At 34.4% G+C, this 72,089-nt stretch overlaps 4 protein-coding genes and 1 pseudogene across 4 annotated transcripts; 3 read left to right on the plus strand and 2 right to left on the minus strand.

Annotated features, from left to right (window-relative positions):
• The window catches only part of LOC104849739, an 872-nt pseudogene extending 713 nt beyond the window's left edge, over nucleotides 1–159 (minus strand).
• Nucleotides 160–9,294: 9,135 nt separating this feature from the next.
• Nucleotides 9,295–10,236, plus strand: LOC104849740 (olfactory receptor 4F6-like). The gene has a single exon (XM_010606267.3). The coding sequence runs from the start codon at nucleotides 9,295–9,297 to the stop codon at nucleotides 10,234–10,236; it is 942 nt and encodes a 313-aa protein (XP_010604569.3).
• Nucleotides 10,237–11,313: 1,077 nt separating this feature from the next.
• LOC104849741 (olfactory receptor 4F17) lies at nucleotides 11,314–15,588 on the plus strand. Its single transcript, XM_019204845.1, has 2 exons — nucleotides 11,314–11,322; nucleotides 14,617–15,588. Exons 1-2 carry the CDS (start codon nucleotides 11,314–11,316, stop codon nucleotides 15,586–15,588), a joined length of 981 nt encoding a protein of 326 aa, XP_019060390.1.
• A 20,512-nt stretch (nucleotides 15,589–36,100) lies between these two features.
• On the plus strand, nucleotides 36,101–37,042 carry LOC104849742 (olfactory receptor 4K14). The gene has a single exon (XM_010606269.2). It carries the CDS (start codon nucleotides 36,104–36,106, stop codon nucleotides 37,040–37,042), a length of 939 nt encoding a protein of 312 aa, XP_010604571.1. The 5' UTR covers nucleotides 36,101–36,103.
• A 16,018-nt stretch (nucleotides 37,043–53,060) lies between these two features.
• LOC104849710 (olfactory receptor 4F3/4F16/4F29) lies at nucleotides 53,061–54,008 on the minus strand. The gene has a single exon (XM_010606237.2). It carries the CDS (start codon nucleotides 53,997–53,999, stop codon nucleotides 53,061–53,063), a length of 939 nt encoding a protein of 312 aa, XP_010604539.1. The 5' UTR covers nucleotides 54,000–54,008.
• Nucleotides 54,009–72,089: the final 18,081 nt, after the last annotated feature.

Genomic DNA, 72,089 nt, shown 5'->3' on the forward strand with positions numbered 1-72,089 from the left:
AAACACATCTTTATCCGTGTCTATTTTATCTGCAATCATTCCAAGCCTTCCCTTGCTCTCTTCTGGTGTGAGCTAATCAAAGGTCTTTGCTTTTTCAGCACCCAAGAAGGCATAGTGGTCTTAATTAAAACCCTGGGCATCACTGTTAACTTTGCCCATCATCAACTGAGGTGAGAGTTGAAAATAGAAAATATTTGTAGCTGATCTGCAGGGGATAAATCTGATATTTAAAAATCATTTTCTACATGTCATTGTCTGGGATATGTTAATCATAATTACTCTAAATTTCTAATAAGTACCTCAAGATTAATATGTCTTATAGAAAACATGGATCAAGTAGAAAAATATGAGCTTAGGTTAATCATAAAACACTAAAACATTTGAATTTCTATTTTAATTTCAGTTTACATTAAAATAAGAAGAAAAGCAACTATGTATTACATATATATAACCCTGAACTTAGGCTGAACTTTATCTTGAGCTTTATAAGGTTTGGATGTTTTTCAGTATTGGGTTCAGATTTGAATGATTACAAGTAAAGGCTGAATTTCTTTAGCATTGTCAACGCTGAGTAATAGAGAAGGAGCTATTGCACATTTTTGTGCCTCTGTTATTCTAAAAATTAGGACCTTCCAATATTCAGTCACTCATCCAATTTATTCTGAAATGAAGTCATGAGTATAATGATATTTCACAGGAAAATAATCATTGACTTATGTGTTTAGAGGCCCCGGCTTCCTTTACTATGGCTTCCTGATCAACCAAAAGAATCCCTGGAGTTTAATCATCTGTGATTGATATTTTTGGATATAAACAAAGCCAAAAATGATGAGTACACTCAATTTAATTGAGGCTTTCTGTATGTAAAATAAAAACTGTATCAAAGCTGTACATAATTTTTTTGTTTTGTAAATTAAAATTGCTCATTTTAAAGAACCAAACACCTATGTTATCTCCAATAAACTTCCAATATTTCTGTCTTCCACTGTGAAATGAATCAATCAAGCAACTTTTTATTGTTTTGTTTTTCTCATGGATGATAATTTCTTTTTTAAATCATTGCTCACATTCCTCTCCACCAAGTACCATCCTGGGCTTCTGGAACACCAATCTCCTGATTTTTTTCCTACTTCTTGGGCAATTCCTTCCCTGAATTCTTTGTTGAGTTTCTTTTATCTGCTCAACCACCAATGCTGGTGTTTCTCAGAATTGTATCTTTGACCTATTTTGTCCCCAGCTGTCATCCATTCCCATTATTTTAATTACCATTTAGACACTAGGGGTTCTCAACCATTTTACTATTTCTTGAGAAACTGTTTTATGATCTGGAGGACTTTCAGGCATCTCCTACTAAAAAAAAGTTTAAAACTGGGATAACTGTCTCTTTCTCAAACCTAATCTTTCTGTCACAGTGGAACTAATATTTGTCTAATTACACAATCCAAAATCTAGGAACAAAAATGGATTTTTTCCATTAGTGGTATACATTAATGAACAAAACATTAATCGTATAATTTCACTTTCTTTTTTTTTTTTTTGCTTTGAGACAGGGTCTCACTATGTAGTTGAGACTGACCTGGAACTCACTATGTAGTCCAGGCTGGTCTCGAACTCACAGCAATACTCCTGCCTCAGCCTCCCGAGTGCTGGGATTAGAGGCATGAGCCACCACACCTGGCTTAATTTCACTTTCTAATGGCTCTTAAATATTGCATCTTGTTTTTGTTTGTAATGTTGCCATTCCTGTCTAGACATTTTTTTGAATAGAATATTATCTACTCATGAAATAATATTAACATTTTTCCTTAATTTCCATTATCAAGAGTTCAGTAACAGAGACTTTTTTAAAAAATTAAGTGTAGGATTCTTTTGCTTTATATTATTAATATGCTTGTAATTTTCTTTATATTAAAATATCAATCCCTTCTCAGGATTTTCTATACTGTCCAATACCTAGCTTCTATTCCCCTTTCTCAGCTTTGAGGAATAACATACTGTCTCCCTTCAATCCTGGAGCTAATTTGATTTTCTTTTATTTTCCTGAAAGCTTCATTCTTGCCCACCTCCAAAGCATTGTGCTAACTAATCATTCTGTATGAAATATTTACCCTCCAAGTACTGTCTATTAAGATATCTTTGTTTCTCAGATTATCATTTTACCATGGCAGGCATCCCTAAACCTGGAAAGAGGAGACCTCCAAACATTGTACAGTATATCACTCTAGCACTCACTATAACCACTTTTATAACATGAATCTCATTTTATTTAATATTCAGTCTTGTTATTCCATGTTATATTTTGGGTTCCTATGAATAGGGCTGTATCTGTCAGTAGCATGGCATCATCAGTCCAACAAAGTAAAAAATTGGCTGTGAGAACAAGCTAGTGAATAGTACTTAGGCTTTCTTCTTATATTTACTCAAAGGTCGTGTGTTTACATAACTTCCTCTACTTTTATATTCTTACTATTCTAGGGCACAATATTGATGAATTCCTTTTGCAAACAGTACAATTCAAAAGTTTTCCCAGCGTGGTTACGTATACATATAAAACCAGCACTCTGGGAGGAGAGGCCAGAGGATCACAAGATCAAGACCAGTTCGGACAACTTAGTGAGTTAGCAAGAGCCTGTCTCAATAAAAACTTAAAAGGGCTATCTTTTATCTTTTATCTTTTGAGGTATCTCAGTGTGAAGGCCCTGGGTTAAATTTCAAAAAGAGGGTGAGGGACAGGGAGAGGGAGGGAGGGAGAATATCATTCTCAGCTGAGGTAGATCTTAAATTTTGTGTCTCGGCTATATCTAGTATTATTAGATCTCATACACTCATCAACAACTTCTGTTCCACTGTTGACCCAGAAGCCTTCCCTTGCCAAGCAATTTTATGTCCCAGGAGACAGCTCTTAAACCTCAGCACGCTGTTACCAAGTTGGCCAACCCTGCAGTACTTTATTTCTGCCTATACTTTTCCCCTTTGATTGTAATATGGCTGTATCAGTTAGGGTTTACAAGAGTAACAGATTACACTATACTGTACTACAATATAACAGTATATATAGATTTACAAGGTAGGCTTACAATGGCCTCCTGCAGCATCAGGTGTAAAAGAATTCAAAGAGGCCATCTGCACAACGGAAAGCTAGAGGATCCAGTCAAAGTTTGAAGAGCTGGAGTTTCCTGCAGAGTCCATATGAGGAAGTGAAAGGGTTTGCATTGGAAGGCTAAAGAGTCTGCACTATTAGGCTGAAGAATCTATGCTGGAAACCTGAAGAAAGATATGTAAAGGTGATGGCAACGACTGGATTTCCTCGGGAAAAGCAGAAAGGAGAATTTCTTCTTCTTTCCCCTTTATTCCCTCCAGGCTACATGCCTATTGGTTGGTGCCATTCACACCCAGGACGGGTGTTCCATCTTCAATAAGCCAGTCGTCCAGTCATATTCAGAAATGATCTAAACTAACCTTCAAGATGCTTGTTATTCAAGATGACACCACAATGAACTATTGCAACGTTCTACCTGGTGCCCAATCTCCAAATTAGATTAAAGATACATCAGGACAGAAGCACATTGGTATGGTAGAATCATTTACAAAGCTCTGCACTGCTGAGTGTGTTGCAGAAGAGACCTCTATGGTAAACAGAAATTTCTCCCTTACCTCAGAATACTTCTGCTTCCCCCTAAGAAAAGAAACTGTGTTATCTCATCTGTTTTGTTTCTTTGTTTTGTCTTATGTTGTGAGACAGGGTCTCATCAGTAGTTGACCTTGCACTCACTAACCCAAGCTTTCTTGGCACCCTCCTACCTCAGTCTTCTGAGTACTGGGATTACAGGTATGTGTCACCATATCTGGCTGTTATCTCATCCTATGTCTAAGTGATTCATATAAGTAATCATACACTCTTGTGTTTTGACATTTTTGCTCATATTTTTTTCTCCATTCTTTATCTTGTTTTTACATTTTTAGAATGTCACTATTTTTCAAAATTTATTTGGGATCAACCAACATCCTTGATTCTTCTAACAAATCTTTTTTTTTTTTCAGCTTTAAGTTTATTGGTACATTTTAGGGATACAGTACAGTTACATTCATTGTTGGGATCTTGTACCTCTACATGAGAAGTCTTGATTCTCATTTTTCCCCTTACCCCTGCCCTCCTTTCACCCCTTCCTCCCCTCCCCATCTACAAGCACTTTATTTCCATCTTTTCATTATCTCACATTTTTTCTTTTCCCTTGTTACCCTTCCCCTACCCATCCCACCTTCCCTACACCTTTAGCTCCTTTCTTCCCATTTCTAAATGTCAGTAATCTTATTAGGATCTTATGTATTATTGAATTTTATTCACACCAGAAAAACTATTCAGTATTTATACATGTGTGACTTATTTATTTCTCTTAGGAGTATATCTTCAATATGTATCCATTTTCCTATGAATGAATCTATTCTCTCATTCTTTATGACTGAGTAATAGTCCATTTTATAGAAAAACCACTTCTTCTTTATCCAGTTTCCAACTTATTTTTCTTATTCCTGTAAAAGAGAAAATGAAATACAGCTCTATGCTTTTTTTTTTAAACTGGAGCTCAAACTCAGGACCTTGTGCTTTGAAGCTGGTGGCAGAACCACTGAGCTAAATTCCTGGCCCTTTGTTTTTCCTTTGCTTAATCTTTATTTTTAAATACAGCTCCAAATAAATTAAAATCTAAAGAAAAGCAATTTTAAACAAAGACAGAGCTTTGACACTTCCAGGTCTCATGAAAACCTAGAGGTTAGGTTCTTTCTAACTGTACATCAATGATTAATCCTAGTATCTCCAAGAAGATCCACAGGGTTTTCTCAATAGATTGACATAGGTCCTTTGAAACAATTATCTCCTCACAGGTAACTATACTTATAGTCAATTCAAAATAACTCTACAATTTCATCTTTTATGTTTTTTTCTGTTTTTCCCAAAGTCTCAGAACAATTGTATTCAATAACACAAGTTTTATGTGTAATCAGTTAACTCAAAAGGAGAATGGTCAAAGCTTTTCAACAGGCCTTCATCCTCAGCACCCTAAAGTTTTAAGCATGTGTAAACATCCGGAAGAAAACATTTGCTATATTTGATAACAGGAAAAATATCTGTTTATTCCTTCTCTTATCAACTCTAGGCATTGTCTTCATGCATCAAGGATCTTAGTTTTATTTCCTAAACGTCCATTTATACTACCAGGAATGAAGATACATCTGTACACCTGGATATATTTTCAAATCCTCATCTATGTTATTCCAAGCAATGCATACCTTAAGATTAAGTGGGAATTATTTTATGCTAGCCAACATATGACCTCAAAATCCTCCCTCTTCTCTTTTCCATAGTCAGGCAATTCTCTTGATGCTTGTCTCTTATGGAACCCAAAGATCTAGGTCCCAAGAGAAAGTAGTAATAACTATGTCAGTCTCCTATGCAGCTAATTAGCTTTCTCCCATTATAAAAAATTTTACATCTGTGTTCATGTTGTTATTATATAAATGAAGACTAAGCAACTCAATTTCTTCTTCTAAAAATGAACCTACTATTACCTAACAGGTAAGAGAGAGGTTTTTAAATTACAAAACTGCCCCTTTCATCATCACTTTTATTCTTCTCTCCCTCTCAGGTCCTCTTAAATTTCTGCCCTTCCATAAAATACTGTGTCAAGAATTCATCCTTCCTGAGATATTTTGTCCTTTTAATCCATAGTATCGATATCCTATATTGAAATTCCAATCATCTACTTGTACTTTCTTTTGCAATTAATTCCATATGGGCACCCTTCTGATATTTTCAATCTATTTTCTTACTGTGAAGATTTTTTGCAGGTTTCTGTATTTTTGTACTCTTCAATTGTAAATTTCATTTTCAACTGCATAAAACAGACATCTGGTCTCAGCTATTCCCATCCTATTTGAATATCTGACTCTATTTTAAACCCAGAGGGGAAAATTTCGTAAGCCTTGACCCCTCATATTCTGGTGAAGTTCTTTCTCCTGAATGTCCCAGCCAGTGCTTAAACCAATGGACACAGTTCAGACAGATAAATACTCTGGTCATTAACAATGATCATGCAAAAAAGCTGGAAGCTCTGAGTCCTAAACTAGAAGTCTTCCAAGACTGACCAGAAGTTTGAACAAATAAGAGAGGACCATTATCCATTGAAAAAGAGAAAATGGTCTTTTAGGAAAAAAACATTAATTTTTATTTTAAACAAAATAAGAACTGAAGGAATAAGCTTGAATAAAGAATGGGGGTCTTCTGAATGGATTAGAATGACCCTATCAAATATAAATAATTCTAACATTTTCATGACTGTGTCTTACTATGTACAAGTACAGCATTATAGAAGAACACTACTGGAGTGAAATTTAGGAGGATATGACACCTGGTTCTTGTTTATTGAATACATTACTATGAAAACATTTAACCACACTGAATTGTTTACACACTTAAGAGAATGAACCCATTGCATGAATTAATTTTAAAGTTCTTTCCCATTTCTCTGTAACACTGTAATTCTAATAATCTTTTTGGTTTAATATGTGTTTGTGTTTTCTGTTTGAAATATGTCTCTGCCAGCCCAGCCCTGAATGACTGACAAATTTTAAATCGCCACTAAGAAAGATGACAAGTTCTAGAGGATTTAGCTTCAGGAGAACTCCCAGGAGCTCCACCAAAATATAAGAGGTCACAAGAAGCCGGAGAAGTCAAGCACATGGTCTTTTCTCCATACAAACTTTCTCAGGACATCAGGATTTCTCTAACAATAATGTAATAATCCCACACATTTATAAAAGAAAAATTAGATTTTCTAGAGTTTTTTTATATATATAATTAGGTTATCATCAAAAAGTACAAGCTTGGGAAGAAATGCCATTAAATTCAATTTCCAGGCTTGGGACTACCTCAGTCAGACAGCACTTGCCCAGCATGTGCAAGATCTTTGATTTGGTCCCCACCCACACACACACACAAAAGTGCCTGTATATCTGTGGGGAGTTACAGTTTTATTTTTGATGTGAAGAGTTTTGTTCATGTTTTAGAAATACATGTATGAAAACCCAAGTAGGGCCAGGGATTTAGCTCAGTGGTTCTTGCCTGCCTTGCAAGTACAAGGTCCCAAGTTGGATCCTTAGTACCAAAAAAACAAAAAAGAAAGAAAGAAAGTAAATTCATAACTTGTCCATGTGTGTTGGTTTAAGTCACAAGAGGTAACCTAAGCAAGGTGTACATTGTTCTCTTCAATGATTCTTTTGATAACTTTTTTATCCTTGTTTCTCCTAGGGTTCTTTCTATTTTTTGTCATACCCTTTATTCTAACATTGTATTTCCACTTCATGTTTATGTCTTCTTTTTCAAATATGTTAATCATTGTTTTATATTTGGATTGTGGTTGTCCTGTTTTAGAATGATTATGAATAGAAAAAAAATTATATATTATATCAGAATGCCTGAATCTGTACTATGTTCATGTAGTTTGTAAATTCTCGCTGTAAAAAACTTAACCATCAATCGCACCTCAAGACAAACAGCATTTCCACATTATTACCCTACTAGCAATACAAAATTCTAACTCTGACAAAGTAATTCAAAGGATCTAATTTTTTAATTATTTCACAATTGGTTTTATAAGATGAAGTATGCCTTTCATGAAAAGAGTCCTAGAATGCTTGGTTTATATGTTGTAGCTTAGTTTAACAGAATAAAATATTTGATCTAAAGTAGTGAACGTGAGTTTTCAACTTAAACTCTATGTTTCAAACAACACATAACTGAACATAGTAAGTCGACCACATAGATTCTTTTCAGCATAGTAGAGGACATTTCCATAAATCTTTTCAAGTTTACTAAGCCTATAATGTTTCCCAGTTTTAATTTCCTGCCTAAAATCATTTGTCTTTATCCTCTGGTGATCTGTATGAGCTAAATATGTGTACATCCAGGAAGAATACTATAAGTGATTTGAAGGTGGTAAAACATAGTCTTAAAAATATAAATGACACATTGAGAAAATGCTAGGAAGATTGCTAAGGAAAGTATGTACACAGAAGTTTGGAAATAGGGGAGAAACAGAGAAAAAGAAAAAGAATTGCATATTAAGGGAATTGTAAAGGAAACAAACCGATTTCTTTCCATTTGTTGTATTTTTGCCTAAGTATTACCTTTTGCTATCCCACTTCACCTTACTGTCTATGTTTTAGACCATTTGTTGTTTTTCTCAGAGTATCTCCCACTGCAAAATTACTAACATTGCTCCTCATGAAGTGGATGAGGATACTTGTACATCATTTTCCTCATAGTTATTTCATTATTATTAAGATTCATTCAGAATAGCCATCCTTGGTCAGAGTAAAACAGGAAGATGTTTTGCCAATTGCCTAGATGGAATACCTCAAAATGTTTTAATTTCCTGACTTTACACAATGCCTCAGTAATTTAATCAGACCTTTTTTTCATTTAACTAATTCTACTCCCTCGATAATCTCATTTATAAAACAATCGCTAGCATTTATAAAAAGAGGCAATGGGTTGAAAGAAATATTAGTCCTTTACTTCTTCAGCCAGTTTGACTTTATAATTATTATGAAATCTTGGTTTTCAAAACTTTTGAATAAATTGTTCCTTCAACTTCCAAAGCCATATTATATTTTAGCAATAACTAATATAAATATAACATACAAAAGGATAGAAATTTTAAGATTTTAAAGTTCTGAAAAATCAAAACTGATCAGTTTTGTAAAATGTTGGACTATGCAATTTTTTTTACCTTTTTAATAATATTTTAAAACAAAGTCCTCATGTTGCTATTTTAAATTCTGTTAATATTTAATTAAATAACTGTATTACAGTCTGCTGTTCTCATGTTTAATTTGATTATTGTTTACTACATTTTTCAAAGTTTGAATTTTTTGAATTCTAAAAATTTTTATGTATGGTTTTCCTATGAATATATTTGTTTTTCTTCTTTTCTTTCACCTGAATTCTATGAATTTGTTTTGTGCATTTTCTGATTTCTTAAATTCCTATAGGTTTATTATTTGAGCAAATGGGAGTGTTAAGCATAGATGGCCTTAAAGAGCAACTTTGTCCATACTATGAAAATACTGTGTAACTTGGGTTTCATTATTTTATGCATACTCTACCATCAACCAAATAAAAGATTTATTAGTAATCTATTTTAAATTATCTCACTTAATACAACATGTTAAGCATCTCTAAGTTGATTCCTTCTTTTCTTTCAGGTTATTTCAATGTCTCCCCTTCTTTCTAAATCAATGGACCAAGTAAATGACTCTGTGGTAACTGGATTTGTGTTACTAGGACTTGCTCAATCCTTGGAAATGCAGTTTTTTCTTTTCCTCTTTTTCTCTTTATTTTATATGGGAATTATTCTAGGAAATCTCTACATTGTGTTCACAGTGATTTTTGATTATCACTTCCACTCTCCCATGTATGTTCTTCTGGCCAACTTATCAATCATTGACTTGGGCCTTTCATCTACCACAGTCCCTAGAATCATCTTTGATCTTTTCACTGAATATAAAGTAATTTCCTTCCACAGCTGCATGACACAGATTTTCTTTATCCACGTTATGGGAGGAGTTGAAATGGTTTTACTCATAGTAATGGCATATGACAGGTATACAGCCATCTGTAAGCCTCTCCACTATCTAACTATTATGAATAATAAAATGTGCATGCTTTTGGTAATCTCTGCATGGATCATTGGGGTGATTCATGCTATATTTCAGTTTGTCTTTGTCATAAATTTACCTTTCTGTGGCCCCAATAATGTAGGGAGCTTTTATTGTGATTTTCCTAGGGTTATTAAACTTGCATGCATGAACACATATAGACTAGAATTCATAGTCACTGCCAACAGTGGCTTTATATCAATGGGCACCTTCTTTTTTTTAATTATGTCCTACATCTTTATTCTGATCACTATCCGGCAACATTCTTCCAAAGATTTATCAAAAGCATTTCTAACTTTGTCAGCTCACATCACTGTAGTGGTTTTATTCTTTGCTCCATGCATGTTTCTTTATGTGTGGCCTTTTCCGACTAAGTCACTGGATAAATTTTTTGCCATTGTAGACTTTGTTGTCACCCCTGTCTTAAATCCTGTCATATATACTTTAAGGAATAAAGATATGAAGTTGGCAATGAGAAGGCTGAGTTCACGGGTTATAAATTCTAGGGAAGTGACTAAGTAGACTTCGATGACAAACACAAGCGTGGATGAATGTCTTGGACCATCGAGACCCCCGCAATCACTATAAACACTATGGAGTGCATATATTTTCATGAGAAGTCTGGAGACAAATTCCATAGCAAAAAGAGATGCTAAATCAATAAATTTAACTTCAGGTGGAGCTGCAACAACTTTTGTTAATCATGAAAAAAGTTATACATTTCTTTTGGGGTAGCAGTTACCGGGGATTGAACACAGGACCTTCTGCTTGCAAGGCAAGAGGCAGTGAAAGTTACACATTTCTGTCTAAAAGTATTGGATGAGATGTATTCAGCAGAGGAAAGCACATCACTAAAATCCCAAAATTTATTTAAGGTGCCTGATCTTAAACTAGGGTGATCTGTGCAAGGACGGTGATTGATATCTTTTAGATAAATCCTGAAAATCCTGGTAGTCAAGAAGCATAAGTTAAGTATCAGTTTATTTAGAGCTGTATTCTAATGGCTTTAAGAAAAACTTAATTGTTCTGTCTCTGCTTATTTTTAATACTACATGGCGATTAAAGGTGCAGAATGAAACAGCGAGTGACATGTGAGACTTTCTATTATTAGTCAAGGTTTTATTCCTATGTTCTCTTCACAATTTGGTCATCAGTATTCTTTGCTATTCTGTTTATAAAATCTAAGCATATTATTCACTCTTACAGGTCTATTTAGAGTTTAGTTTTACAATTGAATCATATTTGTTTCATCATAATTCTTTAAAAGCCACTGTTAGACTCAGGTAGTGAAAATGTTCAACTGGGCCAAGAAATTGTGGCATTGTTCCTTAGCTCAGCAAAATTTTGTTTTTCCTCTAATAACCAAGGGAAAACCGATGAGACTATAAGATAGTCTCAGTACTCAAAGCTCAGGCTGGTTATTTCCATATCTCTTCACCTGATTCTGATCACTTTCATAATGGGCTTTTAATTAAAGTACTAAGGCGGAAAATTCACATAAATATTGCCCTCTTGCAAATTTTAATACTTTGAGAAAGTACCAAGAAAGAGAAATCTGTACTCTTCTTTCCCTGAAAATTGCTGTAGTCTCTTCCAGTTATGAAGGAGGTAAGTGGAATGATGAATATATTATAAATACATGTGATAAATATATTAGTAAAACTAAGCAAATCTCAGCCATTTATTGACAAGATGTTTTTGTTAGTAGAAATCCATTTTTCAGAATTCTGGTATGTCTTTATCTTAGGAAAAATGGAAAGATCCTGTAGCGTAGGTTTAAATACTTGAAAGATTTAATGTAAATAAAGGGAAATGTAACCTTTGTTGCTAGTGTTTTAATGCAAACGATTGTTGAGTTCTTCTCCTAACGTTTTGGGCTAATCTATTCTTTCCTGTTTAGTGACCCTGTCCTTATTTCTTTCCCAAATCTAGTTTTTGTTGCCCATCTTATTGCCTCCTTCTTACAATACCAATAAAACCTGGTTTGGGACATTTGTTTCATAAAACATTCAAATCATACAGCTAGAGCTATGGAGATTTTGAGAGCTCTTGATCTCTTGATAAGCAGATACATTTGAAAAACGGAAAATTAAAGCTCTATATGTAGAATAGTATGTCCAAGATCATGCAATGAATTTATGCTAGAACTCAAAATTCCTGACTTCTATCACAATGCTACTTATAAAGACATACAGTGTTTTCCTTGAAGAAGGGTAAAAGATGCTTTAAGAAAAACATAAAATTGCAATCGTTGAATTCAAAACTTCATGTAGTGCCTGAGGAAGGAGCTGCTTTTTCAACTGTGCCTGGCACATCAGGATTGTTAAAACCAGTATGTGGGATTCTGGAGAACTCCTCCAATTACCATATATTTAAAGTTAGAAACATATACTTTCAAAATGTATTGAATGACTTTTATTGAGTTTATTGGTACTTTTTAAATATAAAGCACAGTTACATTCATCATTGGGATCTTGTACCTTTACATGACAGATCTTAATTCTCACTTTTTCCCCAAAACCCTGCCCTCCCTTCACCCCCTCCAACCTCCCCTATCTACAATGACTTTTTTTCCATTTTTCCCTTTTCTCATATTTTTTCTTTTCCCTACCCTTCCCACTTCCCCTACACCTTCGCCCTTTTTTGAATAACTTTTTAACAGTTTTAAGTGGGCTGAGAACAAATTGTGATGGTGAAAGAGCTGTAGCTAAGGATACCATATTATCACTCTCCTCTTAGAAGCGTAAATTCAGGAGATATGATGTCTTAAATAGGTGAGAAAAAAATATTGCTGAAGAATATCATTCTCTAATTCTTGCTACTGTTAGAAAATTTTTGGTACAGCTGAGAATCTTTGAGTTAATCATTATCATTGGCATATTTTCCAGGGAGATATAACTTCAAGTTTATCCTTTTGTTGTTGTTGTTGTTGTTAGTGAAATGAAATGGCTTTACACAAGAAAATAGTAAAGTCAATTGTAACTTAAGTGCTTTGATGACAAACTTCCAAACTAATTAGTCACATCAAAAATGATCTCACAGTATAAGTCCTATATTCTGCATTGTCAGTGGTTGTTATGATTGTATTTATTGCTATGTTAAGCAGAAAAGAACTAAAACAAGTGTCCATGATTTATTTCACCATTGGACTTCTCTTGAGCCGGAAAAACAGAACCACAAAACTTTTACAGGACTGTGAAAACAGTAACGTACTGCTTGAATGAATGGAATTCACAATAATGAAAAGTGTAATTTTCAAAAGCAATAGAAAACTATAATGAAGTAAATGTCCAAAACGTACAGTGGTGTTTCTCTAAGCAATTCGGCAAATGTATCTATGTAAGTATAGAGAGGAGACTTTATCCATCATTTCCCACTTCTCTCTTACATCTCACTTGCCAATTCACTCTTCCAATCTTATCCAACAGGTATTCTTGGGGCTATGCTTCATATTCAGGGCATCTGCATTTGCTCCCACACTGTGGTGCAAAACTTAAAACGGTATTTATTTTCTCTACTAGATACACCTTTGAAGTGACTCTCTCCACTTGTGTCAAAAGTCACTGTTTAGTGTCTTAACTATATACCAGAGAGCAACTTACAAGGTTGTCCCAGCAATACCTCTACATATCTGAACATTTATCATTATCCTTCACCTCCTCCCAAAGTTACCCCTACTCCTGAAATTGATCTGTACATGAGGTAGCATTACATTAGTTCTCAAAATTATTACGAGAATGAAAACCATCACCTTGCTCCTAATTATTCAGAATAAAAACATGTGAATGATGAATTTATTACCACAGATTGTTGGTAAAGCTTCTATTACTTTTCCCTAATAAACACTAATTTATTGTCTACTTACTTTATGCTAGAAAATTTATATTCACAATCACATCCAATCCTTTATGCACTCTAATGAAGTAGTACTATTACCACACATCCTGTCCAGAGCTGATCATAAGACTCAAAGCATTTAAGTGACTTGTCCACAGGCATCCAACTACATAGAAGATAAACCTAGTATTTGAACTCAGGCCTTCCAACACACACATACACACACACACACACACACACTCACATCTCACCCAGTATAAGTATCGCTTAATGGGCACTCACAAATTTTTTCTCACCCCATTCCTACTCATATAACCTGCAGTTATTACCTCAAGTGAGGCTTAAAATAATTACTTGGCATTATTTTTAATCCTTTCCTCTTTAAATTCACATTCATACCAGATCTAGTTTATTAAGTAAAAGTTGCTACTTCTTCAATAGTTTTTCATTATTTTCATAATAAAGCATAGATAATAACAACTCTAAAATTCCTTCCCAATTTTACTTCCATTGATCTGCTTCACACTTTTTGTCATGTAAACTTTATTGCATTTTCATCATTTTTTTTTCTTACTCCACCTTTGGATGCCGCATTCTTCTATCATTTCTCACTCTTTATATCTTATGTTTTTGATATTTTTAATTTTTTCGTTCTTTCTATTTTTCATCTCTCACTTCTTTTTTCTCCTAAGAATTTTAATATCCTAATATGATGTAAGATATATGTAGATATGGCACAATAAGAACTGTTTTTAAATGTGGGAGAAAAAAAGATAAATGTAGGGCCGGGAATTTAGTTCAGCAGTTCAGTGGCCTGCCTTGCAAGCGCAAGGACCTGAGTTCAATCCCTGGTAGGAAAAAAAAAAAGATAAATGTAAAGTAGTGGATTTAATCTGACAGTGCAGCGCAAAAAAATAGTGTTTTACCAGGAATAAACCCACCATGAGTGGGGACACTGGGAAGACCTGGGTAATTGAATTACAGGCACAATCAAGGTATTAATGTGGGATAAAGCCTTGAACTCAGTGTAACAATTCTGACTTCTTCTTCATCATTTTCTCCAAGGGCACTGCAGACGTCATCTACCAGAATGAAACAATAAGTAAAGCAAATTACTCTGTGGTCACTGAGTTCATTTTTCTTGGACTCTCCAATTCTCAGGAACTCCAGCTTTTCCTATTTGTGTTCTTTTTTGTTTTCTATGGAGGAATTGTGTTTGGAAACCTTTTGATTGTGATAACTGTGGCTTCTGACTCCCACCTTCACTCCCCCATGTACTTCTTCTTAGCCAACCTCTCACTCGCTGATTTGTCTCTATCTTCAGTCACAGCCCCCAAGATGATTACTGACTTTTTTAGTAAGATCAAAGCCATCTCTTTCAAGGGGTGCTTTGCACAAATATTTCTCCTTCACTTCTTTGGTGGGAGTGAGTTGGTGATCCTCCTAGCGATGGCCTTTGACAGATATGTAGCAATTTGTAAACCCCTACACTATACTACAATTATGTGTAGCAAGGTTTGTCTTGGAATTGTGGCTGCTGCATGGGGAACTGGCTTCCTCCACTCAGTGAGCCAGTTGGCCTTTGCAGTGAACTTGCCATTCTGTGGTCCTAATAAGATTGATAGCTTTTATTGTGACCTTCCTAGGGTAATCCAGCTGGCTTGTACAGGTACCTACAGGCTAGATATCATGGTCATTGCTAACAGTGGTGTGCTCACGGTGTGTTCTTTTGTCCTCCTAATTATCTCCTACACTATCATTCTAATGACCATCCACAGTCGCCCTTCAGATCGGTCATCCAAGGCTCTGTCCACTTTGACGGCTCACATCACAGTCGTTCTTTTGTTTTTTGGACCATGTATTTTCATTTATGCCTGGCCATTCCCTATCAAATCATTAGATAAATTCCTTGCTGTGTTTTATTCTGTGGTTACTCCACTTTTGAACCCAATAATATACACACTGAGAAACAAAGACATGAAGACTGCAATGAGACAGCTGAGAAAGTGGAATGTGAATTTTAGGGTAAAGTCTTAGATCTTCTGTAACTGAGAAATTAATTTTAGAAATAAAATATGGTAAGCTCTAAATTATTTAGTAAAGCTTATGAAAACTGCAATTTCCATTTTAACTTCATCAGTAATTGTCAAAGAAATTTCATATTCACTCTCAATTTATCCTTCAATATCTTTGCATGTTATATCATTGAATACAGCAGTTATATATATGCATTTATAATATCTCATTAGTTTTCAAAATAATGAAAAGCATAAATACGTTAGTATTTGTGTGCACAACTGAGTCTTCTCAGGTGGTTTTGAGTTTAATGGATGAAAGGGTAGAAATTAACCTGGCTTATATTTTGCTTGACTCATTTTCCCTAAAAAGTATCAATAAAGGGCCGCCACATGCAAACATCAAAATATGCCACTGATAAGGATTTATAAGTCAATTTTTAAGAAATTTTAAAGAGAAACTTCCCATTGTAACAATTTATATGTTATTTTGAATCATCACAACAACCCACATGCTAGGTGCATTATCAGGAGTGATAGGAAAAGTGAGTCTACTGATGTAAAGTTTGTCTTTTTCTTTTTCTCATTGAGTTTATTGGTATAGACATTGGCCTCCTAAGGTATATGACAACTGCTCACAAGCAGTAAAAAGAACTTAGAGGGATCTAATTTCAACATGTTGGTGCAAACTGTATTACTTGGACTTAATATGATTTACCATGATTAGCTTTATAAAGCCAAAAGAAGCTAAGTTTTACTCTACTTACCTCTTACTAATCATGACTTTGAATATATTAACTTTAATAAGCTTTAATTTCTACATTTTTAGAAAGAAAATAATCATACTTATTGCTTATGGTTATTACGGTGGGTAATAAAATGATATGTATATTTAAGGAGGCATAATAGTGACATATTCAACATAAGTATTAGAAAATATTATAACTGTTATAAATCCTATACATCAACAAAACTAAAAGTTCTTAAACTGTATTTTTCCCCAACATGCTCAAGAGACATAACCTATTCCAATCTTAACAGACACTCCTTTGGGGGCTCTATAGTTATAAGTGGAAGTTTAGATATTTATGTGCAAGTGTGCCTGTGTATTCATGTGTGCACTCATACACTTGCACTCTGTCATTGTAGGGAGACATTGTGAAAAGTCAGAATAAAAATAGAGGGCAATATAAGTTGAAAAAAAAATTCACAAGTGATTCTGACAACACCATCCCCTTTCAGTGTGAATCACTGAACCTGGCTAAAATTGAGAATTAAATATTTTAAGGTAAAAGGCATGTAGCTTGTCAAAGTGTGGCTTGAATCAACCGACAGAGTAGATAATAAAAGATTAATGTTATAGTTACTCCAAAAAAAGATAGAATAGAAAAGTAACAACCACATTGAAAACACATAAGATAATTCTTATAATGATAATGACAGTATCTCAAATCAGTGGAGAAAAGAAGGACTTATTAATGTGATAGTGGAATGATCAGATAGCAATCTGGAAAAAGATGTAGCAGTTCTATTCATCATATCACATGCTAAGACAATTTAAAGTGAATTCAACATATAATATTTTTAATCTTATGCAATTATTACAAGAAAGCATTAGTAAATATCTTTATAATCTATGAATTTGGTAAATATTGATAATATCAACTTTATAAAATTAAACTTAATGCATGGTAAAACAAAAAAAGATAAATGAAGACAAAATATTTATAGCTTACATCATGACTAATAATTTTAATATTTTTAGAACTTTCAAAAAACTGAGAAAAATCCACAAAAGATATAATCCCACATTTAATATATAAAATGATGAAAACCATCTTTAAATTTATGAAAAATGTTTAAGCTTTCTTATGTTAAGAGATACGCAAAACTAAATTATACTTAAATATCAGTGCTGGCCTATATCAAATAACTGATCTCCATATTTGATAATATACTCTGTGAATGAAGTTATGTAAAAAGAGGCATTATTATGATTATACTCCTCTCCTTTGGAGTCATTATTACACCTATTAATTTTTTTTTTTTGAGACAGGGTTTTACTATGTAGTTCAGACTATGTAGCCCAGGCTCGTCTTGAACTCACAGGGGTCCTCATGCCTCAGACTCCCAAGTGCTGGGATTACAGGCGTGCGCTACCATGCATGACTCCTATTCAATATTTTGATGTGATGAATATGAAAAATCAAATTTTTATTTTGCCTTTCTTATATGATAATGTTGAGAATAAATAACCACATAGTCAATTAAGAAAAATTTTTATGAAAACTTTGAATTAATAATTGCAATAAGAATTTTGGGTTTAATAAATGTACATTTTATAATGTAATGAATTAATGGGCCTAACATAAGGAAAAATCAACCAAAACTAAAACAACTGAGTAACAATTTCAAAATAAAATTTATAAGAAATACACAAGTTGACAGAACTTGAACTCATTGATCAATATTCCTATCACATGGAAAAATATGTATAAAGTACAAAACAATATAAATGAGCCTCTTTAAGAAAATTTTCTACTTAATGACAGTGCAGGAAATATGTGGAATAGAGAAATGTGCAAAAATAACATGTAGATTTAACAACATCAAATTCAAAGCATTAAATATTTAACAGGAAAATTTTTAAATTATTTAGCAAACTCATGGGTGAAAAAGCAGGAGTGAGAAATTGGTTTAGATTAAGAGACCAAAAACATGTATCAGTAAGTGCAGTGTTGAATCTTCTCTAGATCCTGATTCAAGTACTCTAATTTTAACAAATGTTTTTTAAAGAGATCAAGAAAATGTGAATAAAGACTAATATTTGATTGTATCAATTAAATATAGACAGAAAATAAAAGAGAGACTTGACCAAGGAACTAAGATTGAAAAGAAAAAAGCTTCTTCAGATGAGCCCAACATTTAGCATTCCATTATCTCCCAATGGCTAATTACGACTTATTGGTAGAGTTAAAGGGCTGAAAAGTCAGGCACAGGGAAGCCTTTAAAGACAGCATACCAGAGCTCCTGACAACCTCAAGCAACTAACAAACTACTAATTAGAGATGAGCACTACTCAGGCAGCAAGCAAATGACAGAATCTTCAGATTAAAACTTCTAATTGTCAACTGAGTCTTCTGATGTCTAAAATGGTTTATCTTGGTCTTCTTTAGTTCTCTCAGTAGTGTTATGTAGTTTTGAAACACATCGTTTTCTTAAAGATAATTCTGAGCATTTTGGGCACAAATATAAATTAAATTGATTATTTAATTTATCTCCACGTATTTGCTGGTAGCACAGGAATATTATATGACATTTATATTAATATCATATTTTTTGTCTTGCTAAGTTTATGCATTATACAGTAGTTGCTTTCAAGAATTGTTAGTGTTTTCTAAATAATGATATTCTCTACAATGAAAATTGTTCATAATTGTTTTCCTTTTCTTTATCTTATTGCAATTCCACTTGTCTACTCACTTGTCCACTTGCTTAGGCTTTTGTTGTCAGTATTAATCAACTTTCCTTTACTCTAACAAAATACCTGAAGTAATCAATTTTAGAAAAGAAAGTGTTATTTTGGCTCAGAGTTTTTAAGATTTCAGTCCATGGTCCATTGGCCCCATTGTTTTGAGGCTAGTAGTGAGGCAGTACATCATGGCAAGGAATGCATGATAGAATAATATGACCAGCTCATGTTGTCCAGAAAGTAGGAAAAGAGAAGGAAGAGAGGATCAGATCCCATTATCCCCTTCAAAAATTCATTGGTCTGCTTTTCAGTTACTGAGACAAAAATATTCAATACCCACAATTTACAGAAGGAGGAAAATTTTTATTTTGGCTCAGGTTTTCAGAGGTTTTTGTACATGATCAGCTGTCACTAATGCAGAAACATCAAGTAAATCTGCTCAACTCATGGTATCTGAGAAGCAGAGAACAGAAGAGCCCGAATGGAATAGGCCAGGAACCACTCATAGTCCCCGAAGTCATGACCCATAATCCACATCCTCCAACTCATCCCCAGCCCCAATAATACATTCTCCTATCAATTCATCAGTGGATTAACCTATTGGTGACAATCCAATCACCTCTTCAGGAATCTCTTAATTCAGTCCGGTGAAGATCAAGATTAACTGGCAGATATGGTGTGCCCTTAATGACTGGAAGGCTTCTCACTAAGTCCAACCTCTTTAAAGTTTTCACCACTTCCCCAGAGTGCCAGCTGGGAACCAACTATTTACTGTAAAGGTAATGGGAGATATTCTATACCCAAATAACAGCAATGTCATACACTAATAAACTACATCAGGAAAAATTTCACTGTTTTATTCTAACACCTTTATGATTAAAGATTTTAAATGTTTGTCAACGTTTAGATTTTTATGGTATGAGAAGATTTAATTTGATTCTTCTGCACATGGGTTATATTTTTCCAACACCATTCATTAAAGAGATTATCTGATCCCAGGCTGGTACCTGCTGCTTGAGATGCTGGAACTGTTAGCAAGGTAACAAATAAACTTCAGCCACCACCACTCTTTCAGTCTTGAGCAGAAAAATGATGCAAGACTACACCTTCTGGGCAGCAGGGCATGAAAATCAAGAAAGGAGTTTACCTTGGAGATCAGTATTAAGCCTACTGCGGTTAGACTCAGTGCTAGGCAAAAAAAAAAAAAAAGAGCCCCTGGTCCCAAAGCAGAGCTTGCAAACGGAGACTCTAAACTTTACCTTGCAAGAAGCATACATCTGTATACCACTGGAACAGTATTGTTTTGGCCCGTATCATGGCTAATACGGAGTGGGCCTGAGAACACCCCTTCATAGAGTATACAAGACCCTGAGGCTCTGAGTTTTGGGTATCACCCATTATTTCTTAATGTAAATAAGTCTTTGCAACCAAGTGCTAGTCTCCATCACTTACTCCTCAATCATAGGCAGCACAGCTATCTACAGGCCAGTGTTATCATTCAAAGTATGTAGACCTACTTTGTCATCAGGCGGAGCCCCGTGCCCCAGTAGATCAGACTTGTGTTTCAGCATGGACCACTGACAACTTGCATAAGCCTGGGTGCACCACTGAGACTGTGCAGGTCCCTTCAGCTGTAAAGCTCAGGGGAAAGCCAGATTGTTAGCCTCCCAGTGAAAAAACCTCCTTCAACAATATTACCAAAGCCAAAGGAAGCATAGGATGCATCAAGACTCCATTTACAGGGATAAGACAAAGCAGTAAACAAAGGATTTTGCCTTGGAATTTAGTACTGGGCTGGTAAAAATCTTGGCTGGGAAAATCCTAATGGTTCCATTATCAGACAAGTACCCATGGATGGAGCCTCTGGAATAGTCCTGCTGCTAAAATGAAATGTGGAGCCCCAGTCTACTGAATTATTCTGGTCAATATCACCTGTAGGAGAATGCAAAAATTCTACCTCAGCAGTCGGCAGCCCATAGCAGTGCTGGCATTGGTCCATTCCAGTGCTGTGTTGGTCATTGTTTACTGTAGGCTAGGGGTACGAGGTATGGCACATAAACGTAATGTTAGTGGCTACCATGACGATACATAAGTATGAATGTTGTCCCTCCACAGAGATTCTGCCCATTGTCAGGTAAAATCCTACTGTGTGTAACTACAGGCCTGTGACTATGGATAAGGCACCTGGTCCAACCTTAGCCTCAGGGACATTCTTGCAGGGAAGGATTACCCATTTGAGTACACTCCAAGTCCATACAGAACAAGAAATCAACTGTGAATTTGGAACAAACCTGGATTTGAATCAACTCTAGCATGGAAACTGTGACTACACATCAACCATGGACTCATAACAAACTCAGAGTTAGGGCACTTAGTACTGAAATAGTGGAAGAGATTACATAAAGTCAAAGAAAAAAAAATCTGCTTAGAGTTTCTGGGAAGATAGGCCCAAGTCAACCCAGATTTAAAAGACTGGAATAATACCCAATTCTCCAACACGTACCCAACATTGCACATCAACCAGTATCAAGGCCTTTTAGAGAAGCATGGCCTCACCTAACAACTAAACTACAGCACCAGAACTGACCAGATTCCAGAAATTCATCACGAGAACAGAATATTAAAAGCTATTAGAGAAAAGAAACAAATTACCTATAAAGGAAAGTCAATCAGAATCACAACAGACTTCTCAACAGAAACCCTAAGCAAGGAGAGACTGGAATGAAGTATTTCAAGTCCAGAAAGAAAACAACCTCCAATCTAGATTGATGTGCCCTGGAGAAGTATTTTTCAAAATTGATGGAGAAAGAAGATACCTCCATGACAAATAACACCTGAAAAAATTTATGGATATCAGACCAGCTCTACAAAATGTTCTGAAGTTTATTATAGAAAGAGGTAACAAAATTACAACTCCTTGAACCCCAAGACAATGAATCTCATAGGCAAGTCAAGTGATTAAAGGAGGGGAAGGAAAGACAAACAACAACAGAAAAATAACATGGCAAGGTTGTTAATATATATCATTTATAATCATCAAGGTAAATGCCCTCAATTCACCAATCAAAAAAAAAAAGCAGGCTTGCAGAATGGGTCAAGAAATAAGAACCAACAATACACAGTGTTCAAGAAGCACCTTTAATCCAATTAGAAATATATAGACTAAAATTCAAAAGATGAAAAACAATACTCCATGAAACAGGAACACGGAAAAACATGGGGGTAGCTATTCTATTAGCAGACAAAGGGGATTTCATGCCAAGACTGATTAAGAGAGACCAAGAAGGTCAATACATCCTTGTTAAAGGAACATCCCAAGAGTAAGAGAAAACAATCACAAATATATATATATATATATATATATATATATGCACTCAGTACCAGCACATCAAACTATATATAGCAAATATTAATAGATATGAAAAATCAAAAATAAGCATTAATACAAGTCTAATAGGGGAACTCAATACACCACTGTCAGAAATTCAAAGAACAACTAGACCAAAAAATCCACAACTATCAGAACTGAATCAAACTGTTACAAAAACAGGCTTTATAGATGACTAGAATGTTTTTCCACAGAGCATGAGTATACATTCTTCTCAGTTGCACATAGTACATTCTCCAAAATGAACCACATACCAGCTCATAAAACATTCTTCAGTGAATGCAAAGGAAATTACCCAACACACATTATTAGACTACAGCACAAAGACATTAGAAATCAATGGCAAAAGAAACCTCAAAAACTGCATAAGCACGTGGAAGTTAAATAACACCCACCTAAACAACCAATGGGTCAGATATGAAATTAAAGAAATTAAACAGTTTCTACAATTAAATTATAAGGCCAGTATAACATGCCAGAACTTATGGGACTCAATGAAACCAACCATTTGAGGGAAATTTATAGTGTTGAATACCCATATCAGAAAAAGAGTGAGCTCAAATAAACAACCTTATTTTGAACTTTCAGCTTCTAGGAAAAAGAAGAGCAAGTCAAACCCAAAGCTCATATAAGCAAGGAAATTCTAAGAGCAGAAATTAATGCATATTGAAACTAAGAAAGCAATAAAATGAATGAAAGATTTGGTTCTTAAAAGATGAAACAATTCTTTGAAATTAATTTTATTTACATTTAAGGTATACAATATGATGGCATTCATCATTGGAAATTTGCAACTTTACATAATCCATCTTGGTTCTTATTTTTCCTCAATCCCCTGCCCTCCCTATCTACAAAGACTTTATTTCCATTTTTTAATTTTCTCATATTAATTCCATTCCCACTTTTCCCTTCCCATACCCCTCCATCCCCTCCCCCTTTGACCCTTTTCTTTCCATTTCACATTATCTATTATACTTTGTAGTTCTTATTTACACTTTCAGTTTCTCACACTAGAGAAACTATTTGGAATTTACATATGTGTCCTATTTATTTCACTTAAGAGTATCACTCAATATGCTTCCATTTAGCTATAAAGGTCTGTAGTTTTCATTTTTATGGCTGAATAGTTTTCCATTTTATAAAAAAATATATATATATTTTCTTTATCCACTCTCCAGTTGATAGGCAACTGGGCAGCTCCCAAGTTTTAGCTATTACAAATTGTGCCGCTATGAATATGGGTGCACATATATCACTGTGGTATGATTCTTTTAATTCTTTGGGGAAGATACCCAGGAGGGGATAGCAGCAGTTGGGACCTCCAATCCTAGTTCATACTTATTTCCACAGTGGTTGCACCAGTCAGCACTCCCACCAGCAGTGGAGCAGTGTTCCTCTTTCCCCGCAACCCCTCCAGTATTTGTTATTGGTTGATTTCATGATAGCAACCATTCTTTCTGGGATGAGGTGGAACTGAGCATAGTTTTCATTTGCATCTGTCAAATGACCAGTGGTGTTGAACATTTTTTCTTACGCTTATTTGCTATTTCTACTTCTTATTCTGAGAAATGACTGTTCATTTCAGATACTTATTTTTTAATTGGGTCTTTAAAATATGGGGGGTCTGATTTTTTAAAATTCTTTATATATTCTAGGTAGTAAACATTTTTCTGAGGAAGAGCTGGTGAAAATTTTTTCCCACATTGTGGGTTGTCTCTTCACTTTGTTGTGGGCTTCTCTTGTTGTTCAGAAGCTTTATAATAAGAAGGCATCCACTTATTGATTGTTTCTGCTAGTTCATGGGCAACTGAGGTTTTGTTCATAATATTTTTTCCTAAACCTGTGTCTTCAAGAGTTCTACCTAATCTCTCTTCCAGCTGGTTTACTGATTCTGTTGTAATATTTAGATCTTTAAACCATTTTGATTTTATTTCATGGATAGTGAAAGATATAGGTTGTTTTAATCTTTGGTAAGTTGAAACCCAGTTTTTCCAGCACCATTTATTAAAGATGCTATCTTTCCTAGGGTGTTTGGCTCCTTTATCAAAAATTAGGTGGCTGAGTATGTTTGGAGATGTTTCTGCATCTTCTAGTCTGTTCCACTGGTCCTCAGGTCTGTTTCTTTGCCAGTACTGTGCTATTTTATCACAGTAGCTTTATACTATAGTTTCAAGATGGGGATTGTGATATACCCATCTTGTGTTTATTGCCTAGAATTCCTTTTGCTATTCTAGGTCTCTTCCTGTGCCAATTGAATTTTGGATTGTTTTCTCAAGGTCTGTAATGTATTGCTGGAATTTCAACTGGGATTGCATTGAATATATGTAGCAGTTTTGGAAGTATGACCATTTTCACTATGCTGTTTCTTCCTACCCAGGAACAAGGGATATCTTTCCATTTTCTGATATCCTCTTCAATCTCTTTTTTCAGAGTCCTATAGTTTTCAGAATAGAGGTTTTTGATTCCTTTTGTTAGATTGATTCCTAGGTAATGACAAATCATTACCCAAATGTATTTTAAAAGAGAATAACTCAAATCCATGCAATCAGGAATGAAAGGAGTGAAATCACAATGAATCCTACAGAAACCCACATGATCATCATTACCTACTTTGGGAATCTATATTCTAACAATATGGAAAATACAAAAATAAAGGACAGATCCCTAGATGCATATCAATTACCAAAGCTGAATCAAAAAAATATAAAAATTCTAAAGAGCCCAATATCAGTCAATACACATGAAGAAGTAACTAAAAACTACCAACAAAGAAAGACCCAGGTCCTGATGGATTCACTGGTAAATTCTATGAAAAATTTATAGAGATTTTCTGCCAATACTCCTCAAATTTTTTAATGAAATAGAAGAGAAAGCAACATTCCCAAACTCATTCCTGGAAGCAAGCATCACCCTGATATCAAAATCAGAGAAGGATTCAACCAAAAAAGAAAACTACACAGCAATCTCCCTAATGAACACAGCTGAAAATATCCTCAATAAGATACTGGCAAACACAATGTAGCAAATCATCAAAAAGATTCTACACCATGACCAAGTATGATTCATCCCAGTGGTTCATGGATGTTTCAACACAAATCAACAATTATGATGCACTGCATTAACAAAATTAAGTACAAAACCCTATAATCATTTCATTAGATGCAGCAAAAGCATTTTACAAAGTCCAAAATCCATTAATGATTTTTAAAAACCTACAGAAAACTGGAATAGATGAATAGCTCTTATTTCAATATGATAATTATCATCTATAACAAACCAAGTGCCAATATTATACTAAATAGTCAAAAACTGAAAACTTTCACACTAAAATCAGGAACAAGACAAGGATATCCACTATTTCCATGCCTATACAGTTCTAGAGTTAGCCAGAGCAGTTAGACAAAGGAAAGAAATAAAAACAATAAGGATAGGAAATGAAACAGGTAAATTATCATTATTTGTAGATGACTTGATGCTCTGCATAGAAGACTCCAAAAAATCCACCAAAAGACTTCTAGATTTAATAGCCAGATTTAGTAACATTGCTTTGATACAGCCAATGCTCCAAAATCAATCGCATTCCTGTACACAAATAACAAACTCAGGGAGAGACAAATTAGGGTAACAACACCTTTCAGAATATCACACAAAAAAGAAATAAAATACCTAGGACTTGTAATGGGTTGTGTCTAGATATCCTCACAAAATAGTCTAGATGAGATAAAGGAGGCAGAAAGATGCTGTTAAGGTTGCTTTTCTGGTTTCTTTGTTGCTTTTGTTGTCTTTTGCAGCAGGAATAGTTGCCTCTCTGCCATGTGCCAGCCTGCCTTGAAGCCAACTAATTATGGACTGAAACTTCCACAAACTTTCCCCCTTTAACTTTGGGTGTCAGGTACCTTGTCTCAACAATGATAGAAAAGTAAGACAAGAATCAATCTAATAAAGAAATTAAAGGATCTTTATGTTGAAAACTAGGGTACTCTGAAAAAAGAGATTAAAGAGGAAATCAGAAAATGGAAATTAAGACAATGCTGAGATTCTATCTCACTCCAGAAAGAATGGCTATTATCAACCAGTAACAAATGCTGGCAGGGTTATGGGGGGAAAGGAACAATTCTCCACTTTTGGTAGGAGGATACACTGGTACAATCACTGAGAAAACCAGTTTGGAGATTTCTCAAAAAACTAAAACTAGAGGTCCCATTTGACCCAGCAATTCCCCTTTTTAGTATCTTCTGAAAATGATTAAAAGCATCCTACCACAGCAATGTATGCACACCCATGCTTGCAGCAGCAGAGTTTGTAATAGCTAAATCTTGGAAACTGCCCAAATCGCCATCAACCAATGAATGGATAAAGATGCGGATTTTTTATACAATGGAGTAATACTCTGCCATAAAGAAAAATAAACTTCAGACATTTCTAGGTAAATTGAAATACCTAGAAACCATACTTTTAAGTGAAATAAATTTGGACACACGATTAATTATCACATAATTTCTCTGGTGTAAAAAAACTGGAAGAATAGATAAGAACCAATAAGTGTAATAGATATTGTAAAATAGGATGAAAATGTTCAAATAGGAAGTGTAGGTACATAGGGGGAAGAGGAAGGAAGGAAAAAGAAAGAAAAGAGAATACAAAGATAAATGGAAATGAGGGAAACAGGGGTTAAAGGGGGGAAGGGACTTGAGGAAAAGAAGAATCAAGCTATATCATGTACAGGTATAAATTCACTATGATGAATGTTATCATTATGTACATCTAAAGCCTGCCAATGATATTTTAAAAAAATAATGTGCCATAACAGAATCAGGTTTAAAAAAACACATGACTACCTCAATAGATACAGAAAATGTCTTAAACAAACTCCAACATTCCTTTGTGAAAAAAAATCTTCTAATAAACTAAGTATAGAAGAATCATACTTCAATGCAATAAAAGCCATATATAATAGACACATAGACAACAGCCTACTGAATGGGTAAAAAAAGAAAATGCTTCCTCTCATATGAAAAACAAATGAAAAATATCTGCTATCAACAACCTTATTCAACATAGTACTAGAAATTTTAGCCAATGAAATTAGGTAAAAGAAATATTTAAGGGAATGAAAATAGAGGGTTTGGACCAGAGGGACAGCAGTTGCAGGAAGATCACAGCCAAGGCCTCACCCTGACCTAAGGGGCTGGGGCACTCAGGCCCAAGCCAAAGGCCCACCCAGAAAAGAGCTGCAAAGGAGCACAAGTTTAAACCAGAGGCCTGCCCCATAGCAAATGTAAGTGTGCGCAGATCATGGCAAGCAATGGTGTTGAACAAAGTGTCACAACAGCAGGCAGATCCCTGTCCCATCCCGTGGCTTGGGCACACAGGCAAAAGCCAAGGGCCTGCCTGGAAAATGTCTGCACAGGTACACAAGCAAGAGCCAGAGGCTCAGACCAATATCATTGACCCTAGCAAAAGCCTGCTCAGATAACAGGAACTGGGGTGTGCAGACCCCCAGCCAAAGGCCCAGACAACAGGTACATAGGGGCCCCAGCCAGAGGCACACCATGCCAAATGTGCACAGACACCAGCCAGAAGCCCACCCAGACAACAGGTCAGCTCAAAAATCTAGAAGGACATCATTTTGAACCAAGGAATCGGTGTACTGGTGAGCAACAGAAAAAAGGCTGCTCATTGAGAATTGAAGACGACTGGCCAAGCAAAAAGTTGCCTCAACAAAGGCACAGCAGGCTGTATCCGTTGAAATGAGAAGACACATAAACAAATCTCAAAACCAGATTTCCAGATCACCTAAGAAACAAGATGGAACAATATGATACTCAACCACCTGGACTCCATGAACTGGCAATGACAGAACTAGAAAAATTGAAATAAGAAATAATTTTTCAGATAACAGCAGAGATTATATGCATAGTACAAGACATGATTAATAAATCTAGAGCAGACAGAGATTTTTAAAAAATAGAGGAGCTGAGGAACATGATGGAATCTCAACATAGGACACAAATGGAATCCATAAAAGAGATGCAAACAGATTTCCAGGAGATTGAAAACTCCATTGAATGTTTACACAGCAGAACTAGCCAATGTGAGGACAAACTTTCAGATATAGGATTGCAAGCACTGAACAGAATAAGAAAAAAAATTCTTAAAAATAGTAAAGGACCAGAAAAATCAATCCAGAGGCTGCTAGATGATGCAAAGAATAACATAAGGCTGATCCTAGTAAATGAAGAAACCAGAGAGCGTGCAGATGACATATTAAAAAAAAAAAACTGTTCACATAAGTAATGGCAGAAAATGTCCCAAGTAGGGGAAAAGATCTTGACATACAGATGAGTGAGGTATATTGGACTCCAACTAGCCATGATTAAAAAAAATCTACACATAGGCATACAATACTTAAGATTCCAGAAACCCAAGAGAAGAAAAATATTCTACAAGCAGTTAGAAAAATAAACAAATCACATATAAAGGAAAGCCCATCAAAATCAGAGCAGATTTCTCAACACAAACCATCAAGGCAAGAAGAGCTGGAGTGATGTAGTTCAATTCCTAAAGAGAAAAGCCTCCAAACAAGACTGATGTGCCCTGCATAACTATCTTTCAAAATTGTTGGAGAAATAAGATACTTTCATGACAAATACCATCTGAGGCACTTCATGAATACCAAGCCAGCACTCCAAAAGCTTTTAAACAACATTCTATAAAAAAACAATGAGGATCACAACCCCAGGAAGCCCAGCAGAATGAATCCCATCAGGCATGACAACAAATTAAATGGAAAAGGGGAGAATCCAACAAAAAGAAAAAATCATGACAAGATAATGTTAATGGCCTCACTTCACCAACCAAAAGAAATAGACTGATAGAATGGGTCAAAAAGCAAGATCCAACAATATGCTGCATACAAAAAACACACTTAATTGAAAAAGAAACTCATAGACTGAAAGTGAAAGGGTGGAAAACAGTACTCCTTGTAACAGGAACCAGAAAAAAAGCAAGAGTAGCTATCCTCTTTGCAGATCGAGGGGATTTCAAATCAACACTGATTAAACGAGACAAAGAAGGACACTACCTCCTTATAAATGGAACAATCCAACAGGAACAGATGACAATTATAAATATATATGCACCAAACACTAGTGTGCCCAACTATATAAAACAAATACTAATGGACATGAAAAATCAAAGAAGCACTAATATAATTGTAGTGGGGGACCTAAGTACCCCAACAAATAGATCAACTAGACAAAAAACAAACAAGAAAATACTAGAACTCAATCAAACACTTGAATAAATGAACTTAAGATGGTTTCAGAGTGTTCAATCCCACAAAATCAGAGTGCACATTCTTTTCAGCTTCACATGGATCATGCACCAAAACAGACCACATATAGCATACTTGCTCATAGTACATGTTTAAGTAAGTACAAAGAAATTTAAATTGCCCCCTGTACATTATCAGACCATAGAGCAGTGAAATTGGAGATCAACAGCAAAAGAAACGACAGTAATTTCATAAAAATGGAAATTGAACAACATGCTTCTGAATAACCAATGGATCAAAGAGGAAATTAAAGAAGAAATCAGCTAGTTCTTACAATTAAATGACAATCACAATACAACATATCAAAATCTATGGGACACAATGAAAGCAGTCGTATGAGGGAAATTCATAGCAGTGAATACTCTTTTTAGGAAACAGAGCATGCTCAATTAAACAACCTGATGCTGAACCTGATGGTTCTAGAAAAACCAGAGTGTGACAAACCCAAAACTCACACGAGGAGTAAATTATAAAGATCAGAGAAAAATCAGTGCAATGGAGACTAAGAGAGCCATACAAAAAATGACTGAAGCCAAGAGTTGATTCTTCAAAAGATAAACACCATTGACAAATTTTTAGCCAGCCTTATCAAAAAAGGAAAGAAAAGGACCAAATGTATGCAGTTAAGAAAGAAAAGGGTGAAATTACAATGGACCCAGCAGAAATACCTACTTCAAGAACCTATACACCAATAAGATGGAAAATACAGAAGAAATAGACAGATTTCTAGATTCATATGAATTACCAAAGTTAAACGAAGATGACCTAAAAATTCTAAACCACCCATTATCAATCAATGAAATTTAAAATGTAATTAAAAACTTAACAATTAAGAAAAGTCCAGGCCCTGATATCTTCACTGCTGAATTCTACAAGACATTGAGAGAGGAACTACTGCCAATACAGTTTAAACTCTTCAATAAAATTGAAAAGGAAGCAATACTCCCAAATTCATTCCTGGAAGTCAGCATCACCTAGATCCCCAAAGCAGAGAAAGAGAACTATAGGCCAGTCTCAGTAATGAACATAGACACAAAAATCCTTAATAAGATACTGGCAAATAGAATGTAGAATATCATGAAGAAGATCATATACCCTGACCAACTAGGATTCATCCCAGGGATGCAGGGATGGTTCAACATGTGCATCAATAAATGTAATACACTATATTAAGAGAGTAAAGGATAAAAAGCATATGATCATCTCAATACATGCAGAAAAAACATTCAACAAAATCCAACATGTACTTATGATAAAAATACTACAAAAGGAATACAATAGAGAAGGAGGAAGTCAAATCATCTGTTTGGAGATTGTATGATTTTATGTTTGGAAAACTAAAAACTCCGAGTCTGAGAATTGATAAATTTAACAAAGTAGCAATAAACAAAAATTATAATCAAAGATGTCAAACCCTACTCTCAATAACTGAGAAAATGAAACAAAAAATCATGAAAATTAAACCTAGTTAATACAATTGACTTTCACATAACACTTTGACCAAGATATTAGAATATATTGTCTTTTTGAAGTGCACATTTGCCATATTAGGTGATATCCTGAACCATAAAATCAGTCTCAATTAATTTTAAGGTATTCAGATTACTCAGATCTGTACCAAAATACTTACAGCAATTTTTAAAATAAAAAAATTCTAATGATATCTTGGTAATTTGATGTCCAGTTCTTAACTCTCAGTACCTCATGTAATTACCGAGCATAATGAAATATATCAGCCATTTGACTGTGATTACCTTGCCTATTTAGTCAAACTTGACAGCAGTAAGGCATTATGTATCCTAGTACAGTTTAATTTTTGTGGTCAAATGTTACACTGTTCAATATATCAACTCTCTCACAACTGAAAATAAAATTTAAATTTAATCTAATCATCTATATATAGCTACAGATCAAGATTGATGAAAACCTCTTAGTATTCCTTGGTCAAGTGAACAATAATTGTTAGAACTTCTCTAATCTCTTTTTAATAGCACTGGTGATCTAGACCCAGAGCCTCATGTATGCAAGGGAAGTGCTTACCCTTAAGCTAAATCCCTAGTCCATTTTTATTTTTGTTTTAAGATTGGGTCGCACTGTATTAGCCAGTCTGGCCTTGAACTTGGAGTCTTCCTGCCTTGACCTCCCAGTAGCTGGGATTACGGGTATACACCATCCCACACAGCATAATTTATCTAGTTTTTAATACTGTGTTTTCTTTATATGAGATTTTACTTGTCTTTCTTTTCTGATTTTGAGAATACAACACTTTGTATCACCCTTAACAAAGACATCCCCAAGAGATATCCACAATAATTATTTCTATGATTCTTATTCTGTAACAAACACAGAATAGGTAAATTTGACCCAAGAGACCATTTCAGCTGGTGAATAAAGGTCAAGCTAAGGGAAAGCACTTCTACACATCATCTCCATCCGATATAGATATTGTTGCATTCACATATCAGAAGACAAAATTAAAAGAGAATTTAAGAGGAAACAATTGCTTCTAGTAAGTATTCTCATCTGTCCCGTTCTCCAGGGTAATCCTTAAAATATTTCTGTGTATCTATTTTAAGGATGGCTACAATTCTTGGAGTTGAAGAGAGCTTTTTTAATTTATGTTTTTTTCAGAAGACGGTTCATAAGTTCTCTCCTTCTCTGTTGTTTCTCACTACCAAAATGCACAGCTTCAGATATGCTCTCATCCCAGAGCTCAGAGAGATCACAGTTCTATCCCTGCTGATCAACATGAATGATTTCCAGCGATCTTTCTTCAAATGACCTCTGTCTCTAAAGAGCATTAAAATGTTTTTGTATCAGAATGCAAAGTATGTAAGGTAACTTTTAGCACAGAGATAAAAGTAAAAAGTATAAATATTATGAAAAGTGATATACATTAGTGCATAAACAGGATAAATAATAGTTAAAACTCAACAACCAGAGAGCAAAAAACAAAATCAACTCATGCTACTGGAATAGGCTTGTGTGCTTTGTCAAGATATAGCTCAGACAATCTATTTAATTATCTAAGAACAAATATATGCTTGCAAAAATACAAATATTGAAACTATCATAAAGTTCAGTGCTTTTACAGAAAGCATCGACAGAACATTATATCCAGAAGGGAATGAATACTTTGTCATTGTGTCTTAAAACTCCTAAAAGAATAATCCAACTTGTCCCTATTTCAAAATTTTTCATTTTCATAACCTGAGTTCACATTATTTTAATATCATCCCTTTATGATAATATAGCATCAATAATATTCCTTTTATGAAACTTATAACTGAAAGGTAAGAACTCCAAAGGTGTTTTAATAGAATTTCATTTCATGTTACCTATAGGACCTTGAAAATGTTATTACCTCTCTTGGGCAAGAGAAGTGAAGAGTGAATGAGTTCTTATGTTCCTGAAAAGCACTGCAATTGTACATCCTATAGTGTACAGAAAAGGTGCATGTTAGAGAAAATGGAAGTAGCAGTTATTCTGAAGAAATGTGGTTACATAAATTTTGCTCATACTAAACTTCAGATTTCAGCTGAACAATAAAATTTGTGAACACAGCTTTGGAGGCACTGTAGTTTCAAAATCCACCATGAAGAAGGGAGAATACAAATAACTAATATTTATTAACATACTGTAAGTAGTAGAACAAGAACAATTTTAGAGCTTTCTGTATGTCTTCTTTTTCTATTGTCATACCATGTTTATTAAACTAAGTGTACTCTTTTTCCAAATAAGGAAACAGAAATAGGTTTGTTGCAAGGATGTAAGGACAAGTAAAGAAGGGAAATTTCAATCAAATCTGACTTTAGAACCTATGTAAATTATTTTTTGGAATCTTTGTGTTGACAAGAAATTAAATTTCTCCAAAAAAGAGATTATTCAATTTTTAAGGGGCATAAATCTATTGATTGTAATATTGATACATTTTCCTTAGATTTGGGTAAATCCGTATTACACGTTATGTTTATGTGAAAAATCAGATGATCATAATTTATTTCCTTTGCCATATATAATGTATGTATTATCCAATTTCTTTTAAAGAAACTTCTTTCTTTCCATCTTTAGTCTGTTTCTGAGTCCTAAGTAAAAGGGAAGGTAAAAATAGTGCTCATGCCAGAGTATTAAACTTTATTATTCACTTGCTCTCTTTGGCTCCACCCTGGCAATTGAAAGGAACCAAAGATGAGCCACGATTGAAGCAATACAAAGAAAAAAATTAATGAAGGAGAAAAGAAAATGTGCAAACTTTGGGTGTCAGGTACCTTGTCTCAACAATCATAAATCATAGACCCTGGCAATTGAAAGGAACCAAAGATGAGCCACGATTGAAGCAATACAAAGAAAAAAATTAATGAAGGAGAAAAGAAAATGTGCAAACACGCTTCCGACCTCCAGTTTATAGGTATTGTCCACTTGCACAGAGATCAATGTACGCATATTGTTTATTAGAAGTGAATAACTGACGCTCACTAAAGGTTTAACTTTACCTTCACTCAGCAGTAACAAAGATGCATTTCGCTTATACATGGGGTATAATTTATTTTATCTTAAAAATAGTATATAGATGATAGATGATTAATAGATAATATTTATAATTTTCATGGTATGCAGACTGTAATACTTCAAAGTCTATTCACACTATCCACTGATACAATTCAAGGGAATTATTTTCTACTGATAAGTTTAAATTATATGACTTTCTTTTGTTGGTGATTATGAGGAACTGGGGATCGAATCCAGGGCTTTCGCACTGAACTACATCTCTAACCCCTTTTTACACTTCTTATTTTTGAGAGAGGGTCTTATTAAGTCACTAAATTGCCCAGGCTGGGATCACACTTTTGAACTTCCTGTCTAACATCCCAGAATGTCAGGATTATAGGCATATGCCATCACACCCAACTATAAGGAATTATCAGAATTCATCAGGTTTAAATATCATTCTGAGTTGCCACCACTTATGTTCATTCATTTCTACCTAACACTACATTAACAGTTTTTGTCTAATCCACTTATTTTACTAAACAAATTATATTACAGATTTTAATTGATGGTAAGTTATATGCCTGGTTTCCACCCAAATCATCACACAAAAATAATTATATGGCTTTCTTACCGAGCTTATTTCCTAAATAAAAATTGTCCCAAGATTTATTTTAGAGAGATACAATTTTAAAATTGGCTTCTCTATTGTAAGAAAAATGTTGCTACAAGTGTGGGTTATATCATCTCTGTAGCATTTTACATATTTGAAGAATTAAAAAGTTTTTTAAAAAGTAAAATACTACACAGGTACCCTGGTAATTTTTAGCAGAAGTGGCAAATATTGGATAATATAAGATTCCAAAATGAAAAGAAAAATGTTTTATATCATGATTCCCCAGTCATGTACATGTAGAAGACGAAATAACAAATATCAGTACTCTATGTGTTCCAGAAATAAATTATTTCCATTAGAACACCTCTTGAGGAAAACCTATCTTCTCCTGGAAAATTTATCAATGGCTTCAGCTTAGCCAATGAAGTGATTCTCCTAGAACTCAGAGATGCCTGTGTTATCCTAACTGAGGTTGTTTTCTCCTAGAAGTTTTGTAAAGCAACAAAACTATCTCAATCTCTACCATGAACCCATGGAACTGTAAACTTTCTAATAAAATGAAAATGTAATTTTATATTGTCCTACAGCAAAAGATTCCACCAAAGCTTATTATACAGAGTACAAGAAATGGTATCATACTGTTTGTCATAAATTGCAGTATCAATGTTCCTAAGTCCATGATTTCTTTGTTCTTTAGTGTACTGACTGTTTGACCCACACTCAGATGTTTCTACTGGACTAGTGGACATAAGCTGTTTTACAGGTGGAACCATAATAATTTTTTAGACTTTGATATTGCTATTCTGTTTTGCCATACTCTTCTTGGTCATCTACTTTCCTAATGAATCATTTGCATAGCAATCCTGTCTAGTGCTCTCTTCTTGGAAAGTTCATTTTAGTCTTTGAGCAATAATACCTTTTATAGTAAACTAAGATTTCTCTTTGCATTTTTACTTTGTAGTTTCAGATATTGATATTAAATTATTTTTGAGATAGGGTCTCAGTATGCAGTTTAGGATGGATATGAACTCACTATGTATCCCAGGCTGGCCTTGAATTCATGGTGATCCTCCTGCCTGAGCCTCCCTGGTGCTGGGATTACAGGCATATGTCACCACACCCAGCATTAAATATTAAATTTCAATGTAAACATATAATTCTAAAGTTAATTCCCCATTCTCTTCCCACTAATTGATTATTTAACCTTTCTAGGTTAATGCTGGATGCACTAAATAAAATGGATGGAGGAAATCAGTCTGTAGTCTCAGAATTTGTACTTCTGGGACTTTGCCATTCCTGGAATACTCAGGTTTTACTGTTCCTGATATTTTTGATGCTTTACATAATTATTGTATCTGGAAATACTGTCATCATGGTTTTAATTGTTTCTGACCCCCATCTGCATTCTCCCATGTACTTTTTCTTGGCTAACTTGTCATTTGTTGACATGTGGCTTTCCTCAGTGACAACTCCTAAGATGATCACAGACTTTCTGAGGGAGAACAAGACCATTTCCTTTGGAGGTTGCATGTGCCAAATTTTCTTTGCCCATTTCATAGCAGCAGGTGAGATGGTTCTCCTGGTGGTAATGGCCTATGACCGCTATGTGGCCATCTGCAAACCACTGCACTACTCCACCATCATGAACTGGCAAAGGTGCACTGGGCTGGTAGTGACCTCCTGGAACATTGGCCTTATGCATGCCTTGAGTCACCTGGTTGTTATTGTGAAGCTGCCTTTCTGTGGGCCCAGGGCAATAGACAGCTTCTTCTGTGATATACCATTGGTAATCAAGCTGGTCTGCATGGAATCCTTTAATTTGGACATTTTAATGAATGTTGACTGTGGGTTTGTGGGTGTAACCTGCTTTGCTATGTTGCTGATATCCTACACATACATTCTTCTCACTGTCCGCCAAAGCTCCAAAACAGGTGCTTCCAAGGCACTGTCCACCTGCACTGCCCACATCACGGTGGTGGTGATCTTCTTCGTGCCCTGCATCTTCATCTATGTGTGCCCACTAAACATCACCTGGCTGGACAAATTTCTTGCTGTCTTTTACTCTGTTTTTACTCCTCTCCTAAATCCAGCCATTTATACCCTAAGGAATAAGGAGATGAAAAATGCTATTAAAAGATTGAGAAATATTTACATGGGTTACAAGGGAAATACTTAATGCCCAGAAACATGATTCTAGGTACCTCAAATTGCTAATACACTGATCTTATAAAATATGTACAAATTCAGGGAATTTAATTTTGATCTACTATTTATGCATTACTATACTATTATTGTCTATATTATTCCATTCTCTCCTATACAGATTTAGTTTTAATATAATTCTGGAAATTTAACATTTACTAATCAAGAAGAGTATTGTAAAGATTTTCCTAAAATCCAAAAACGAATGATCCTTCCTTGAGGAGAAATTAACTAACCAGTCTTTCTTTTTTTTTTTCTTTTTATTGAGTTTATTGGTACAATCCAGGTATACAATAAAGTTACATTCATTATTAGGATCCTGTACCTTTACATGATAGGTCTTGATTCTCATTTTTTCCCCTTGTCCCTGCCCTCCCTTCACCCCCTCCTCCCCTCCCCATTTATAAACACTTTATTTCCATTTTTTCAACTTCTCATATTTTTTCCTCTCCCTTATTACCTTTCCCCCACCCTTCTCACTTTTCCTACACCTTTAGCCCTTTACTTACTATTTCACATTATTAATTATCTCATTAGGATCCTGTGTACTATTGTAGTTTTTCACACCAAAGAAGCTATTTGGTATTTCAGTTAAAGAAATCTCTGTATGAACACTAAAAACAGGGAATCCTAAAATAAAACTAAAAAGGAAAGTAAAAGAGAAAAGGCAATGATGTAGGATTAAAATAATCCTTAATTTTGAGGATGAAAATGGTCCCTTAACATATTTAAATTGTTTCTTGCTCTTGTAGTCTTATTCTTTTTCGTTATTTAGAGAATACTTTATTAGTTTCTGTAATCAAACCCACATAGATATGACCTTACATATTTAATACAGTGCATTACCCCTGTAAAAATGGAAAAAAAATAAAAATAAAAATAAAAATAAAAATAAATTAACATTTCTAGACCAATATGGCTTTCCATTTCTGGACAATGCCAATTCAACACAGTAAATTGGGAAAACTTTTTCCAAAGTTGACAGCACTGTTAAAGTTTCCAAAAATTCAATTTTTATATATATGTATATATATATATATTTATGTATTTATTTATATTTATATAAAAAGACCAATAATCGCAGTATGTTATGCATCCATAGCAACAACAGCTTTTCCAGGTTCTGCAGTCATCTGAACAAAATTATAGACATTCAGCACATTCCATTAAAAAAAAACAAAGAGAGGAATAATATCCAGAAAACAGCAAAGTTCTGTTGCTGTTGTGGTACCTGGCACCATTTTTTTTATTAGCATCTTAATCATCATCTGGTAAGAGAATATTCTAGAGTAATATCATTAAATATAGCTCTGATAAATCACGGTCACTACTAGGTATCATAAAGCAGGTACAAATTATTTTACATTCACAGAGGTATGATACAGTACTGTCCTACATCAATAATACTAGAATCAGTTTTGGTTTGAAATTTGCTTTGTCTGCAAATAAGATTGCTACCCCTGCTTTTTTCTGGGCTCCTGTCACATGGAGAATTGTTTTCCATCCTTTCACTTTCAGTCTATGGGCTTCTTTTTGCACTAGGTGTGTTTCTTGTATACAACATATTGTTGGATTTTGCTTCAAGGAGAGCCTGGAGTGAGATATTTCAAGTACTAAAAGAGAACAACCTCCAACCTAGACTGATGTATGCTGCAAAACTCTCTTTCAATATGTTATTGGACTTTTGTTGACTCTTTTTACTTTTTCACCTTCTCCTTTTAGTTTCTTGCCTTGCCTATTCAATTTGCTCTGTTGGGCCTCATAGCAACCAGTCTTTCTATGTCTTTAATCATTAAAGGAAAATTTAAATTTTTTGAACAAACTCCCACATTCATGCTGTGTTAATATTTTAATGAACTTTTCCTCATATTGTGTTAATTCCATTTAAAAATTTTATTCTGTATCTTGACACCTGTTCAAGCCTTTCATTTATCTTTTCCAAAAAGCAACTTCATTATTTTTGTCTTGACCAAACTTTCTGTGAAACTGACAGGAAAAAAAAAAAAAAAAACAGAAAAAATGAAGAAAGATGAAGTAAATGTACTAAATTACATAAGAAATAATGGTGGACTTTGTGTTGGGTTTCAGGAACTCAAAGTAATAGCATAAAATATCTAGAACTAATGCTACTGTTTGCTAGATATGTCAATCTTAAGGATTAATACTTAGTTTTTAAATTATTATTTACTATTTGTGTAAAGTCCTAAAATATAATGTCTCTGAAGTCAGGGACCATGACTTAGCTGGTTACTTCTAGAAATTGTAGTATTTAATGCAGTCAATAATACATAAAAGGTACATCTCACAAATATATTTTAAAAATCAATTCAGGAAAACTGTTCTATTTAAATCCTTATAACATTTATTTGTCAAAAAGTATCTAAATATGCTTTTTGAAACCTAGAAATAACCTTAAAAGTATGAAAAAACTATAATTATTCTTCTCCCAGAATTACATTAGTAATTAATGAAAGTTTGAAGTACAGATATAAGAACACTAAAAGTCCTAAAACAATTATGGGGAAAAACTACAATAAAATTGTAGAATAAAAATAATGCATTTATCATCTTTGACTGACTACTATAGGTCACCTTGTTACACATATTATTGCCTTACTTATTATTCTAAATTGCAAGAAACAAAAAAAGACTCAGAGATACATATTAAATTTGTCTAAAGTAATGCAAGTTTATATTTCTTCAATTAAAGGACTCAAAATAATTTAGCCATAATGTATTGCAAATATGTATAAAAAAGTAAGAGATCAGGAGATGGATGGAGGAGGGAGGGAAATGAAGGAAAGAGGATTTTTAAAAACAGGAGTTAGGTTGTCATATATACATGCACCAATTCCTCACAAGGAATGTAAACACCGTATACCTCAAATATGCACAAATAAATTTTTTTTAAATGATTGGTTCTGGAAAAAATTTTTTCCAATAATGTTCATTTATTAATTGACAGAGCATAGTGCCAAAAACAATTATTTTTTACAAAGAAAGTTAACTCCTGTCCAGAATATAATACCAGAATATCCCCATTATTGCCACAAAATAAAAAAATAAAAGAAATGTCATAATTCACATCCTTGTTTGAACATGCACTCTAAATTGTGGACAATTCTGATCATCCAGTCTGAATTGTAAACCTAAGCACACACAAGCACATATATAGCATTAAATGAGTAGCAACAACTACTCAAGAATATTCTGCCTTTGTAAAGTCTTCTTTGTGCTATACCAATTCAACCATTTATGTGTAGTCACTGCATTTAAAACATTTTTGTTCACACCAGAATGCTGAACATCTTTACTTCTCTAGATGTCTTTAACTTGAACATTTAGTACATTCTATGAATTCCCTTAATATTCAGAAATGAAGACCTAAGAATAATAAACGCATTTTGTACTGCCAGTGAACTATTTGTTACAATAATATCCAAAAAGTATGAGTTCCAAACTGTCATTTTCTGCTATGCTATACAAATAGTGTTTACAAATTAATCGGAATGATTAATTCTCCTTAATCCCACTGATTTTTAATACAATCACCTTAACAGACACTAATCTAGAAGACTTATAAGATATGCACACTATACAGATTGGTACACTAGATAAAACTCAACTATCCAATGCCAGTCTTTATTTCCAATTGAATGAAAATATTTTCTGCTCTCATGGAAGCATTGAGACTTTCACATCAGCAAAACTCAAAGATGTAGAAATGGAAAGCAAAAACGTTGTGAGTGGAAGCTACTTGTACCCTCACATCTTTATCCCTAAAATTAGGAAGAAAGATCTCGTCTCTTATGAAACACATAAAGGAATATTCACTCTAATCATTTTCTTAGATCTGCTGTTGGTGAGTCGTCATGTATCTGTTCAGATTGGTGAATTATATGGGTATGAGTCTTCTGCTTCAAAGTAATTTTGTACAAAATATCATAATGGTGAATAATTCATTGTTTAAATCCATATAGAGTAATGCAAGCTTATGTCTTATGATAAGGAAGAAAGATTACTTCAAGAACATGTGTTCACTCCACTGGGACAGAATTTTAAATCTTCCATGATAGAGGGGTCCATTATAATCAACTTGCTACTAGGTATCTGAAAGATCCACACTATACTGAAACAAGTAAGTGGCTGAGAATTAAAGAGTTGTACCAGTTTTAATCACTATATCATGCTTTGGGAGTAATTCCATGTTGTTTAGCAATATCTGACATCTGACTATTGAGCAAATAGTGAGTGGCTGGGACAGGAGACTGTCATACACACAACTTGTCATTTGTCTACCTGATTATTGAAGCTTCCTCTACAGTGAATGCCCCCTGTCAAGTATTCAAGTGGAACACTTATATTCACAGTCCTTTTTTCATTCTTAACAGTCTATCATCCCCAGACTTCTTTGTCACCAGTCTTCCAATTCTAGTCATTCTAAACCAGGCCATCTAAAAACACCATTAGCAAAAGTTGGTGAATCCATTTCCATTCTTGTTTGCATCTAGTCAAACAGAGAAAACAATGAAATGTACTTATTTCCATTTCTTCCCAGTGAGAAAATTTGTCCTCATCACTACCCTTCAGGATATCTATAGTTTTTGTCAAACTCGGTTCCAAATTCGTGTTTGAACACCAAAAATTTCAAGAAGTGAACATATTTTCCCATAACAAATAATGGAAAACCAAATCATTAGTTCTGAGGCCCAAAAATTACACTTATAATTTCATTTTTCCAGGATTTTAACAAATTTCACAATGATTTCTTTCTTTAACTGGATCATCGTTCTCGCAGTTTTCCCCTGAACTTTACTGCTGGTATCACTTTATTTGTAGCCATAGTTATGATATTTCATGCAAAAGAAGAAACTACGATGAGAAAAGTTTTAACACACTACACAAGCACTGTATGTTGTCTGGGAGAGAGCAGTGCTTAGACTGAAGTGTCGTGGAGAGACATGATGTGTGACTCACTGTGAGCCTGCACAGATTTTTTTTAAGTCATAGTTTTGGTTTAACTATTGAGCAAAGTTATGAACAACACACGGATTTCTCTTCAAACTCTACTGCTGGAGGAGTGGAAAGTTCTAGCTTGGAGTCGTTCAGTAACCGAAGTATCTCAGAATTCTCAACCATAACTAACATTTTGCCATGGTACTTCTAATTGGTGCTATAAGGATGCAGACTTCCACTTCTAGTTGCTTCTAATTGCTACTATAATTTGCTATTACAAAATAAATCTGTATATTTACGTCCAAGTTTTTATTTGCTGTTCAATTGGGATTATGGAATAATTTAGGTAGCCACAGGTACATGCTGAAGACAAGACAAATTCAGCAGGAATGATTGTAAAAACAGGGAGGCCATAAACTACTAAAAATTTAATAATTCTTCTAGACCTGCTAAACTTGATCTCCTTCACACCATTCCACTAAATAATAGAATATTTTGTTTGCTCCTCAATTTTGAGGTTCAAGGAGAGTGAGATCATTATGCACAGACCACAACAGGTAGCTTCCATCACAGTTATTCTCTGTCCATTTTGTGCATTTTGCAGATCCCAAGAGGATACTGACCATTGAAAGTTGAAAAAGTTATTAAGGTAATTTATTACCCAATATCTGGTTCAGATATGTTCAATGAGTCCAAAATGCTTCTTTTTTTCTGGTCAGTAAGTACAATAATAATTACATATTGATGTATATGGTCATGACATGCAGACTGTCAAGATAACCAATATTTCTGAAGATACAGGATGACAAATGGGAAATTTTCATTATATTATATCCCAATAAAATTAACAAAATATAATATGAAAAGTATATTAATACTTGTTACAGTAAAAACATACAAGTGTATATACATCCATACATTTGATGTTTATGTCTGTTAACTCTTCCAATAAGAAATGTACAATCACAAGTTATGACAGAATTGTGCAGGTAATTCCATGAGACTATCACAAGATATTTTATTAATTATATTAAGTCTCATAAAACTCTCTTAATATCAAAATATTTGTAAAAAAAATGTGTGTCTCTCACCTGATTCCACATGAGTGATGTGATTACAGATTATGAGAGCAGATTATTTTCTAAATTATGCATACTATGATTAATCAATGATTTAAAAAACCTCCACAGTGGTTCTTTCTACTTCTGTCCTTTCTGAGACCTCCTCGTGTTTCTTTATGGAACTCTGTGCTATTCATGCCATAAAGAAAATATTTTGATTAGTACATACGTTCTGAAGTCTAACCAAGGAGAATAATGAAATAGAATGATAAGTTTATGGTTACACATAATGTAGTCTATAGTTCAATGATAAGCATATAGTTAAAGCCAGAACATTTTAATGATATGCTGGTATGTAAACCACTTTTAACTAATATAAAAGTTAAAAAAGGAAGGAGACAGATGGTGGATCAGAAGCATGCAGCATTTTCTGCTTCTCCCTTAACTTGGAATTGAGACAGTGGGGGAACAGACTCAGTGAGGTGGATAAAGGAAGAAATGCATGTAAAGTAAGTATCAGAGATTTCAAAAGAACCAGACATGAAGGTTATTGGACAGAGGGCTTGAAAGACAGCATCAGCTCCACACGGTGGCAGCAGCATAGCAGTAGGGCACAGAGGCTGGAAAGATACAGAAGAAAAGAGAGAGTGAGACTGCCATCAGCCCTCCCCAGGACGGGCCAAACTGCTGTCTGGAGTATACTCCACCCACTGAAACTTCCCAGTCCACACGGGCTTGTACTTGGCAAACGGAAACTGAGACTCACTACAATCAGTGCCACTCCTAAACCACTCAGCTGGGAGCTGGGAGAGCAGCGGAAAGAGGAAGGGGTGAATAACCCGCAAGCTTGCTCAATGATGCTTTCATTTTTCTTTGTTTTTTAAAATATTTGCTTATTTACTTGTGTGTGTGTGTGTGTATTTTTTTCTATTTCTATTTCTTTTCTGCTTTTCAATACTCTTTCTCTAGCTAATAGCCTAATTTATTTATTTAAACTATTTTTTATGTTTATGTTATTCCTTTATTCCTTTTTATTTGCTCAGTGGTGGAACTCTTGTGGTTGCATCATGGGATCTCTGTACTCATCATAGGACTCATTCACACTGAGCTCAGAGCTAAATGTGTTCTGGGTGATGGTGCCTAAGATGGCTGGAGATGGCTACAGAGCATGACCAGGAAGGGTGTGTGCTCCTACCTGAGCTCCTCTTTTCTCTCTTTGCTTCTTGATCCCTATGATGACAGCATCTTTCCTCCACCAGGCCTTTTTCAACTATGCTGTTCCTACCCTGGAGATGGCTGACCATACAAGGATTGAGACTTCTGAAACTGTGAGCACAAATAATCCTCACCTCCCTTAAATTGCAAGTGTCAGGTATTATGTCCCAGTGATAAGGTGACCAAGACAGATATTTTATTAAATAATCCCAATTTGGCTATGCTCTCTAATTTACCTTTCATTCCCATATTATATCTAAAAGATCAAATTATAAAATTATTGTACCATTCTCAAGAGCAACATCTATAAAATGAAATAAATCTTATAAAAGGTGTACACAATAAGTTTTCAATAACTCATAGATTTTAAGATTTTGATATTTTTATTAATACAAAGGACCCTAAAACTTCAAAAAATCTGAAGGATCATACCCTAAAATGAGTATATGCCTGCATACACTCATGAAGAAATGAAAGAAAGATAAATACATTCTCGGGCAAAAAAGAAAGTTGAGAAAATACATCCTTTTTAGATTTGTCCTGTGAAAAATGCTAATGGCATTTTTTCACACTGAAAGGAAGACATTCTAATGAATAAGAAGAAAATATCAAAGGTCTAAAACCTACTGGTAGGAGTAATAATTATACAAAAGAATTCAGAATGCCCTGATGTAAACATGGCAGGTAAATCATTCATGTCTTTAATATAGAGACTAACAACCAAAGAACCCAAAATGATAATATCTACATAAGTATAAGAGAAGCATATAGAAAGATGTAAAATGCTACCTCAAAAATTCAAAATGTAAGGAGGAACAGAGTGCAAATGTGTTTTTTGTATTCTCTCTTCCTCTCCAGTCTTTCCCTCTAATTCTCTCTTTCTCTTCCTATTTTTAAGATCATCCATCACATATTACTATAATTTCAAAAATAGCTATACCTATCTTCTTACCGCCAATGAAATGGCTCACAAAATTCTACTCCCCACGCACATGTTACCACATTGAGATTCTTTGAGGGCTGTAATCACATGTACAAAGTGTAAAGTGAAAAAAAATCTTCCGCTGCCTGATGAATGTACCAGCTGTCTGATGAAAAGCTTTGGAGAAGTCCAGGAGGAAAGAGGAAGCACAGAATTTACACAGTTTCATTCTGAATGTGCTCAAAAAAGCTGCAGTGTGAATCATGTGTAGCTACTGGGTCTGCCATGAAGATTCTTTAGTCTCCTTTGCCAAGTCCAAGCTTCCAGCAACCAATTCCGTAATATTTGTGGATCTATGATTTTTCCTTCACTTTCATGTTTTGCCTTATCTAGTTAGCTGCTTTAACAAAATATGTATCAAGACAAATTAGTTCTTACTAGAGAACTGCCTTTTATATCATTTTATGATTACTGTAATCCTTTTTCAGTTTGAAGTACAAATTGAACAGTGTCTAGTTAACTTTCAGCATGTTTTGTTGAGTCAATACTAGTGTATTTTCTATTTAATCTGTTTTTATGTTTTCCTTATATTATTATGTTTTTAAAATATTTGCATACTTTCCAAATATGAACAAAAGAAAAATAAATAAATAAAAAGCAAAAAATAAAAAGAAAGTACTATTATCTGCTGCAATGTTAATATAATTATAATATAATTTAGGTATGTTTATTAGTAATAGGAAAATCCATACAGATCAAAAGTAGATTGTTATCTGCCACAGACTAGAAGAAAAGGATGAAAAAATAATAAAGATTTAATGGTTAACATGTGATGATAAAGATGTTTTACAACTAAGACAGGAGTTTTTAGGCAACACTGTAAGTATTCTAAATGCCACTAAATCATTATTTATTTATTTGGTACCAAGAATTGAACTCAGTGCCACTGAGCTACGTGCTCAGCCCAATCATTCACTTTGAAAAGAATACTTTTAGGGCTGAGGATTTCACTCAAGGGTTCTGCCACCTGCTTTGCAAGCACAAGGTCCCAAGTTCAATCCCTGTTACCAAAAAATAAAAAAGGATACTTTTATGTGAATCCTACCTCAATTGAAAACACTGAAGAGTTTGTAAACAAAAGAATATATATACCCAATACAGATATAAAAATAGTTTAAATATATAAAAATTCCATCTTTACCTATAAGATTAAGAAAGTAAAACTACAATGATACATCATTTCTCACATATCCCGTTAGCAAAATGTCAAATCTCTTGGTAAGCTTCTGTAGAAACAGTAAGTATGTTGTAGAACTATGCAAAAACAGTTCAACCACTGTGAAGCAAAATTTAATTTCTATAGGAATGTATTTGTTTTAACTTATCAATCCAGTTTTGACTACTAGGAATTTATAATAGAAATATACTATCAAATTTACAAATTGCAATAATTATTGCAAAATATTGGTAAACACATAAATGTGAAAATACTAGTGATAAAACTGAATAACCCATTAAACATATATACAAGAAAGAGTTCTAGGGACATATATGGAATGATTCTATAAGTGAAAATATAAATGCAATTGAGTATACCAGCACTCAAATTTTGTTTAAGAAATCAGAAGAAGTTAAATAATAGATTAATTTCCCATTTTGTTAAAAAATGAAATGTTACCAAAATATACCAGACTCTAAGAAGGAAGTTTACTTATCTGTATTGCCCTCCCTTCTCTCCCTCTACCCTCTCTAACTTCCTTCTCTCTCTCTCTTTCTCTCTCTCTCTCTCTCTCCCTCTCTCTTTCCATGTGAGTCTCTCTCCCTTTCTCTCATATTTACCTAAAATATATATGATGTATATTATATATCACAATACATGATACATATATATAATGCCTACATATATGCATATTTATTCATATTAAACATTAACAACTTTTAAAAAATAGAAGAAACAGCCATAATTATACCTCTGGTTGCATGCACATATCTCCAACTATAACCTTATCGCAAGCAAATATTTACTGAATTAAAAATCTGGATCTACCCTCCATTTGGATAAAACCCAAAGGTTAATAAAAATGATGAATTTCACTAAGTCTGTAATAAAAAAAATTCAGGATCAAAATAAGTGACAAAAGATCCAAGTTTGCTAGCAATAAAGTAAGGAAGGGAAAAGCACCCTGCATATGGAAAGAGTTTTTCAAAATATATTAAATGAAAAATAAGCAAGGTTAATCCGTAGTACTTTGGAATGACCACTTGTAAGATAAACCCATCAAAATGCAGGAAAGCGCATAAAAATCAGTGTTACACATAATTTTAAGGAGAAAGGTAGTTGGGATTGGGAAGAGCCACACAGAGGATTTGGGGGATGACAAACTATATCTTCACGTGGGTAATGGTTCTGAAGTGAATTATAAAAGTAAATTCATTTTGTGCTCTTTTCTGTTTTTCTTATTTTACAACTTTAAATATCACAAACAAATAAAATCAAAATCAAAAATTGATGAAGTGGCCCTACAACGTATAACCATCTTGTCTGGAGGCCCCCTATCCATTGTCAGTGCCAGAGGCACATCCCATCCATGCACTCTGTTGTTAATAGGGAAACACAAAGAATGGGAGAAATTTGATTCCTCTGACTTGGTGCATAGGCTACCGCATCTTCAGGGAGTTGAAACAGCTCAGAAAGTTTCTGTCTGTTGCATAATGCTCTCTTGTGTAAAAAGTCGCACAAAACACTGCCATTGCAAAGGCAGTTAATTAACAACACTAATTGCTCTTTGGTAGTGACCAAAATGAAACTTCAAAAACCTGCCAGAATTTAGTATGTTATGGGAATTGTATTCTAGAAGCATGTGGGTTTTGTTTTCCCAGGGTAACTAAAAGGAAAGTTAGTTAATGGGTCACTTGGGGATGGCATCTATTTCTCTACATTACCTTTTCTTTCTCCTTTTTTTTTTTTTTTTTTTTTTTGGCCATGAAGCCAAGTAACATGGAGAGCAAATTACAATTGAATAAAAATAGCAGAAAGAAAAAAAATGGAGTGAATAAGTTTATGTTTTTGGAACTAGTTCTGCATTATGAGCTCTTTTTTAAGAGTATAAATCATAGCCTAATCATAATTACTTAAGGTGAAACTGCCAAGGTGTTGCTTTGCCTACCGTATCTACTTGTTAACTACTTCATGGCAAATGGGGAAAAAGCCATGGGATAAACAAAATGGAAGTCACAAAATCCTAGGTGAAAAAATATTCACGATTTATTTGTTCATAATAATTTTAATTAGCAATGATGAGAAATATAAACACCAATGACTATACCAGCACAGATCTCAGATCTCATTTTAGTCTAAAAAGAACAAGGTGAAAGTTAATTTTTGATGGTAACAGTTCTGAAACAAAATACGGATTCTGAAAATCCTATGAGAATACACTGTGTGAAAAAATATATATTAGGAGTAAATATAATTTAAGCATGAACAATATCTAATATGCAGATACAATGAGGGACATGTATGAATAATACTTTAAATCTATGCTTGAAAATAAATGCAAATATGGTGGCTAATATTTATTAACTGTCCACCAGAATATTTTCCTCTTAAACTTTGCCCTAAAAAAATCAGTGGCACTTGCATTTCAAAGTAAACAATCTGATCTGTATACATAACCAGAATTTATATCAGTCCTCCTTTTAGTTGCTGGTGTCATTTATTTTGTCCCAGCCATGGAAAAACAGACTACTACATTGCCAGGCAATTAGAAGGACATCAGCAGCAACAGGAGCTGATGGGAAAGGGTACAGGTCATGATAAATCTGATTACAGGAAGTCTGCAATACAAGGAAAAAAAGATTATAAGATATTTTAATTAAGATGATATTTTATCTTTTTAATTGATACTTAATATTTGTGTATATTTATGGACTAATGCATGATCATTTGACATATGCATATAATCTCAAATCTAAGTAAATGTCATTTACATCTCCTTGAGCACTTATTTCTATTTGTTAGAAAACTTCAGATTCTTCTCTTACAGTTATTTTGAAATATATAATTAACTATTATAGATTAATTACTGTTACCTTACTGTGCTATAAAACACTACAATTTATTTAACTATATTTGGGTATTTCTTCTTTTCTTTGTACAATGCCTCACTCAAATGAGGGATCCAATACCGTATTCATTCTTGTGTGTTTGATTTACTTCACTTGGGATTATGTTTTCCAGGTGCCTCCATTTTCCTACATATGTCTCAAATATGTCATTCTTTATAGTCAAGTAGTTTCCCACTCTATATAGAAATCATATTTTGTTTATCTGATTATCTGTTGATGGATATACAGGCTGATTCCAGGATTTAGCTATTACGAATTGTGCTGCTATGAAAATTGGTATGCAAGTTTCACTGGGGTATGATAATTTAAGTTCTTGAGGGAAGATACCTAGCAGGGGGAGAGCTGAGTTGTAAAATTTCTAATTTCAATTCTTTGAGGAATCTCCAAGTTGATTTCCACAATGGTTGTACTAGTTTGTATTCCCATCAACAGTATAGGAGAGTTCCTTATTGGCTACATCCAACACTTGCTATTGTTTGATTTATTCTTTCCAGAGGAAAATAGAATCTTAGTGTTTTAATTTGCATTTTTTCTAATGGCCACATATGTTGAATATTTTGTTTCATATATTTATTGGTCATTTGTATTTCCTCATCTGTGAAGTGTCTATTTCTCTAGCCTATTTCTTAACTGCTTCTTTAATTTTAGATGGTATGGGTTTTGTTGTTGTTGTTGTTCTTTGTATATAAAAATTTTAAAAACAACCTTCAAAAATGAAAGCAAAATAAAGAAATATCTTTTTAAACTTTTATTTTACTAATACATGTTTGAAAATACATGAATTTTTGCTTCATCTAAAGGTTAGGGTTAGGTACATATACTTACATTTGGATTCATTTTTTTAGTTTTTACTCTCCTTTAGATAGGAAAGGGAAGTTTTAAAAATTTAAGATCTGTCATGCACATGTACCAAATACTCGCAAGGAGTGTAAATATTTTAAGTAGTAAACATGAACTAAATATAATGCAATAGTAATAAAAACAATAATGAAAATGGAGAAAGGAGAAGAAAGGGTTTTCTTTTTAAAGTATCATTCCAGGGGTAGTAGCACTGGCTGAGGATGACACTCACTGCTAAAGTGCTTGCCTAGCATGCATGAAGACCTTCAGTTCCTTACTACCAAAAATAAAAGATCAGGAAAATATTATTTCTTTGTCTTCTCTATTGGTTTTGATGAAATGTCAGGCTTCATCTTTGTTTCTCTGAATGTAATGTATATTTTTCACGTGGAGATTTAATATTTTTTCCATTTATCTTTGATTTTCAGCAGTTTTGCTACAATTCACCTTTATGCAATTTTTAAACTTCCATTTGAGTTTGTCTACATTTCTTGCATTTATGGTTAAGATCTTTTCTCCATGTTTAAAATTTCTCTAGCATTATCATCTGAAATATACTTTCTTCCTTGGTTACTTTCTAATTGCTGGAACAAAACACCTGATACCCACAAATTAAAGGAGGAAAGGTTTATTTCAGCTCACAGTTTCTGGAAGCTTCAGTCCATAGTCAGAGGCTCCAGGGCAGGCTGGTATGGCAGAGGGACATGGCAAAGGACAAACAGTCCATGGCAGGGTATGCAGGAAGCAGGAAGCAGTGAGCCTTCCTTTCTTATTACCCCATCCAGGGTACGAGCCTTTTGGGTGGTGCCACCCACACCCAGAACTGTGATAAACCAATTAGGGGACTAATCCAGATACCACACATCTGTAATCCAAGTTTCACACACCCCTGATCCAGTTAGCTCTAAAAAGTCTCACCTTTGAGCACATGAGGCTGTGGGGAAACATCTGGATATGAGCCATAACACCTTGATATCCCTTTCCTTTGCTTCTGAGATTCAATTAATATGTGTTATATTTTTGATATTGTTCTCAGGACTATGGCAATCCATTTTGTATTTGATTAGTCCTCCTGTGTTTCAATTTGGATAATTTAAATTAACTGTCTTCAAGTTCACTAATTCTTCTGCTCTGTCCAGTCCTACTATAAATCCATGTTATGGATGCTTTCAATGTAGATCTGTTGCTTTAAAGAATTAAATTCTTAATTTTAGATTTTAGATTGTTTAGGGTCTTAGATTCTGTTTATTTTCTGACATTTTTCATCTAGTTTATTTAATATATTTCTAATAAATGAACTCATTAGCTTACTGCAATATCAGACTCAATTGACTTCTTTCTCTGAATTATTTTTCATAAATTTCTACCTTTCTTCTTAACTCATAATTCTTTATAACATACCAATATTTATATGCAAAAAATAGCAAAAACTGCATCTGTGGCATACAGGAATGCTACTTTTGAAACATTCCTAAAAATAAACCATGATCCTAGACCTTTAGGCATTGGAACGAATGTGCTTTCTTTGGCAGATACTAAATTTGTATCTTTTTAATTTTTATTTTTATCAGTAATCTATGTTGTACATGGTACTGACTCAAAAAGTGACATGTGAATCAGTGGAACAGAATAGAGGATGCAGAAACAATCCCAGACATGTTCAGCCATCTGATCTTCAACAGATGGTCCAAAAACACATACGGGAGGAAAGACAACCCTTTTAGCAAATGGTGCTGGAAAATCTAGCTATCTATGTGCAGAAAGTTGTATTTCAATTGATTAATATTTTTCACTAATTGTTCCAGTCAATCTATCAGGGAATGGACCATAAAAATTATGTTCTTCCTTTCAAAAAACATTCTTTATACACCATTAATCATAGCTACATTATCCTACCATATTATATACCTAGAGTTGAAATAATCAAAAGCTCAGAAATCACCACAAGGGGGTGTCTTGCATATATCAATTTTTTTTTCAATCACCTTAATTTAGCTTTACATAAGAAGAAAAAGTATTTAATATTGTTTTTTTAAGGAAGAAATCACATCAATTCTATAAGATCCTAACAGTAAATTCACAAATAGGAAATATTTCCCAGTATTATCTTGATGCTAAAACAAAGCAAAAAGCATTTTACAAAATCCAACATCATGCCTCTTAAAAAAATTTTTTTCAACAAACTGATAAGGATCTTCTTCAGCATATTAAAAAGTACCAATGAAAAAACTATAGCTAGCATCATGCTTAATGACAAAAGATTGAACACTTTCCCATAAGAACAAAAAAAAGTTAAAAATGTCTTCCTTAACTGTTTATATTCAGTATTGTCCATATGGTCTGGAAAGCACAATAAAATAATAAAATGAACTGAATGAATCTATGCTAAAATAAAATGAATAAATATCTTAATTTACTGAAACACGATCTCTACTATAAAGAAAATCTTACATAATGTTTTTTTAAATCTAATAGTACTAATAAAGTTGCAAGTATACAAGATGCAATATTAAACAAAAATCCATTATATTCTACATACCAGCAAGCAGTTATTTGAAAAAAGATCAATACCATTTAAAAATATATTAAAGATGCAAAACCTCAGAATAAATTAAAACAATATATAAGAACTGTTTGTCAAAAATTACAAAATATTGCTGAAAGATATTAGAAGGGATAACCACAGATAAAAGAGTGTCCTGTATTCATGATTCATTCTCCACAAGAAGTAAGTATATCCATCAGACAAGAATTATAGATCAATTGGCACTCAAATCAATATTTGATTTTGCAAAATTTTATAGACTAAAATATCAAAGGAAGTTTATCACATAAAGTTACATCACAGTTAATAAGTTGTATCATATTGTTTATGAGATCTTCTTATAAATCACTAGCCATTTGCACACTCTTTTTATTGCTGCCTTCATCTCTTTATTCCTCAGTGTGTAGATGACTGGATTCAGAAAAGGAGTGAGAGCTGCATCAGAGACAGCAAGATACTTGTCTATTTGTGAATCGGGGTGTGGCCATGTATAAACAAAAAGTGTTGGACCAAAGAACAAAATGACTACAGTGATGTGAGCAGAGAGAGTAGAGAGGGCCTTGGACGAACCACCTGAGGAGCGTTTCCAAACTGTGAAGAGAATGAAGATGTATGAGATGAGAAGTATGAAGAAAGAACCAACACAGATAAACCCACTGTTGGCAGTGACCATGAACTGCAATTTGTAAGTGTCTGCACAGGCCAGTCTGAGAAGTTGAGGCAGGTCACAGTAAAAGCTGTCCAGCACATTAGGGCCACAGAAGGGTAAATTAATAAGGAATGTCAACTGGAACAGTGAGTGAATAACACCAAGGCCCCAGGCAGCAGCCAGAAACAAAGTGCACGTCCGTGGGCTCATGATGGTCAGGTAGTGCAGAGGTTTACATATGGCCACGTATCTGTCAAAGGCCATGGCCATGAGCAACATCATCTCCACACCACCAATCACGTGAATGAAGAAGATCTGAGTGATGCAGCCCCCAAAGGAGATGACCTTGCGCTTTCTGAAAAGGTCACAGATCATCTTGGGGGAAGTCACAGAACAGGCTCCCAAGTCAACAAAGGAGAGACCTGCCAGCAGGAAGTACATGGGGGAGTGTAAGTGAGGGTCAGTGGCCACAGAAAACACAATGAGGATGTTTCCAGTCATGCTTGCTACATATAGCACAGAGGTGAACACCAGGAGGAGGAGCTGGACCTCCCAAGAGCGAGTGAGTCCCAGAAACACAATCTCAGACACCACAGAGTGATTCCTGCCATCCATTGAACCAGCCAACAGGGCTGCAGGTAAATTAATGAGAATTAATGGAATTAGGAGAACATTATGAGTGTAATGATATATGCTAAAATCACTGATGTTAAAATGTTCTTGTTATGAATGAGTATACCATGCTGCAGTCCTCAACTATGCCAAAATAAGAAAACTCAACATAATATCACTACAATGTATGGATGTATGGACTTCATCATGATTCAGTATATGTGCTGCTGACATGAGCAAGTGGACTGCATCACGATTTAAACCTATCACCAATACTCTTAATATAATGTTCAATATAGTGTTTCACATTAACAAATGACAAACTAAGGAAAGAGTAGCATACCCAGGACTATTCATGACATTCTCAGGCGTTTAAATTACCTGTAAAATTAACTATTCTGCATTTCCAAAATATTCTATATACCATTCTTGCATATTCTCAAAATCCCATCCCTTCTCCAGTTTGAACTAATAAATCTCTAACACAAAAAGAGAAAAACATGACTGGAATAAGAAGTCCCTATGAAATGAGCTAAGACTGAGTGAAGACAGGGTATACAGTGAGACTAAAGAGTGGGCTATATGCAACTGTTGAGCTCTCAATTGTGGTACAATAGAAACAAGTGAACCCTCATTTAATAAATCCAGCAGATTTTCTCAACACCAGGAGGGAGCTGGACCTCCAAAGAGCGAGTGAGTCCCAGAAACACAATCTCAGACACCACAGAGTGATTCCTGCCATCCATTGAACCAGCCAACAGGGCTGCAGGTAAATTAATGAGAATTAATGGAATTAGGAGAACATTATGAGTGTAATGATATATGCTAAAATCACTGATGTTAAAATGTTCTTGTTATGAATGAGTATACCATGCTGCAGTCCTCAACTATGCCAAAATAAGAAAACTCAACATAATATCACTACAATGTATGGATGTATGGACTTCATCATGATTCAGTATATGTGCTGCTGACATGAGCAAGTGGACTGCATCACGATTTAAACCTATCACCAATACTCTTAATATAATGTTCAATATAGTGTTTCACATTAACAAATGACAAACTAAGGAAAGAGTAGCATACCCAGGACTATTCATGACATTCTCAGGCGTTTAAATTACCTGTAAAATTAACTATTCTGCATTTCCAAAATATTCTATATACCATTCTTGCATATTCTCAAAATCCCATCCCTTCTCCAGTTTGAACTAATAAATCTCTAACACAAAAAGAGAAAAACATGACTGGAATAAGAAGTCCCTATGAAATGAGCTAAGACTGAGTGAAGACAGGGTATACAGTGAGACTAAAGAGTGGGCTATATGCAACTGTTGAGCTCTCAATTGTGGTACAATAGAAACAAGTGAACCCTCATTTAATAAATCCAGCAGATTTTCTCAAGTACACTGCTACTGATTGCTTTTCATTTCTACACAATATTTCATAATTACAAAGTTCTCAATAGTTTTATACCCTGTAATGATTTCATAGAGAGCCTGTACCAGCTGTCCTATAAGGCTTTCTCCCAACCTAGTAAATGTGCATTGGGGGATTTCACTAGAGTTCTTGAGGCACATTTCTAAAGTACCAAAGGAGGATGCAAGATATCCCTGCAGTTTCTCTCTGTGCATACACATCAGGTACTGAGGAGTATCATTTGTGATAGTAGATACATCTTGTGTTGATCTATCAGTGTCTCCACTTCCACATGGGGTCAGCTTTTCCATGCTTTGGTATCCCGACCCTGTGAAGAATTCAGTACTTCCTGCATCATAAATTGTTCTGATGCTTAACATTAGCCTCCCTATTTTGGCAAAAACCTATTCAGATACAGGTATTTTGTCTTCAAGAGAAATGGGAATTTACATATTTAATTCATAACTATAAAGTGAGATGAATGTCAAATACCGATCAGTCATTTTTAGGATAGCGCACTAACATATATGGACTGGGAGTGAACACATAGTATAATTTGTGTAGTATGGTCAGTAGTGTTTGTAATATAAATTACAAACCATGGCACTAGAGATTTACTTTTTTATGCATAATGTATTTTTATACAAAGTAAAGGTTGAGCAGAGGGTAAAGTTGTGTTATGCACGTCCAGATGGATACTCACCTCAATCAGTTCCCCTAGTAGAAAGTTCTACCTGCAAATCTTTAGTTAAGATTAATTATCTTACTTATACTGATGTCACATTTTAGCAACTACAACTCTAGACTTTCTGCAGCATTCCATTGTTCATCCTAAACTCCAAAACTCCAACCCTCAATCACCAGCACTGGCCCAAGTCTCTCTCCGTTCCCTTGTACCTTTAGTTATTGCACTATCTCTCTTCCTGAGCTAAGAGTCCACAGTTATAAGGTATTTGCTTCTTAGAACCAGAAACCTGTAGCCTAGAAGAGGGAGCACAAACATCCATGAGTACTGCATATGTGGACAGGGTTAGTCTGAATAGGACTAGTGTGATGGATGTGCACGGGGCAGAAAGGAGGCTGAGCAAAGGAAAGTATAAGAATCCAGTCATTGTTGAAAAAGATCTGCAGCCTCGGTGAGGGAAAGCGTATGTCCCCATTGTAACAAAACAAGAATGCACATAGAATATATAAAGACCACTCTCTCTAAGTTGATCATCATTCGGATGAAAAATATGAAGCCCAGAATAGTAAACTGTCTCCAAAATTCACAACTGTCAGAATATCAACCAGAGCCCAATTCCCTTGATTTTACTCTAGAATGACAAATCATAATAATAATCAAGAAGAATGAGCAAATACATTACAAAACTAATAAGTAAAATGATCAAAGCTTGAAACTTTAAAAAAGTTATTTTTCTTGATTAAAACCAAAACCAACAAGAGACATTCACAATCCAGCCATTATTAATACTAAGTCACATAGCAACCTAACAACAAATAAATGACATGACATGTATATATATTTAAAGATTGCTTAACTTGTGCAATAGTAAATTATGTTTGAGAAAGTGACCAACTGCTACTATGATGTACTCATTCTTTATTCTTTATTCTGTGTACACATTGTTTATATTTTTTGTTTACATAGCTAGTAGCTACAATTGTTAAAATATTAAGGTTATTTTTCTAAGAAGTTCATTTTTGGCTCTTTTTATTTTTGTTGGCTCTTTTTAAATTGTATTATCCTGAAAGTTCAACTAATATCACAGTCTCTTCTTGTAATTTTACTAGCAATTCTCCTTCATACTGATTTGCATTTTTCTCTAACTCCTGCAAATCAAAGAACCAAGAAAACATGAAAAGACGTGAATTGTACATATAACAAATTCAGCCTGAAATGATACATGTTATATGTGAAATGAAGAACGAGACCAGTGAGAATTTGGCAGAGATGCACTCTAGGCATTCAAGAACAAGAAACATAAAAACATCAAGAGGATGGGGGGAACACACTGCCAGGGACCGAGAAATACTGGCATTTGAGGAATTAATTAGAAAAAGAATAGAAAAAAGAAATATAGCATGTTCATACAATAACTTATATCACATAATACAAAGATTAGTTTGGGAATTAACTGTCCTGTGTCTAACTCATATACCTAGTTACATGGAAAAAGTGAATAGAGATGTCCTCACTGAATAGTTCAGTTAATAACCCCACTATGCAGAAAGGCCATCCATTCAAGCCAAGGACCTTTGATATTCTTAGTTCTCTTCTCTACATCATATTTTCAACATGTTCAACATACAAAGGAGGAAATATCTCCATTAAAGACTTATAGTAGTCAAATATAAGGAAAGACGTCTCATTTTAAAACAAAAAAGCTTTGATGAATGATATATCAGTAAAAAAAAAGACTTTCCATTATATTGTGCTTTTTGGTGGAGATAGCATTTAATTCTCACACCAGCATTTCACTTGTTTTCCTGAAATTTATAAAATAATCTGAAATACAGAAAAACTGAAGAGAGAGAAAAGGGACAGTCCAAAGATCAGAACTGTGGTAAAGTGGGAATTTAAGAAAACTATGCACAGTAATAAAAATGAAATAAAAAATAAAGCCTAAAAAGAAAAAAATGTGAACACTATGCAGAGAGTATTATATCCAGAAGTCTTTAGTTCTCAGAATACGAGTGTTTGAAAGAGAACCTAAATAAATCAGTCTCTCACCTTTAACTTACTGATTCATAGTTGCTTCTGACTTTACATTGAGCTGCATTTAAATAATGACAGAAAAGGCAGATCTTCTACTACCTGCTCTAAAAGGGTCATAGAGGATCTGTAAGAATCACATATGATAACAAATGAAAAATACTGCCTTTTATACACCATAAATATATAATACATGTGATCACTGGAAAAACTATAGGTTACTCATTCTCATTTGAATTACCTAGCCTATACTACTCAGAAAATGGTGTAGACAAAAGAGCAGACAATGGGCATATGAAATGCCTGCCAGCGTTATATTTTCATTCTGTTCAACCACCTCGGAAAAGCACTCTGTCCAGACAGCTTTTGCCTCTGTGTCACAAAAGCATTATTTCCAAAGGCTCCGGTCCTTCAACATAGTGGAATGGTACACCAGTAAGTTTCTGCCCACTTGCAGAAGCCATTTTTCAATAATGATCTCTCTTTTCCTCAATCCTAAAAATTATTTTAAAAATCACAACTTGGTTTTCACACATAGTATTTGAAAGGTTAATTTGAACTTTGAAATCTAGCAATCTTGTTTTTCAATCCAGGCTGTACTCCTCACTTGCTATGTATCTATCACAAAGTAACTGGACTTCTTCAAGCTTCTCATTATGGAGATAATAATACCTTCCTTGCAAAGTTTATGAGAATTGATGACATAATGTAAACATAAGACCCAGTACCTACCACATAATATGGTAAATGGGATCTGGTACATATCGAAGGCTTTGTACAACAGTGATATTCAGGTAAAGAAAGTTTTCCTTAATTCTGAGTCCTGCATTGTTCTGAGGTATGGAAACTAGACCTGACTTTAGGCAAAACTTTAATGTATACACTTGCTTCCTATTATCATATGCATTTCCCATAAAAGAGTTTTCCTCATAGAGACTAACCAAAGACTGCGTAAGGGCTATTGGAAGAAGTTTGTGTTCTGATCCTTTCACAGTGGTAAGCTTCACAGTATAAAGCCATAACTGTTAATTACCCACCTGAAAAAAAATCTTTTTCTGAAAACTTTAAAAAACACTGGATATTTCTTTGCCATTAGGAATAAGAAGAAGGAAAAAAACAGAGGGAGAAAAGCAGATGCCTCAGATTTCTGAAGACTGTGTCCATCCAGATGCAAAGTTTTGTTGGCTTGTCAAAGCAAGAAAGCCAAACTGCACAAGTCTGCTGTTAGGAAAGCAAACTTTTCTGACAAACTGTCCTTTTTTATGACATATAACTCTTCAGTTTTATTCTCAAACAAAATTTTACAAGTGGATAAAACAAAACTAGTTATACATATCAGAAAATCAGATGACTGGTCAAAAACAAATTCTTAGTATCAGCTGTGTTTTTCCCCATTTTATTCTCCTTATTTTGTTGAAGTGGATTTTTAAATTATGTGTTAGATGTCACAAAAGAACGATGCTATACAAAGGGAATCTGTATCTAGCACCCACATAAATATGTATCAGACATTGTGTGATGTAGGTCATAGAAGTAGAACAGATACTCTAAATTATTAGTAGATGACTATAGAAGTGTTATAGTAGGAGAGAGGGCTGTACTGATGAAAGAAGGCAGTAATGGCATTTTATGTATAGCCATAAAAGAGGGTCAATATTACAATAAGCAAATATAACATCTAGAGTTGGTAAAATATTTTTTAAACTAGTAAATTTAATATATACTCTGTTAATGGTAAAGTGTACAGATTATCTACAACATAGAAATTGCTTCAGCAAACAAAGATGAGAAAGATGATTTATATTTATTTTTATCTAATATTTAGAATTCTCTAGCATGTTTAAGAATTATTAAACAAATTTAGTAAGCCAAAGAGCCACTAGACCTCAAGTGTAATGACTTTATAACGGAGTCAGTACTTGGGAAAAGTGCTCCATCCGTGTGATGAGCAAAGTAGAGGAAAGGGACCACATGGGGAGAAAGTCCTCCTAAGAGAATGCTGACCTCGATTAGTCGAGGGGCTAATGTAGGTGCATGAGGACCACAGTTTTAGCTGTAAGACTGCATGCATAACATAGAAATAGTGAGAAGTAAAAACCCAGAGGAATTGGTGACTGACTGAAGTTGGAGTGGAGCATGAAGGAGAGTGAAATCAAAGATGACACCAAGGGTCAGGAATATAGATCAGCAGCATCGTGCCTGCCTGGCAAACAAAAGATCCTGAGTTGGATTTCCAGTACTAAAAAAACAAAAAATCTAAAGATGACACCAAGATTGAGCATGAATAGATACGGTAATAACAGATCTGTTTGTAGAAATGTGTAAGTTGAATGTAGAATTTGTAGAAGTGTAGAAAATAGATGATCACATTCATTTTAGGTAAATACAGTTTAGCTACTGCTCAGATGTCTAGGTGTATATACAAGATATATTGAAAGAAATACAAATCCAAGATAAAACTGTACATAAATTCATACAACGGTCATAGCTTAATGGGCAAGAATGAATAAGACTCCTGAAGAAGAGTATGCAGGAAAAAATTAAAAAGCAAAGACTCAAATATACAAAACATCTAAATTTATAATGTTATAGGAGATAAGATATTATGAAGAATCATTACAAAGACTAAAACACACAGTGCTTGGATCCTGCTGCACTTTCTTCTCTGAAACCTACATCTAAGTGCCACATAGAAGGTTGACCTGGTGCTGAGGAGAACACTTTTCAACCCTACAATACAGAAACCTGACTCTAGATTTACCCACTATGGGTTTTATTTTTGTCCCTCTCACCCACCTGTTTTGCCAAGGGAAGCAAGAAAATAGCATCATGAAAGATTCAGATACAGTTTCACAAGATCGAACACATCTATACACAAAGAGTTGCACACAGCAGTAACTGCGGGTGATATCAGCATCACAATGTAGTGGCCAAACAACACTACTCAGATCTGGGATTACCTGACTGAGATCACTTGGCCTGGGGAATTATTGCCTATGGTACTTGTGATTTTTCCCAGGGCAGCCAAAGTGGTTATGCTATTAATTAGGGGAAATGAGAGATATTTAATTTTGTTATGAAAGACTACCTTTGCCTTTTCTCACTTCTATTGTTACCTCCACAAAGAAGTCCAACCTAAATATCAAACATATGAAAAAGTATAAAAAACTAACAGATACAAATCATGACATTTCATACAAGGGAACAAGACAGATTACATAAAAAACAAGATTTAAAGTGTTTTCAAAAATAACATACTATATATGTATGCTATAGAATTCACAGCCACAATATAGAAGCAAGTTTGTTATTGCCGTGTGATCTCAAGTAAAATAGTTTTCATTCAAATATACACAGATATAAAAGGTTAATCACTTACAAATCTTTCTCAAATTTTTCTTCTCATTTTAGTATACAAAACTTCCTTATTGAAAAGTCACAGTTATAAAATATTCATGAGGCCTTATGATTTTTCAAATTTATACTTTTAACTATTACATACAAATGTAAAAACAGCACATATTTTGAGAGCACCATGTGATGTATTGATACATATCACATCTGCAATAGTTAAAATAGAATAAACAACATGTTCTCAAACATTTATAATATATGTATGGTTAAAAAAGTCTCAAAAAATTTACTAATTTTTAAATATATATAACACATAATTATTATTCATACTCATCTGCCATATAACATGTCAGAACTTCTTATATGTAAGTGTAAATTAGTACCTATTGATTAACATTTCCTCATCCATCCCTCTACTTTACTGTTACCTGCCTCTGGCAAAGGCCACCTAGCCTCATCATCTCTGGGATCAGCATTTTTAGACTCCATAAACAGAAGTGAAATCATGTAATATTTATCTTTCTTTGTCTGACTTAGTTCACCTATAAAATTAAACAACAGCCAAACTAGTATTCTCATTCAACTTCAATTATATAAATAAATTGAAATTTACAGTCTAAATATTACAACTTCAATAACTTCTTCCTTCTCTCCCTTTAAACCAGGAGAAGAAACATAAATGCTTAGAAAGACTAGTAAATATCTGCACTGCAAACCACAATATATGAAGAAAAGTTTGTGTATAATGAAAATTGAAGCAGAAAATTGAATAAAAAACTAAAGTATATATCTGAAAATCTTGAGGTAGTCAAGAAGCTGAGCCATCTCATCAGGGGTAGATATACAGAGAGAAAAATCTCTACTATACAGTAGAGAAAATTTATACTTGTAATCTAAATATTAATGTATGTGAACCCCCACCCGAGTGTGAAGGAAAAAAACACTTAAAGAGAAATGTGCAGATATAATAGTAGGAATTATTAGGTCACATGGAGTGTGAAAAGGAAATATTCAAAAGGCAATAGGAGGGGCCAGAGAAATGCCTTCTATCATATCTCAGTCACCTTCTCCACAATACTCTCTCACAGGCGATTAGAATATTTGAAGATTGTTAGCAAAATACTAGGAGGACATATAGGGAAGGAATGAGGAGAAATTGATTGCAGGCTACAAAGTTTCAATTAGACTGCAGGTATAAGCTTCAGTGAGCTGCTGCACTGCTTGATGACCACAACTGTATAACTATAAACTGTGTGATTCAGTATTCTCAAAATGTTACCTTAATGCTCTCACCATAAAATGTTTAGGTTGGTAATGGGATAAATATGTGAAAAAGCTTGATGGAATATTTTACAGTATATACATAGATCAAAACATCATTTTATACCCCACCAATATATAAAACTTTTACTTGCCAATTATGAAATAAAGCAGATTGTGGCTTATAAGAAAATGTTATATGAAGAAAGAAAAAGGAAAATGTCACAAGGTAGGCAGATAGCATACACATAATAAAGGGGTTAGACCATGAACAAGTTAACATTTTTTCTAAGAAATTTTAATAGACTTTTTTTCCTCTGGAATGGCATTTAGAAGACAGGAATGAAAAAAATATATGACAGAATATGTAAAGTAATAAAAATTAATTTGGTAAAATTCAAAATGTAATTTAAAAAGAAAATATGATAAAATCAACTACAGGAGAAAAGTAAAGGTAGGGAAAAAAGTGAAGAGCAAAGAAAATGCTGTTGCTACAAATAATCACAGATGTAATGGCAGATTTAAGAATCCTAAGCAAAAAGAGATAGAAAATCTAAATTTAAATGATACACTAAAATCACATCCAAAAAATAAAAAATATTATTTCTACACAGGGGATTTAGCTCAGTGGTTCCATCATCTGCCTCACAAGTGCAAGGTTCTGAGTTTCAATTTTCCAAAGATTAAAACTAGACTCTTATCTATAACCATGCACTAAACTAAAACCCAAGTGGATTCAAGATCTAAATATTTAAAAAGAAACACTACACTTACTGGAAGATAAGTTGGGGAGAACTCTTGAGGACAATGACATAGGAAAAGACTTCATGAACAAATACTCAGTAGCATGGGAACTAGTACAAAGAATCAACAACAGGCATTTCATCTTACTAAAAAGCTTCTGCACTGCAAAAGAAACCACCAACAGAGCTAATAGACAACCCACAATGGGGGAAAAATTTTTTGCCAGGTGCTCCTCAGACAAATGACTATTATCTAGAATATATAAGAACTCAAAACAATCAGGCCACCCAAATACAAAAATCCGATTCAAAAATGGGTATCTGAAATGAACAGACATTTCTCAAAGAAGTAAAAGTAGCAAATAATCATATGAAAAAATGTTCAACATCACTGGTCATTCAAGAGATGCAGAAGAAAAAAACACTGAGATTTCACCTCATCCCAGAACGAATGGCTGTTATCAAGAAATGAACCAAAAACGAATGTTGGTGTGGTTGTAGGGAGAAAGGAACCCTTCTCCGCTGCTGGTGGGAGTGCAGACTGGTGCAACCATTGTGGAAATCAATATGGAGATACCGCAAAGAACTAGGATTGGAGATTCCATTTGACCCAGCTATCACTCTGCTGGCTATCTTTCCAAAAGAATTAAAGAGTAATACCACAGTGATATATGTGAACCCATATTTATACTGACAGTTTGTAATAGCTAAAACTTGGAAACAATTTCCCATCATTTGGAGACTGGATAAAGAAGATGTGGTTCTTCTATAAAAAGGAATACTATTCAGCCATAAAGCATGAGAAACTAGAGTCATTCATAGGAAAATGGATACATATTGAGGCCATACTGTTAAATGAAATAAATAGGACACACATGTGTAAATACCAAATCGTTTCTCTGGTGTGAAAAACTAAAAGTGTAAGTAAGATCCAAATTGTATAACTAATAATGTGAAATATGTAGGGGAAGTGGGAATGGAGGGGAAAGGAAATAAGGAAAAAGAAAAAATATGAGAAAAGGAAAAAATGGAAACAAAGTCTTTGCAAATAGGGGTTGGGTAGGGGCTGAAGGGAGGACAGGGGAATGGGGAAAAAATGAGAACCAAGATCTGTCATGTAAAGGTACAAGATCCCAATGATGAATGTAGCTGCACTGTATGCTGAAAAAGTACCAATAAACTCAATGAAAAAAAAAACTGCTTGACACAAACAGGGAAAAAGATTTATTTTGGTTCATGATGTCAGACATTAGGGTCCATGATTGCTTAGTCCTATCATGTTGTGCTGGGGACAAGACAGAACATTATGGCAGGGAGTACATGGCAGTTCAGTTTCTTAAGTCATGTTGACCACGAAGCAGAGAAAAAAGGATGCCCAGGGTCCCAGTATCCTTTTCAAAGGTCTCCTCCAATGACATTGCTTCCTTCTACTAGATTCCACTTCCTAAATGTTGCACCACCTCCCAATATTGCCACAGGCTAGCAACAAAGTCCTTACCACTTGGCCTTCAGAGAATACATAAACTATAGCAATCATTGCTTTGTGCTATTTGTAACACATAGTACCTTTGTGTCTTTGGATCTCACAGATAGCACAGAAGACTGCTGTTCATCAGTCACACAAAGAAAAAAGAAACTACAATAACAAAATGGTCTTACAATGGAGTGAGGGTTATAGCAATAAAGAGCTTTGACACAAGCAGAAAATTCAGAAAAAGGTTCCCCTCAGCAACTAAAACTGGATGAGAGATCTAAAGGATAAGTAAAAGTTGGTGGATAAAGGATTTTCTGCAGAAAGAACAATTTGTGTACCCCTTCAATGCCAGAAGCACCATTGGGAGTTGGGCATGGAAACACACTGTAAGAAAGTGACATTTGATATTTTAAAATATTTGGCTACAATATATGTAATAGATTTGCAAGAATTCAGGTTTACTGAAGGTAAGTCAGTTAGAAAGCTGCATACATATGAAGACAAGAAATGTGATTGCTTCAACTAGGTATAGGAATTTCTGAAATGATAGATTAGCCATATATATTGCTATCTACAGGATTTAATGAGGATATACACTCCATTCAATGTTTCAAGTTTAAGAATTATTCAACTCCACTAGAGCCACCTTGCCATATTTTTATTGCTCTCACTCCATTACTGTTTTTCCCTCTTTCTTCTTTCTCAAATCTAAGGTCAATTCATGTACTCTCTTTTAATTTGGTTGTATTAACTTAGCCAAACAACAATGGCTACTTAAATGCAACTTGTTGCCTACCATATCTTTCATCACTGCAGTTATTTGTAGCCACATAAAAATATACAATCACGTCATTTGGTCACATTTTCAATTCATGTCCACCAATTGCAATGGATATACGTTGGTTCCTGCCAATAATCTTTCTACATTGTTCACTTTCAAACTGCATTAATTACATTCCCATTGTCCTAGTAACCTTGCTGTCATTTAAGTGCAATGTCTAGCACCCACAACCTAAAAGAGGAAAGGTTTATTTTGGTTTCCTGTTTCAGTTGGTTTGGTCCATGGTCAGTAAGGTCCAAGGCAAAACTGACATAGCATAAGGGCATCCTGGGAGAAAGCTGTTCACACCATGGTGGTCAGGAAACAGAGAAAGAATATGGAGGAACCAAGAACAAGAAAACATACTTCTAAGCCACATTGCCCACAGTGACCTACCTCCTCTTACCACGCTCCACCATCCAACAGCACACTTAGCTATGAACTCATCAACAGATTTATCTACTGATGAGTATAGCACTTCCATAATCCAATCATTTTCCAAACACATCAGGGTTTTGAGGGACATTTTAAATGAAATCATGACACAACACATGTGTTTCCAGACCTCCTCGTTTTCTCTCATCCTCATCTTAAAGCAATTAGGGAAAAAAGATTTATATAGATCCCCACTACTATGTCCAGGCCCACAGAACATAACACTGGGTTCCACAAACACATCCCTTATTTTTCTTCAATAAATTTTTGTTTTACTGTAATAGTAGCTGGCTGTACAACCCTGTAACTCTGCTTGGTGGATACAGGAAGCAATCCTTTTGTTTACCCACTTGGTGTGGTGAAAGGCAAGGTGTATGCATGTGGGCAAAAGTGTCAAATGAGGATTTTCACCCACACGATGCTCCATCTAACAGATTTTGTTTATGTTTATTTGAGCATCACAGAGGGTCTAATGCGCCCACACCATTCTAGGATTTTTGTTGTTGTTGTTGTTTTGTTTTGTTTTTAGATTCCTTTTGACTTTTCTGGTACAAGTAGCCCAATTCAGTACATGAAAAATCAGATTTGGAAGTTTTGCAGGAGGTCAAAAGTGTATCATCAGATTACTTACGCATGGATGAAGATGATCCATTATGGTAAAATACATGTTTTCATAACAGAAGAGTGGTGTGGGTTACAATGATGATGATGACAAGGAGGATGATGACGATGATGATGATGACTTTGATGTTGATCATATGAGCCAGAGTTCTTGTGACAGTAAAATAGAGCAAGAAATCAACTGATACACACACAGGGAATGCAGACCTCCTTGATTCCTATGATGAAGAAAAGAGCAGTGTGAGTACATATTTGACTAGTTGAAATGTTGAAAAACGGTCATGCAACCAAATGGAGCAATCAAATGTTAGAACTAAGTCCAAAAATATAGTGAGGGACTTGGCATGAGTAAAACGTATTGGGCAGAATGCAAACACTGCCATTCAATGTTAGAAATTGTAACCAATGAAATACTACAAGATGCTGTGAAACACACAAAGGCTGAAATACAAGATGTTCTGTATGAATCACTAGCCATACTCAAAAATGTATTAATTATGACACCTTACTAGCTGAATTCAAAGCATTCATACTTAGCAGAGATTTCTCATTGTAATTGCAAGAATGTAAAAGACTCATGGAAGAGCGATAGGTCAAAATATGGCATAAAAATTTATGCACTTGAGCGTGCAAGGACTTATCATACTTTCAATTTAGAAATTCATCTGTAACTGAGACACCAGGTCCTTATTCATATAGTAATAAACTGAAAGATGTTGTGAAGAGACTTATTGCTCCCATCTTCCAAACTAATCGGAATGTGACACTCAACAATTGGTTTACCAGTTTCCAAATAATGTTGCATTTGCTAACAGAGCACAAGTTGACCAGCCCAGGAACTGTACATTGGAACACAGCAGGAATTCCGAATGAAATATTGCCATTTCAAGACAGAGAATTGTATAGTACAATCTTTGTTTTTCCAAAAGATTTACATTGGCATCCTAGATGGCCAAGAAAAACAAACAGGTACTGCTGATGTCAACATTGCACTATGATAGAAATATTAATATGGAAACCTTGACAAAATGGATGCCTCAAATAGAAACTTTCTACAGCAAAACCAAAGGTGGAGTAGATGTTGCTGATGAGTTATGCGGCAATTAGGATGTCACTCAAAACACAAAGCACTGGGCAATAATTGTGTTTTACTCGATCCTAAACATGTGTGACATAGTTGGATAGTTTACAAAGAAAATAACAAGTGTAAAACACCATGAAGAAATTTTCTTAGATGATTGGGACTGGAGCTCATGACAGATCATTTACAGCAGAGGAGAAATAAAGTGTTTCTCCCCAAGGAACTATGCAAAAAAAAACAAAAAAATGTTGACCACACTGGTGAGATGACAGGTGAACAGGCACAATTGAGAAAATCATATGGTTTTATTTCTTTAAACTCTTGATAAATTTTAAACTAGCTACTTGCAGTTTTTATCAACCCTCCACTTATCTGTGATATATTTATCTTTATATATTTCTGATTTCACTTTGTTAAAATTTTGTTAAGCATTTTGTGTTGTGTTTCTGATGGATTTTGTTCTGTAATTTTTGCTAGTAATATTTTTGTATACTTTTGAAATCAGGGTAATAGTGGCCTCCAGTAATGAATTAACAGGTATTGTCTCTCTCCGACTTTCTAAAAACTGGTAGTATTTTTTTCCTTAAATATTTGATATAGTTTGTCATGTATAGGGCTTCTCATTTTAAGATTTGTTTTTTATTTTTCAGTAGGAAGTCACCTAAATGAATGAGAGGCTAGCAGATTACTTCTTATTGTTAGCCTTGCCATTTTGTGTCTTTTTATTCTTCTGTTGAAACCTACTTTATTATCTCAAAAATTGAGTGATTAGAAGATATTAAATTGTTATAATAACATTGATGTACTGCTATAAAATTGAAGATCTCAGGGAATCAAAGTGACATAGCCTTGAGGGGGGGGTCTTTTAAATCAGAGAACTGATTTTTCCATTATAATTTGTGATTTCTAAACCTGTAACTCAGCTCCCCCTTTCTTTATGTTCTGCACTCAAAAAACTGGCCTTAGGTTAATGATGCATGATAGTGATATATACTATTTTTTGCTTCAGTCTCCATACCTGCAGCATGACCATAGTCCCTCCCCACTTATCCATGAGGCATTCCTTCCAAGACCCCCAGTGGATGCTTGAAATCAGATAATACTAAAACCATAAACTATGTTTCCTTCTATATGTTCATATCTGTATTAGTTTGATGTATGTATTAGCCACAGTGAGAGATTAACAATGAAATAGAAGAAATATAACAATATCTGCCTTCAAATTAATGCAACAATTAAACTATTAATTTGAGAAGTTGGTACATCATAATACAACCATTTTGTATCATAATTCCTAAGCTCCTTTAAAAGACAGAATTTTCATTTAAGTAATTAAAGTCATGAACATAATTTACTTGTATTATTTTATTATCCTCAAAATTTTTCTGGAGAATAATTGTGGTTACATCTATTCTTTCTGATAATAATTATCTAGTCTATTGCTCTCTTGTTAGTCTCATTAGATTTTTTTAATCTTACTGACACACTTTTTTTCAGCTTTAATTGAGTTTATTGGTACATTTTAGGGATACAGTTCAGTTAGATTCATTGTTGGGATCTTGTACCTCTACATGACACGTCTTCATTCTCATTTTTTCACTTTCTCCCTGCCCTCCCTTCACCCCCTCCTCCCCTCCCCATCTACAAACACTTTATTTTTATCTTTTCATTATCTCACATTTTTTTCTTTTCCCTTATTACCCTTCCCCTACCCATCCCACCTTCCCTACAATTTTAGCTACTTTCTTCCCATTTCTAAATGTCAGTAATCGTATTAGGATCTTATGTATTATTGCAGATTATTCACACCAGAGAAATTATTCGATATGTACACATGTGTGACTTTTTATTTCACTTAGGAGTATATCTTCAATAGGTATCCATTTTCCTATGAATGAATCTATTTTTTCATTCTTTATGGCTGAGTAATATTCCATTTTATACAAAAACCACATCTTCTTTATCCAGTTTCCAATGGATGAGCAAATGCGCTGTTTCCCAGATTTAGCTATTACAAACTGTGCTGCTATAAACATGGGTGTGCATACTTCTCTGTGATATGATTCTTTTAGTTCTTTTGGAAAGATACCCAGCAGAGGGATGGCTGGGTCAAATGGAAGCTCCAGTCCAAGCTCTTTGAGGTATCTTCATATTGATTTCCATAGTGGTTGCACCAGTCTGCACTCACACCAACAATGGACAAGGGTTTGTTTTGCTGCACAACCCCACCAACATTTGTTATTGTGATTTCTTGACAGCAGCCATTCTTTGTGGGGTGAGGTGGAATCTCAGTGTTGTTTTCATCTGCATCTCTCGAATGATCAGTGATGTGGAACATTTTTTCATATATTTACTTGCTGCTTTTACTTCTTTGTCTGAGAAATGTCTGTTCATTTTGGATGCCCATTTTTGGATCGGGTCTTTATATTTGGGGGGACTGATTGTTTTGAGTTCTTTATATATCCTTGATAATAGTCCTTTGTCTGAGGTACAGCTGGTAAAAATTTTTTCCCACATTGTAGATTGTCTCTTAGTTCTGCTGATGGATTCTTTTGAAGTACAGAAGTTTTTAGTAAGATGAGATCCCAGTTGTTGATTCTTTCTGCTAGTTCCTGTGCTACTGAGGATTTGTTCATAAAGTCTTTTCCTATACCAATGTCTTCCAGAGTTCTGCCTAACTTACCATCCAGCAAGTTTAATGTTTCTGTTTTAATATTTAGATCTTTAATCCATTTGGATTTTAATTTAGTGCATGGTGAAAGATAAGGATCTAATTTTAATCTGTGGCAGGTTGACATCCAGTTTTTCCAACACCATTTATTAAAGAGGCTATCTTTCCTCCACTGAGGATGGTCAGCTCCTTTGTCAAAGATGAGGTAGCTGAGTATATTTGGGTTTGTTTTTGTGTCTTCTAGTCTGTTCCACTGATCCTCAGGCCTATTTCTTTGTCAGTACCATGCTGTTTTTATCACAGTGGCTTTGTAGTATAGTTTGAAATTGTTATACCTGGTGCAATGTGTCTGTTGCCTAAAATGGCTTTTGCTATTCTAGATCTCTTATGGTTCCAAATGAATTTTTGGATTCTTTTTTCTAGTTCTGTGAATTATACTGTTGGAATTTCAATTGGTATTGCATTGAATGTATATAGAAGCTTTGGTAGTATGGCCATTTTCACTATGTTGATTCTTCCTACCCAGGAGCAGGGGATATCTTTCCATTTTTTTATATCCTCTTCAATTTCTTTTTTCAAAGTGCTGTAGTTTTCAGTGTAGAGATCTTTTGCTTCTTTTGTTAGATTGATTCCTAGATACTTCATTTTTTGGATGCTATTGTAAAAGGAATTTTTTCCCTTATTTCTCTCTCCATGAGTCTGTTATTTGTGTATAAGAAGGCTATTGATTTTTGGGTATTCACCTTGCATCCAGATACTCTACTGAATCTGTCAATAAAGTCTAGAAGTTTTTTGGTGGAGTTTTTTGGATCTTCAATGTAGAGTATCATATCATCAGCCAATAATGACAGTTTAAATTCTTTCTTTCCTATCTTTATTGCTTTAATTTCTCTCTCTTGTCTAATTGCTGTGGCTGATGTTTCCAGAAATATATTGAAGAGAAGTAGTGATAATGGGCATCCTTGTCTTGTTCCTGATTTTAACATGAAGGTTTTCAGGTTTGGCCATTTAATATGATATTGGCTAATGGTTTTTCATAGATAGCCTTTATTAAATTGAGGTATAGACTATCTATTCCAATTTTTTGCAGGGTTTTTGTCATGAATGGGTGTTCAATTTTATGAAATGCTTTTTCTGCATCTATTGAGAGGATCACATGGTTTTTGTCCTTGACTTTGTTAATATAATGTATTACATTTATTGACTTTTGTATGTTGAACCACCCTTGCATCTCTGGAATAAATCCGACTTGGTCAGGATGGATGGTCTTCTTAATAATCCTCTGTATTCTGTTTGCTAGTATCTTATGAAGGATTTTTGCATCTATATTCATTAAGGAGATTGGTCTGTAGTTCTCCTTTTTAGTTGTATCTTTCCCTGGTTTGGGAATCAAAGTGATACTTGCTTCCAGAAATGAATTTGGAAGTATAGCTTCACTTTCGATTTCATTGAAAAGTTTGAACAGTAATGGCAGTAGTTCTTCTCTAAATGTCTTCTAA

This window comes from Fukomys damarensis, unplaced genomic scaffold (assembly GCF_012274545.1).
Source record: "Fukomys damarensis isolate Sample0158 unplaced genomic scaffold, DMR_v1.0_HiC HiC_scaffold_17, whole genome shotgun sequence".
NCBI lineage: Eukaryota > Metazoa > Chordata > Mammalia > Rodentia > Bathyergidae > Fukomys > Fukomys damarensis.

Coding starts and splice junctions, on each gene's coding strand:
- LOC104849740 (XM_010606267.3), top strand. CDS start 9,295: ATGGACCAAGTAAATGACTCTGTGGTAACTGGATTTGTGTTACTAGGA.
- LOC104849742 (XM_010606269.2), top strand. CDS start 36,104: ATGGATGGAGGAAATCAGTCTGTAGTCTCAGAATTTGTACTTCTGGGA.
- LOC104849710 (XM_010606237.2), bottom strand. CDS start 53,999: ATGGATGGCAGGAATCACTCTGTGGTGTCTGAGATTGTGTTTCTGGGA.